Below are 72,089 nucleotides of genomic sequence, written 5' to 3'. Positions count from 1 at the left end.
TATACTTTAATAATGGAATTGTAAGTCTCATTTGCTCGTAAATAATCACATCTCACAATATTTCTTTTTCTCAAAGGTGTGTTAGCTTAGATGCAATCATATCAGGTTCATTCTTCTCTTTGAATTGGAAAGGACTTTTAACATTTGCATGTATTTAGTGACTTTCTATTCATATTAATTTGTCTGTATTTTCCGCATTTGTTTTGTTTTGGGTGAATGCCATTGTTTCAGGAAATGTCGCAGAGCATAGCAATTAGTCCTAGCATTAAGTGGAGAAGTGGTCTCTTCACTTTGATTAAAAGTGAGATTCAACTCCTCCAACTTATTGCTATGGCTTCCAAACCTCAATGAAGAAGATTCTTCAAGCAACCTCACTCTCGACTGTAATTCTAAACATTTCAAAATGATGTGAAATTTTTGTCATACTGAATTACAATATGTTTGGGTCAAATAAAAACAATCTTTAAAATATATTATTGTTGATTGTAATAATTAATTACTTATAAAAATATGCCTTTTTATTGAAATATTTACTGGTATTTGGTAAAAAATAAAATTATGTTGTGGATCCAGCATTTTCTTTCCAAGAGAACTGAAATACCTCACAAAAAATTTGGAATTTATTTCAATTATTGATTGAAAAATAATTTACAAAATTTTGTGAACATTTCAAATGCCACTCTCTACCATTATTTTCTTAAGAAAATGATGAAATGAGAATTATATGAAAAGTAAAATCAGCACGAAGCTATAAGGCTGACTATACGAGTCGAATATATTTCATGTTAATAAACCTTGTAATTCATCAATTTCGGTAATTAAATTTGCAAAAGGCAAAAATATTATTGAATTCAATATTTAAAATAGAATTGTTCAACCAACCAACAAGCCATAGTTATCAACCCAAAGTTCGGTGCGATTCAGTAGCTGGAGGTAAAGTTCACCCAATACTAAGCCCCATGGCATGTGGAATTCACACTTGAGGGAAGGGGGAGGGGGCAGTTCCAGTATTGCAAGTAGTTTCCCATGAAGATCTGGTATCCGAAAAATTGAACAGCTTGGTTAAAGTTGAGGGTGCCCAGAGACATCCCCAGAAATGTACCCCTAGCTCTCCAGCCAGTATTCTAAAAGTCTACCCACTGGACTACCGTGTCCCAATTGCACAACTTATAATTAAATAAAACTCCAGTAATGTTTAAATCAGTTGTAGCAGAATGTATTGGAAACGCTTGTCATTAAAGCAATGATTGAGTAAGTGTTCAGAGAGCTGCTGATTTTGCATTAGGAGGTGGTTATCATTGTAACAATTGAGGAGTTATAAAATATTCCTTCGGATAAAACATTTTGTTGTCAGTACTGCCATATACTTAAACTCAAAAGGAGGTATGCTATGAGAAAACAATACAAGATAATATCAAAGTCCATTTTTGAACACTTTCAGGAAACCAAAAGGTACCTAATCAAGAGCCATTATACTGTGTTTTTATGAAAGGGCTCAAAGATGATTTCATTGTAAGTCAGTCTTAGGCAATATAACTGTAAACTGAAATCCTAAATCCCAGTCTCTCAATGATATCAAATGAAAAATTCTAAACCAAAAGGCAGCTTGAAAAAAATTTAAAAAATATGAATATTAGAATAAATAATTGATAATTACAAAATTTTGAAAATAATTTAAGTTTGGAAATGATTTCAAATATTTTAAAAGATTGCATGTTTTTAATTGAAATTTATCTTACAATCACCCAACAATATGTACCTATGGTCATTAGCTGATTCTAAAATATTTTATCTAGAAATTCCCAACAAAATATACTTTGATGGATATAAAGGTCAAAATGGGTAAGCAATTGTTCATTTAATTACTTTTTACTCTATTTTTGAAAAAAAAACCATAAAATACTTCATACCACATCAAATAGCATGATGCTCTGATTGAATGTGGATTCTAGGGCTGTGCCAACATCTGGTATGATTGCCATATTTAAAAGTTCTGAATCCTATTAATCCTTGGGACCAGATGGTATATCAATGCAAGTGATAACTGCCGGCTTGCATATTTTTTATCCTTTGACAACAATAGGAAGTGTTTCCCGATGCATGGAAAGCAAGTCATGTGACAACATTCCACAGAGGAGACAAATCTGATATTAAAAAGTACAGACAAGTATATAATTACCTCATGTGTCAAAAGTATTTGAATAAATAATAATTGATTACTAGAATACAATGCTGACAAATTCCAGCACCTAGTTAATAGATTGACAAAATGGCTTTATTGCAGGGTGGTCCATTACTGCAGATCTCGCAAGCCATGAACAGTTTATTTAAGTTTCCTTGGAGCAAAGGGCCCAAGTTGATGGATTGTAATAATGCAATCAATTGTTTGGCATTACACATAGGTTTATTTCAATTTCTTGCATGGTAAAAGGTATGTGACCTTAAACTAAATCCAAATAAAGGCAAAGTAATCAGTTTATTAAAAAAATAAATCTGTTAAATCAACAATATATGGATAACAATGATTTTTTAGAAGAGCATATAATTAGCATTCTTGACTTGGGAATGATGTTTATGTCAAGCATGAATTATAAGAATCATTTTGATCATCTTTCAAGCAGTGCGACAGCGAAAACCATGGAATTTATCTGTCAGCATAAATTTAGCTTAAAAGATATAATAATGATAGACGTGCTCTATTTTTACCTGAGGAGAACCAACCTTTAGTATTTCACTGTTTTATGGTCCCCCCTTTTCCATTTTTCTGAACTTAGAGGAAAAGAACTCCAAAATAAATGTTCATAACAATGGGCTTACCGCAAGGGATTAAGATATGATGAAAATCTGTACCAAGACCCACTTCTTCATTGCAGCGAGAGAAATATCTAGAATAATACAACACATCAATTGATGTTTCTGTATAAACTAATAAATCATAATATAGATTGTCCCTACAAACAAAAGAACACAATATTTCATGTTCCACCAAGATCATTTAAAAATAATAACCTATTTGAGAACAACTGGCACAGAACAAAGCATTACAATATGAACCCTTATATCATGCTATGAAGTTAGCCTTTACATTAATGAATGTAGATTAATTTATTATGGCACTGCACACTTTGGAAAAAGCAATTTGATAATTTTGTTGATTAACTAGCCTTTTCACATTTGAGAGACAGTTGGAATTGCTTTTATTATAGTATAAAAATATGATCATGTATTTAAGGATTTTTCTATATGACTTTGGGATGTACAAAATCAATTGTGGTAGCCGAAAAATTATTTTGTATTTTTTCATTATCAATAAGTAAGTATCAATAAAGTAAATATCAGTAAAGCAATGTATCAATAAAGATATTATCACTATTAAGTTGAATGAGGATTAACTTTGAAGGTAATTCACAAGCTAATGTGATGAACATTTTTTTGGTCGTGTGAAATCAGGTGGTGAGATGAGAACGTAATTGAGTGGTGTTGAAACCAGGGGAGTGTGTCTGTGGGTCAAGAGGGCTGTGGATCTAATGAACCAAGGTCCAAACTGATCTCCAAGGGCTTGGTTGAACCTGGAAGAATTATCCAATTGAAATCAGCTTTTTATTCTTATGCTTCACCTCTACAGTGACACATGAATGCTTATGGTTGAAATTTTTTTAATAGAATTGCTTTTCTACCCATCCTACCTTGGACATTAAGAAACATCAATTCTTCCAAGCAGATAGTACTCATGATTTATGTAACTTTAGGTAACTGTAGTAAAGCGCTGACCTGGAAGAATGCTACATGAAGGAAGTATATATTATATGAATATCATATGATCATAGCTTCATAGGAAATAAGAGGGAGCACAGGCAAGAGAACCAGCCCATTTACTGTAAGTGTGTGATTCTACATTTCACCGAGTATGAGGCGAGGTCTAACTTTGCCTATCAAAGCAACTTTGGATTTATTATTGTGGTGATAAAGATATATTCACCAAAAAACTCTCTCTCTGGTATCCTGGTTAATTCAAAGGATTTTTTCATGGTACCAACCACAGTAATCAACATGAAGGCTGGTTTGATAGGTGAAGGTAGGACTCACCTAATGCTTCATTCCCAACAGAGTGTGATAGAATTGGTTGTGTCATACGTTGACACCTATTTTCTCAGCAAGCTCTAGTGTCCAAAAAATTACATTGCAAGTTACAGTAGAGGCATCAGATAATTGAACCCAGGCCTTGGAACCAACAGTATTCTTTTACTCCAGCATGTCTGTTTGAATGGATAGAATATATGTCACTTAAACATTATTATAGAACTTTGGGAAAATATTGAACAACCTTTGCTGGAAATGATCACTAACTGATCTACTAGTGGTTTGTATTGGTATGATCAACGTTTTGAGCCCTCCATGAAATATTAATTCTCAACTTAAAAAAGGAAGTGACGAACTTGGTCAATGTTCAGGTAGACATTCCACCTAACAATCATAAGGAGGAAGAGTTCAATAGGGTATACGATCATTTAGAGGACATAATCGCATGTGTTCTTGCGGGGAAACATTTGACAGTGATGGGGGATTGGAATGCGATGGTAAGCAAAGGAAGAGATGTTAATAAGGTGGGGGATTATGGTTTAGGTACAAGAAATAGCTACAGGGAGGAAGCAATTGAGTTCTGTAGGAGACAACGACTAATAATCATCAACACTTATTTTGGACACCACAAAGGGCATAGGTATACATGGAAAATGTCAGGTGTCTCTGAATGCCAGGTATAAGTTAGATTATACGAGTACTATAGCTAGGCATAGATTTAGGAACAGCATGATTGATTTGTACAGTTTCCTGGGAGTGAATGAAGACTCTGTTCACAGTTTAGTGCTCATTAGGTGTAGTGTCCGATTCAAAAAGATAAGGCAGGGGAGGTAGATTAGGAAATGGAATGTAGAAGGATTACCTGGATTGACAAGGAAGCAGTATCTGCAGGTTGTAGAGAAAGTCATGAGTGAGGGAAAGGAGCTAAGTACTATCAAGGAAAAATGGGAATATATCAAAAAAGGGATATGAAAAACTGAAAAAGAAACTATTGGAAATGTTAATAGGGAAAGGACAAGGGAATCATGGATCATGGAGATGATTAGAAAGATAGAAGAGAGAAGGAAATGGAAGAATGTAAATATAGAGTTAGGCAGAAGGAAGTACAAAGAGTTAAATAAGAAATTGAGATGGTAGCAAATAAAGCAAAAGAACCATGGTTGAAGACGCAGTTTGAGGATATGGAAAGTTTGCAGAAGAAGGGTGAAATTGGTGCACTATACAGCAAGGTTAAATCACTATCGGGAAGTAAGAAGGGAAGATCTTTGCTAACATATAGAGATGGGTCAGGTAAGATAATAGTTGAAACAGAAAAGAATCAGGTGAGATGGAAGGAATAAAAATAGAAGAACTGGATGGTAAAGAACTTAGGTCAACAAGTATAGATATAGGAAGTGAATATGACGTAGATGCAGATAGCTTAGGTACAGGCATGCTCAAGAATGAGATAGAATGGATACTACCTTGATCAAAAATTTCCCGGAATTTATTCAGAAAATTAAAAATACAAGTTTATTCATCTAAATCTATATTGTCCCCTTCAAAGTAATCCCCATCGACTGCAACACACTTATGCCAGCGCTTGATCCAATCCTCGAAACATTTTTTATATTCGGTTTTCGGTATGTCCATCAGTGCTTCCTGCGATTTTTCCATTACTTCCTCTCGGCTGCTAAAACGCGTTCCCCGTAATGGTTTTTTAACTCGATTGAACAGAAAGAAGTCACAGGGAGCCAAATCAGGTGAATTCGGTGGCTGTTGGATGGTATTTGTTGCATTTTTCGTCAAAAAATTACGAATAATGATAGCACTGTGCGACGGTGCGTTATCATGGTGCAAAATCCACGAGTTTTCTGCCCACATTTCTGGTCTCTTTCGGCGAATTGCTTCACGCAAACGTCTCATAACGCCCAAATAATACTCTTTGTTTACTGTCTGGCCTTCTGGCAAAAATTCATGATGCACTACACCGTTGTAATCCATGAAAACCGTCAGCATTGCCTTCTTTTTTGACTGAAAACGACGTGGTTTTTTTGGTCTCGGCTCATTTGGTGAACGCCATTCACTTGCCTGATGTCTGGATTGCGTGTCGTACTCATAAACCCACGTCTCGTCTCCAGTAATGATCCTTTTGATGAATGTGGGATCGGATTCAGCCTCGCAAATCATGTCTTTTGCGACGTCAACACGGTCTCTTTTTTGCATGAAATTGAGGTCTTTTGCTGCTACACGACGGAAACCCAAATCATTAACCACAATGTCTTGGGCGGATCCATAGGCAATGTTCAAGTCCTCCGCTATTTCTCTGATGGTTAATTTGCGGTTATTGACCAACATTTCTTTTACTTTATCAATTTTTTCACCGACTTTCGATGTCGATGGTCTGCCACTGCGTTCATCATCTTCGATTGACTCACGACCACTTCTGAACCGCTCGTGCCACTGGTAAACGACCGTTTTTTTTAGAGAATCGTTGCCGAAACACTTTTCCAACATTTCCAACGTCCGTGCGCCACTAAATCCGTTTTTTACGCAAAATTTAATACAAGTTCGTTGTTGCAAATTTAAATTCATTTCTGCAATTGTAAAAAATCGCCAACACACACAGAGATAGATGTACTCTTGGCTACGTAACTTTTGCAAATGTCAAGTTATGACACTAAGATTTAAAGGGAATATCAACAACAGATGTACCAATTTAACAAAAAAAACAGAACTCAAGTCGGAACGTTGGGACCGCCACACGGTGGTTATTCCGGGAACTTTTTGATCAAGGTAGTATTAAGGGAGTTGAAAACAAATAAGACCTTGGGGGCAGGCAACATTCCTGCGGAACTACTAAAAGGTTTAGGCAAATTTAAGAGGCAGAGTCCATATGGAATGATTCATAGCATCTATGAGGAAGGGATCTGGCTGGGAGACCTCGTGAGATCAGTGTTACTTGCTATTCCAAAAAGGGTAAAGACTGCATCATGTAAGGACTGCAGAACAATAACTTCGATTTCCCACACAGCTAAAGTGATTCTCAGGATCATCAACAAAAGGATGGAGAGTAGGGTAAATTTTGGTTCAATAAAGGGAGAGGCAGACGTGATGAAAATGCAGTAATGAGGCACACAAATGATAAAAATCAGGATGTATTTGCCTGTTTCATAGATTTGGAAAAGGAATTTGGTAGAGTGAATTGGGAAAAACTTATGAGTATATTGTAGAAAATAGGAAAAGATGGGAGGGACAGGAGGCTAATCTCCGACATGTACATCTCTTAGACTGCTCCGGTGCAAGCGGGGGACGTAGAGTCCGGATGGGCAGTGTTAGGAAGAGATGCATCACCGGTGCTGTTAACGTGGAGGAAATGATTAAAGAGGAATGGGAAGAACTGGAGATAGGCATGAAAGTCTGCGGGGAATTCGTAAAATCAGTTAGGTTTGCTAATGACCAAGGTCTAGTTTGTCAGTCAGCCAAGGAAATTCAGTGCGATAGATGTGTTGAGAATCAATATAAATAAAACAAAGGCTATGCGATTTTCCAGCAAGAGAAAGGGTAAGCTTAACATTAAAATATGGGGGCAAAAACTAGAGCAGATGCAACAGATTACTTAGGGACATTTGTCCTAAATTAACTCCTGCTCCCAAAGGTCTAAAATACCTTAACTATTCCATGGGTGGTCTCAACAGTGCAATTTCACAACTCCACCTTACTTTCCCATTACATTTTCTTACACCTTGTTGGGTAGATCTAAATTTCTGCAAGACGGCTCCACGGATCTTCATTATTTCTTGAGAGGGCGATACCTGATTACCTCTTACTTATATCTCGTCAATTTGAACGCAATGTTAGTTTGTGCATTTTCCTCTCAAAATGTCACCATTATATATATACATACATACATATATATATATATATATATATATATATATATATATATATATATATATATATATATATTAGTCTAAGAATAACGCATCCATTTGGGCATTCTGTTGCCCTGATTTTAGGATGTAGTGAATGAAAAGGCCAAACTGTGTTTCGTATGATTACTCTTTCTAAATCCGTGCTGGCTTTGACAAAGACCTTCTATTGAAGAAGACCATCACGTTATTAATAGACCGATAGATGGGCTCTATTACTTGTGGCAAATTGACGTAAGATACATTGGCTTGCAATTACTCGGAACGCCGCCACCATTGTAGATTAGGGCCATTTTATAGTCACCGGGCGTTGATCCTTCGGTCACAGGTTTCGTGATAACAAGGTTTGAATTAAAATTATCGGCAAATGTTTCGGAAAAATATATTTATTACAGATTTTACGACAATACTTCAAAAATCTTCAAAATATATCACTTGAGCATCCGTACACTTTTGCCAGCGGCTTTTTCACGACTCGAAAGCTCCCTGGTAGTTGGATCCCGGAAGGTCCTTAAGTGTAAGCGTGCAAACTTCTTTGACGGCCCATATGATCCCATAGTGGTGTCCTTTGAGGGAGAATGTCACTATTGGGAGTAGGAAATAGTCTGCTGGTTCCAAGTCGGGACTGTCCAAAAAGCTGGGGTCTTCTTCAACGCGTTGCAGATGGTCTTCGCAAATAGACACTCGACTCTGCTTTTGGTCGTCGGGACGAGTTTAGCACAGATCTTTCGCAAAAACAAATTTCAGTGATAATGGTATACACTGTCATCTTATCAATGTCATATACGATCTGTGATCATGGGCACACTTCACCGACAGTCTGAATTCTGAACTTCACGCACACGTTGCACGTTGTCGACGGTTCTTGATGTCGACAGCCGTCCAGCGCTGGGCTCGTCCTCCAGACTCTCTCGGCCATTTTTGAAGAGCTTTTGCCACTTAAAAGGTGCAGTTTGTGACATGTTTTCATCCTTGAACACTTGGAGAATCATGATAAAGGTCTTTGTAGCCGATTTCCACAGTCCAGCATAAACTTTGATGGCGTACCGCTGTTCAATCGCTGCATTTTGCGCTTGCACAGAGTTTACTCGACAGAGGTCCACTAAAAACACGATAGAGTCTGAACGAACGCTCGCAAGCGATAGGCGCTTGGAGCGTGTTGAAGGTGGAACCCCCCACCACTGAGTCTGAGCGGTGTCCGCCCTCTGCAACGTACAGTTACTTCAGGAAAAAAGTGTTCCCGATACTCTATATCCATACCATGTATAACGTACTGTACGTTGCCGTTTGAACCTAGTTCGTTCGAATGAATATATATTTTTTTAGGAAAGTGTTACGAGTTGGCAGTGTGCCAGCTGGTAGCATACATTCAGTTTACATTTATGCATAATATTTCACATGATATTTATATTTTACATGCATTATATTCATGAATAAAATTTCAAATACATTCAATTACCGTATTTTACATATTGAAAAATGTATTTACATTGCTCGGGGAGGGCTAGAATATTTCTTCTGATATACTGTTTCAGTCAATGATTGTTTCGTTGAGAAATACAAACTTTTTATATTTGTTCTATGTATACGGCATTTCACCTTGAATTGATGGCAATTTCTCCCTATATTGTTCCAATGTGGAAACACAAAGTGTATTCTTTGAATCGTGGATCGCTTCCTCAAAGTAACGTCGGAAACCACATCGTATAAGGCCCGACAGGAATCTACCAGCTATTTCTTCGAGGTCTTTACTTGCCTTTCCTAGGCTTTGAGAATATTTGGTTATGTAAGCCCTGTCGTGAAATGTCCAACATGTGGTCGCAAGCTACTTCAGATGATGCTCTTGTTCCACGAGAGGCTTGGACGCTCTAAAAATGCTGACTTAGTACGCTGGCTGTTACGACATCACCGTCTGCTTCCTTTAGAGAATGTACATGTACACTAGACTGTTTCCACTAAATTTCTCTCGTTTAGGTGATTCTAAGCTTCGGGGTGAATATTCATCCTCAAATTTACTTTGGAAATTTCTAAAGGAAAAATCTTCTATCATCCGTACATCTCAACTGCCTGAATCCTCGTGCTATTTTAAAGTAAAATGCATTAAGATAAAGATAAAAGACGACCATTGAGAAATTTGTTTGTTGATCCTATGCCCACGATTTCATTAGGCCATAATGGCATCTCAACGACATCATCGTGACATAATGACGTTGAAATCGCAATGACATAGCAATTAAAATAATATCAATGATAAAATTGAGTAGCTTCAGGTGTGATTTGGTGGAAGTCGAACATAATGAATAACTGATCGTAGGACTTTTCCACTTGATAAAATTTATTTTACGACCGGGTTTCGACGTATTACATCATCATCAGGTAACAAAATGAAGTTGTGTGCCGTCTTATACACATTTAAGATTCCGGTAGGAGGGGAGTGGACGTGGAAGGAAACGAGGGGAGGGAGGGAGAGAGAGGGGGAATGGGAGGAAGAGAATGGAGACGTTTACAAAGGAGAGCGGAAAACCTGAGTTTCGACCTTGTTAAAAACAGTACACATAGTCTTAAAGTGCGAAGTGGTCCACTTGGGTGAATGGCGGCAGTCACCAATAACCCATAGGCAGCCGGGACGACACCAGTAGGCGGGCCGAGGGTTTGAGGTCAGGTCAGGGGATTAGGCCCTTCTGGAAGGGTGGTGGTGGAATACCCCACGCTTAACTCACACTCTGGGGGAGGGGGGCACTCAAGGACGGCGGCGGTTGTGTGTCACGCGTGGCCAATATTTACAAACGAAAGTTGATGGATAGGAGGGGGGAGGAGGAAGTGAACTGCAAGCACTTGTAATTTCAACTCACAGGCGCGGTTGGTCTCGAGTAAGTGTTTGGCGATCATGGATGTGGTTTTGCCTAAGATCGTGCCCTTCTCATGTTAACATGAGAAGTGCACGGTCGATATTTCGGCTGTTAGTTCTTTGTTTGAAGGAAATCTCCCTTTCAGATGACATCACTAAAGCTTCAGCGATTTCTCCCACTTTCAATCAGCGATCCTCCGTGACCATCTCATGCACTTTTGCAATGATTTATGGAGCAGTTGCACATTTTTGCCGATCACTAAGTGGATCATCATCTAAGCTGTCCTGAACAAACTTAAACTCGTTTGTCCACTTGGCAATAGTTGAGGAGCAGAGTCTCCCAGAGTGTTCTGAAAGTCAGCATGAATTTCCTTTGCTTTCATACCTTTCTTTACGAAGTATTCCATCACTGCTCCAATCTCAATTTTTTCCATCTTCACAAATATGGGAACAAAAACAGAGAGGCGTCCGCAACACAGATTTCTTCTCAGAACAATGACGCGTCACGTGTTTACTCATTTACCCCAAAGTCTCTTCGAATGAATACGAAATCCTTTCATTAAATATATCCCCACCATTTTTCATTTTAAATATTTACACTATTGGGAAGTTTTAAAAATGATTTTGGAATGGTTTTTATCATTTCCCTAGAGACAAGTTAAACTCGTACTCAGATGAGGACTATCTGCCCGCATAGTACGTGCGTGTATATCAAGTACGAGTACGTTTTGGAAAGGTCTGCCTAGTATTTTTACAGGTCTGCCTAGAGCTTACCCATTTTCAATATCTTTCACTGCTTTTACACCCGCGTTTTAACTGACCTTTAACAATTTTACCCATTTTATGCATACGGGTCACTTTCATACTGCACACCGCCATACAAAATTGATTGCAAAAATTTTACCTGGTTTTAGAGGCGAGTTGAAATTGCCCAAATACAGGGCCTGTATGTATATACCTGTATGTTGTACGATATATGGTTCCACATGAACGGTCGCACATAATTTTTAATGGTATCGAGTTGGGTTTACGGATATGCTATCATCTGACTCTGATACATTCGAGATTTTATTAAGCTTCTTACGTAGAAGAGAAAATAAACATTCTCTCTGACTTAGAGCCTCGTTCTATCTCGTCCTATCAGCTCTGGAGCTAGCGAGGAGCGAAAGATTCTGTTGCTCTGACATAAACTAGGTTAGGTCGAATAAATAGGAATTCTTAGTTAGTTCTGAATACAAATAGTGACATTAGGAAACATACAAAGCTAATAAAATCGAGTCTATCAGTCAGGAATTCCCAGGTTACAAGTAAAGCCTGTATTGAGGAATACGAGCTCTCATGTAACCGGGTCCACTGGCGGACGCAGAACTTCCCTACGGTCGGTTAATAAGGTTACGGACATATACGCTATATATACGAGATTCGTGCGTAAGAAAATCATATTTCATTCGTTCCAAATACTTTGCTTAGCAACCACGGGTAGGTACACGAAAAGATCCCTAAAAATGACATGGCTCTTTAGGTTTCAAACCATTATGTCTAATTTTCGTAAAAAACAGTAGAGCGTTGTGGGGTCTAATTAACAAAGAAACTCCATAGTGTTGAGAGTAATCAATCCAATAATTTGTAATTTATCAGTTTAATTCACATGGCTGAGGCCTTTCGAATTGTCATGTTTATACGCAAATGGGTTTCAAAAATTCATTTGGAGGCGCTCTGTTTAATTTACCTCGGTGCTTGGACGTCGGGCAGCTATAATTTGCTGCTGCATGTTTGATAAAGTTTTTTATTTGAAAGATGAAAATTTGACTAAGATATTAACCTTACCTTAATAAGTCCCAATGTTTACGCATTCTAAGGGTTATTATCCGAAAATCCTCTTCCATCGGGCCGCTTGAGACATGAAGAGAGAAAGCAAGGCTAAGACTTTTAGCGAGGTGTTTTTTTATTATCCTGCAAGCCACTAGGGTGTGTAGCAGGGGTGAATACACACCACACTAATATTGACCAGAATATTTTTACCTCTACCGCGGTCGGGCAACATTATCCTGAACCTATACCGTTCGTTGAAAAAATGACAGATAGACAGTAGCACGATGGGGATATTAATATATTTTCAGCATTATTAATAAAGGGAGATCCTTCCAGTTTATGCTAAGGATTTAGTCTGTAATTTAACCTTCACACAGTGAGTGATTGCCAGCCTAGCTCCTCTAATAATTTTGATACGCTGCTCGGTTTGTCATGACTACGTTTTATAAATCTGGCTCACCTTCGCTACACGCGATCCAATTCGGCAATCAATCCAACTTCATGAGGATCCCATATACTAGCAGCATATTATAATTGAGGACTAACGAGCGAAAGATAACATTTATTTTTGACTTTTTCATCAGATTTACCCAGTACTCTTGTAGTAAATCCGAATTTTTTGTTAGCTCGTCCACATATTCCCCGTATTTGTTTCACCCAAGACTGGTCACAAGTGAGGATAACGCCCAAGTAATTAATCGAGTCTGCACATCCCATTTCGGTGTTCCCGATGCAGTAGGCGTTCGAAAGGGAATTGCTCTTTTTCCAAATATTCATCGCTGCGCACTTTTTTAAGTTAAATCTAATTGCCAAGTGTGGCACCAGCGTTGTATAGCATTTAGGACATCTGATAAAACTGCTTTGCCCTTAGGAATACGGATATCTCTCTAGACCATTGCATCATCAGCAAATAAACGTATCTTACTAGGGAATGCGGAGTTAACGTCGTTAACGTAGAGAAGGAATCAAATACGCCTAATAACACTTCCCTGGGGAACTACCTAAGTGACTTCTACTGCATTACAGCTAACTTCATCTATGACTAATGTTTGTACTCGACCATTGGAAAAGTCTTCAATCCAACGCAGGAACTTTTTCGAAAGCTTTTTTAAAATCAAGAAAAACCGCGTCCTCTTGATCATTGCTCCTTCCCGAACTAAAGAGATCATGGACCATAAGCGCAAGTTGTTTCTCGTAGGTATTACCCTTTCAGAATCCGTGCTGACTTTTATCAAACACTCCTGACTATCAAGGTATCTCACGATCGAACTTGACTATTGTTCCATGACCCAGCATAATATGGACGTGAGGGAAATAAATCTGTAATCGCTCAGTTCCTCCTTGCCTCCGTTTATAAGTATTGGTGTTACGTTAGCCGTTTTCCAATCACTGGGGACCTTGCGATCTACTAGCGATGTCTTAATATGATTTCTAAATATTGAGCCATTTTCGGCGCTAGTTCCTTAAATAAATGAGCAGCTATTCGATCGTGCCCGGAGGATTTATTAGGGTTAATATTTTTTGGGAAACGATCTATTCCATTTTTTGAGATTTCAATTTTGGGTATCGGTTGGCCGGCACGATTTAATTAGCCATCAGAGACATTCGGCGAGACATTGGTGAAGATGCTTTGAAAGAAGGTGTTTAACAAGTTAACCTTTTCCAAACTGCTGGTTACCCTTTGGCTATATTATTTTTGAGTGAATTAACAGTTGACTTATTTCCCTGAACCTCTCTGACGTACGACCAAAATTATTTCGGATTCTCTTTAAAATTTTCTGCTAATATTTTCCTTTTGAATTCGGTTAACGCTTTCCGAAATTCCCTCTTGGTATTCGCCCTAGTTATTATCTTGTGAACATAAGTCATCTCATTCCTATTGTCGCTATAGATAGCAACCCTAATATTTTTCAACTTAGTGTCACATAGCCTTTGACGTCGTAATGATTTCCTTACAGCCAAGTTGTACCACCTAGGTTCCTTATTTTCTTTTATAAATTTACTGAAATTAAACATGTCAACTGCTGACTACTTAATGATAAGGAAATGATTACACGTATCCTCAGTATTTTGGTGATAACTATATTTCTCAAAATTTGCAAGGCCATAAGAGCCCTTCTTGAAACAAATAAATTTTTCTTTTAGGCTTCTTATTTCTGACCCCATAGAGGGAAAAGTTAGCATACACTGCCTTGTGGTCTCTAATTCCTTTAAGATTTTCTATAATTGAGACTTTTTCTTGCAAGCGAGACAAGATTAAACACTGCTTAGACATCTGGGACATGTGTATGTTTGTTGATATGTATGTATTTGCACGTGTTCAAGTTAAAATGGGTTTTGCATGAATATATTCGTCTATGCGGGTGTGCTTTGGCATCCTTTTGTTTGTTTTGCATGCATTGATTGCATTCTATTGTGGTGAGGGCTCTGTTCTCGCCGTTGTAAGCTTTTGGGGCATGACCAGACAATGCCTGTGATAGGCGACGGACTCTTTGACGTCACGGGAAAGGCCCGGAAGACCTAAAGCGGGAAAGCCTCGGCGAGGTCGTAGGAAGGGTTTCTATAACCCTAGCGGTTTCTTGGGCACCGCCAAAGGGCCTCGGGGGCAATGATCCTTCCTACGCCTCCAGGGAGGGAATCCCAGGTGGGAGGAGGGGCTACCGGGCCAGTGACCAACGTCACGGGGAAGGCCCTAGGGAGGGGTGCCGCCGCGCGCGGACCAGCTTGGGTCGGGAGTGTGGTGCGGGGGCGGAGAAAGAGAGGACCAGGGAGGCGATCCGGACCGACGCGATAGAGGGGCAGTCTACTGATATAACCTGCTGCCGAGACCCTGTGTTCGCCCGTTGGTCGCCGCCGCATCGGAGTATCCGAGGGACTCCCCGCTAGACCACCGACATCGGACTCCCCGCTAGGCCACCGCCATCGACGAAGCCCCGCGTTCATCAGTCGGCTGCCAGCACGTCTGCGGATGATTCCCGCCCGAATACTTCCTTTCCCCTGTAAGTTCCCTGCCTTACCCGTTCCGGTGCTTGATCGAGTCAACATTACCAATCTGACCCCTCTAATAAACGGCTGAGGATCGCAGAGTGTCTTGCTGGCTTCACTCTTACCCAAAGTCGGGTCGTCCTTCCCATGTCTTTACGACACTATTTTGTAGGTGGTGGCCGAGCAGCCCCCGCCACACACCCGTGCTGCCGCTTGCGGGGCATTGTGTGAATGTAGAGACGGCCGCGCTTCCTCCGCCGCACCCTCTCTCTTGCCAAACCCAGCGTCCCAGTTGCCTAGTCCAGAGCGCGCCAGGGCATTAACTCCCCACAATGGATGCGGAACAGATGGGCGACCGTCTCAAAAGGTCGTCGCCAAACCTCACTTGGTCAAGGTCAGATATTTGCCAGCCCGAAAGAAGAGGTCCCGTGGCAGGGAAAATGACCACATGGGACTTATAATAGTGGGATTGGCCGGGGTGGGTTCCGCACGCGAAATGAATCCTCAAGATTAAGATACATTTAGAAAAAATGGCAGATATTATAAATTCTTTGCAATGCTATCTCTCTGAGGGGGAATATTTTGTGTGCTCTGACTAGTATTTCATAAAAGTAAAATATTTTGTCAAAATTTCACAGGGAGAAAATCGTTCGATTTTTCTGATCGTCCGATTATGCGTAATGTCTTGGTCACCTATCAATTCTAGTCGCGAGCTCTTGTCAAATCTACAGCAATGTGTAAATAATATGTGAACATAATTCCTTTGCGGTGGCCCGATTAGAAATAATCTGACACGAGGAAATAAGGAGTGTACCCTGGTAACACCTTCTGTAGCATCGAAAAATGTCTAAACAATTATAGAAATGCACATTAAGACCATGGGTTGGTGGGAAACTTTCCGCCGCTGTTCCTAATCATCCGAAACTTTCTGCCGCATCTGCATGCACACACTGCTATCTGTGGCTGTTCTTATGGCAGCCTATACAGGCTAGTATCAAAATTCTACTTTTATATTCTTCAGCTGTTTAGAAGATATTAACAGTGACATGAGTAAACTAACGTAAAATTATCACTCCACACTTGATTGGTGCCGACGGAAGAATTTGAAAGCCTAATTTCCAATTTACTTAGCGAGCACATAATTCATCCATCGAATCATATCGCGAATAATCCTGCGGAGCACGATTGTATCCATTGTTACCCAATCGTCGAACCGGAAAAGCCTCCACCACAGACCACAGTTCAAGTCACCAGAGCTATTAAGGGAGAAATTTTAATTGGTCATGACGTAACTGCCCATGACCAAGAGCGATTAAATGCAGGCACTAACTCACTCCCAACTTCAAAATGATCTACGGTTGTGGAAGTTTCAGCTCCACATGGCCCTTGCCAAATCACAAGTTCGGAAATAGTCATTCACTGAGGTTCGGAGGGATGCCTCCAACTAGAGTAGTGGACTCCTAATCATCCGCCCTAACTCCAATGTCGAAATCTCTGTCCTCATCCTTTGGGTAAAGCGGGGAATACCGCATTAAGGTTAGAGAGGCTCTTAACCTTCAAATTGTATTATGGCCTCTGGTGGTGGCGACATCTGCGGGAGAATATTTGAAGCGCCTTACTTGGTGACCTCGCTGAGGAGGTGAGCCTCGACGGGAAGTTTACGTGAGGCGCCTGGAGCGAAGCGGGCAGTGCATGGAGCTAGCTGATCCTTCGACGGAGAGATGAAGGAAGTTGCAGAAATGCAAAGAAAGCCGAAGGATCGCCAAGGTATGTTTTTTCTGTAGGCTAAAGCTCGTGTGTGCCCTTAGCGTGATGTGCGTGGCGTGACAAAATCCCACGCCCACATCTCCTCTTCATGTGCCTCACCTATTATGGTATGTTACGCTCCGTTGAAAAGTGCATCGTCTCCAATTTCTGTTCGCAATATCCGAGACGAAAAGTTGCTCGTTGTGGGCGTAGTCTTTTTGTTCATTTCGTGAATCCAAAAGGATATGTGGCACTGAATCCGGAAGGCGAGTTACGTATTAGGCGAGTTCCGTTTCGTTCACCCGCTCCTCCCTCGCTTACGCGATATCGAAAGGTGTGCGTGGTATTGTTTACAACGCAGAATGGGGGGAAAAATACCACTCCCAACGAATTGCGACGTCACCACGATAGTGTTATACGGCTGGGACCCAGAATTCGTCGGAAACAATAAACAAAGGCGCCTCGAGAAACTTTTTTTTCCATTCCCTCGCGATTTCTACAAGGCAATGCTACCAAACCATGAGTTCAAAACGGTTAACGGAGTGAAAACGGATGCTCTGGACCTCTCCTGCTGGATTCTTTTTCGTGCTCTCTCTCTCACTTCTTTTCCGTGAATCGAAGAAAAAAAATGCCCCATCATTTAAGAGCACGTCAAAAGTGAACTCGCGACGACGGGCACGATTTTTTGGCAGGAGTGGAATTGAAATATTTTCCACGTAAACTTTAGAAGTGAATCACAGCTATTGCCGAATCCGAAGACGGATGGTGAAAAGGGTAAAAATACATCAAGACGTACGTAAACGATGGAGCAAGAGGGTGGATTCCTGAAATTAATTTTTCAATTGTCCCTATTCGTTTTTGGTGTTTGTAAGAATCTTCTTTGCCAATGCGAGTTGTGGGAAGCTTTTAAGAATCAGGGGGAAAATTTTGGAGGCGGATAATATGGACTGGTTATAATTTTAAGGGAATAAAGTTCCTTTAGAATCTGTCAAGAAGATTGCTGTGGGGAGCTTCATTGCTTATGTGGTGGTCGCGAATGGAGAGGGGAAATGTTATTGCTCCTCTGGTGTGGGATGCGTGATGACTGCGGAAATTTAGGCATTGTCCATGGCTTGTTGGTTTTTTTTTGCGGACGGAGGAGGTAAATATATTGTCCCGAAGGAAAATTTCAATATCTAATAATGTTGCAGAGGAGTGCGAGATAAAGGATGTGAAAACTATGCGGAAGGAAGACTTGAGATTTGTAGTAAATATTTGTGGGGTATATTTCATCCCAATGAAGACAAGGAAAGAAGATATCATCAATGTAGCCGTCCCAGAAGTGTGGTATAAGATTTTTGTTATGGAGGAGAGTAGATAGAAGGTGGCGTATGGAGAGTTTGGTTGACTGTGTGGACAGACAGTGAACTGAAGGAATAATTCATCATGGAAGGTAAAGGAATTTTTTGTGAATAGTAATTCTTTTTGGTGGATAAGGGAGTCGGTAGAGGGAGTGTGTGATGTGGGGCGGAGTCAAAGCGGAGAGATTTTATGCCCTGTCTTTGGAGGATAGAGTAAGTGAGGGAACTGCAATCGATGGCACCCTATAGTGTTTGTATCTTTAGGGTTTGAGACAAAGTTAGGAGGCTGAGAAAGCGGTAGGAATAAACCCGCCAAGCAGCGAGAATATATTCACAAGGATTAAGGGAAACGTCGATGGAAAATGGGTGTAAGCAAATGTATTAATTGACACCTTGAGGACCTCGTATACTGGCTGCATATTTTAAATGAGGCTTAACTAGCGAAAGATAGCATTGCTCTGGAAACTTCTCGTCACAATTCCTCAGTTCTATGTACGTGAATCCTAATTTTTGGTTATTTTTTGACATCCTAATTTTATGATTTAAATTCAGCGTGTCCACATATTCCACGTATATATTTCGCCCACGAGGGATTGTAAGAATCACGCCTAAGTATTTAATTGAGTCTACACGTGTACACGTGCTATTTTGGTATTTTCGATTCAGTTTCGCTCTAATAGCTTCAGTAGGTATTCGGAATTTTACTACCCGTATTCCAAAAATGTAAAACAACACACTTTTTTCGGTAAAATTCCTGTTGCCATGTAACACAATAACACTGTATTGTATACAGGTCGTCTGATAATTCTACCGTATCATCAGAACTACGGATATCTCTGTAAACCGTAGCGTCGTCGGCAAAAAAGCTCATTGTACTATTCCGTATTTTTCTGTGTAACTGTATCGTTGCAACGTTTTGTGGTGTCAATACTATAATAAATCGCTCCAATATTACCCGGTATCTTTCCATCTCGCCTCGCTCAGGCCTAACATGCCTATATTTTCGCTCTCCATTTCTCGTTTGATGCTTTCCAACTTTGTCCGCAGCTTCATCCCAACATTCCAACGCCCAATAGTTACGGATCCTCTGTTGCTCTCATTTTTAACGACATATAGCTCGGCCGAAAAAGGATTTCGTGCTGTGACGACCGAGGGGACGTTGCCTCCTTTGTTGCCGTGCACAGCAAACGGCCCGGCGGGTCTAGTCCCATAATAGTCAGGATTTATTTTCATATTAAGTTCCATAATCATTTCACGGAATGAATAATTCAGGCGGTTTCCGTTGCCTTCCTCCATAATATTTTTAAATTGGCATAGAAATGGTCACTCCACTGGGGTCAGGCCACTTAGAAGCCGCCTCATTTAGGGAGAGACGCTGAGTGGACTACCTTTCGTCTCGTCCCTAACCTTTGACCCGACCGACTGTGAGTGAATCAACAAGGGGAATCATCATTGCACTGGATAGCGGAGCTCTATTAGTCAAAGAGAGACATAAGTCTTACGACCAAGTGAAGGTTGCAGCCCATGGAGGTGGGCGAGTTATTTCATGAAGCGTAATTTAATTCCTAAATCCTAAAATAATTTCTCTTAGTGAATACGTGAGGCCCTCGGTCGCAAGGTTAACTCCTCCAATTAATTATGATGGGCTGTGTGTCGCACCTGACGCCGTCCCCTCCCCTTCCCTTCCCCGAGTTCTAAAAAAGGACCCCTACTCATTGTCCGAAGCAACGCAGTCAAATTTTACCACCAAATGACCTGGAATCTCGGAATAGGAAGTAAATAACCCAGCATATTTACATACATATATACATACATATATACATGCATATATACATACACACACACATTCAAACACACAAACCGCCATATAGCGAGCAAATATTCATTCACATGAAAATTGATTTTAGGAAAGGGATATGAATACGCATAAAAGACGAGCACAGTAAAGGCAGGGAAGGCGGAATCGAGCCGATCACAAAGTGCAATAATGTTTCCTTGACCAGGACTTGAGCATCGTATCTTCCAACTTGCCGGGCCGATGCTCTAATACCTCTAGTGTGTTCATCTTTTATATTTTCCTATCCCTTTCCTTAATATCTATTTGCGTGTGAATGATTATATTTTTATATAAGTATATATATATTTATATATGCATGTATATATATGTATAAACATGAATATGTATATATATATATATATGTATATATATGTATATATATGTATGTATTTATACATATCTATATATATATATATATATATATATATATATATATATATATATATATATGTGCGTGTATGTATTTGTATATCTACATATATATGTAGAAATATGTATGTATGTATACATATATATATGTATATATATATTTGTTCGGAAGATGTGTATAATTTATAAGACGGAAGATTCCCCGTTGTCTTTTTGGTTGTCTGGCTCTGCGCCAGTATCTTGAATGTTCCTGACGTGACGTCACGTACCCGTAATTGACGGACTTACGTGTAGGGCGGATGGTGAAGTGAGCATGATTTCGCCAGCACTTGGCGGAAATCCAAAGGCACGGCGGCAGCGTGGGAGAGAATGGCAAAGAAGGGGGGAGGGGCGAGGCAGGAGGGCCAACCGCTGCTTCCATGGGAGTGGGAGGGATGATGTTGCGTGAGAATATGTTTTAATGGAAAATCAAAGATAATAGCAATTACTTGTGCATTATTTCAATTAGTTTCATGTGGTCCCTCTTACCATGAGAGAAACTGAACCAGGCATGGGTCCACATTGACCCCAGCTTAATATAACCAGTTCATGCGTCAAAGCCGGGAGTAAATGCGTACCATACCAGTTGATAACTTCTAAAGTTTTTGTGGTAAGCACAATAGAACCATACATATATATATATATATATATATATATATATATATATATATATATATATATATATATATATATATATATATATATGTGTATATATATGTATATATATGTATATATATATGTATACATATATGTATGTATATATATTCGAAATAGAACGCTCTTCGGCGACGCATAAATATATTAAATCACTGATATAGATTTTTAAAACTTAGAAACAAAAAGGCGTGACACTCGCATATGTGGGTGTCCTTTCTTTGTGGTTCTGTTTTAAAAATATATCAGTTTTATATATAAATAAATAAATAACTATATATATATATATATACTACCTTGATCAAAAAGTTCCCGGAATAACCACCGTGTGGCGCTCCCATCGTTCCGATTTGAGTTCTGTTTTTTTTGTTAAATTGGTACATCTGTTGTTGATATTCCCTTTAAATCTTAGTGTCATAACTTGACATTTGCAAAAGTTACGTAGCCAAGAGTACATCTATCTCTGTGTGTGTTGGCGATTTTTTACAATTTCAGAAATGGATTTAAATTTGCAACAACGAACTTGTATTAAATTTTGCGTAAAAAACGGATTTAGTGGCGCACGGACGTTGGAAATGTTGGAAAAGTGTTTCGGCAACGATTCTCTAAAAAAAACGGTCGTTTACCAGTGGCACGAGCGGTTCAGAAGTGGTCGTGAGTCAATCGAAGATGATGAACGCAGTGGCAGACCATCGACATCGAAAGTCGGTGAAAAAATTGATAAAGTAAAAGAAATGTTGGTCAATAACCGCAAATTAACCATCAGAGAAATAGCGGAGGACTTGAACATTGCCTATGGATCCGCCCAAGACGTTGTGGTTAATGATTTGGGTTTCCGTCGTGTAGCAGCAAAGTTGGTGCCAAAAGACCTCAATTTCATGCAAAAAAGAGACCGTGTTGACGTCGCAAAAGACATGATTTGCGAGGCTGAATCCGATCCCACATTCATCAAAAGGATCATTACTCGAGACGAGACGTGGGTTTATGAGTACGACACGCAATCCAGACATCAGGCAAGTGAATGGCGTTCACCAAATGAGCCGAGACCAAAAAAACCACGTCGTTTTCAGTCAAAAAAGAAGGCAATGCTGACGGTTTTCATGGATTACAACGGTGTAGTGCATCATGAATTTTTGCCAGAAGGCCAGACAGTAAACAAAGAGTATTATTTGGGCGTTATGAGACGTTTGCGTGAAGCAATTCGCCGAAAGAGACCAGAAATGTGGGCAGAAAACTCGTGGATTTTGCACCAATGATAACGCACCGTCGCACAGTGCTATCATTATTCGTAATTTTTTGACGAAAAATGCAACAAATACCATCCAACAGCCACCGAATTCACCTGATTTGGCTCCCTGTGACTTCTTTCTGTTCAATCGAGTTAAAAAACCATTACGGGGAACGCGTTTTAGCAGCCGAGAGGAAGTAATGGAAAAATCGCAGGAAGCACTGATGGACATACCGAAAACCGAATATAAAAAATGTTTCGAGGATTGGATCAAGCGCTGGCATAAGTGTGTTGCAGTCGATGGGGATTACTTTGAAGGGGACAATATAGATTTAGATGAATAAACTTGTATTTTTAATTTTCTGAATAAATTCCGGGAAATTTTTGATCAAGGTAGTATATATATATACACGCATTTGAACGGCACGATAGAACACAAAATAAGAATTATAACAAGTAAAAGGACGCTCACATTTTCGATTGTATGAGCTTTCGGCCTTATCTGAGGCCTTATTCGTGTCGGACCATGCATTCATATGCTCGCTCCCAGTAAAAACATTGTCTATAAATTTGGATTCTTACTCACATGATGGAGAAGATCTTGATAGGTCCGCGTGCGAGTCTCCTTTTGTTTATCCGTTAGCACTTGCGGCACTAACTTCGCACTCACCTTTCTCATGCCCATGTTTTCGGTCACAAATCGTTGCACATCACTTTTAGGGTTCATCAGAAACAATGCGAAAACTTAGTCAGCAATCCCGGTCCAACAAAGCCTTCACTCTTGCAAGATTTTCGTACCTCTCTTAGGTCGAAGGGTGTCCTGAACGTTCGGCGTCTTCAAAATCTTATCTACCATCCCGGAACAGCTTGCGCCACTCAAAAATCACCCAATCTACCCATGGCGTAAGTACAAGCTGCCTTGAGCATGTCATGAGTCTCTTGCCTGGTTTACCAAGCTTCCCGCAAAATTTTGAGGTGGCAATTTGATGACTTTTAGCTGTTTCAATAACCATTTTATGACGGAGCGTAGCGAGGTCACGTAATAGAGGTTTCGCAGACGAACGGTGCGCAGTCTGCAAAGGCTGGGAGCCAACTGCCACCAACCTCCAGCTTTTCTTGAGACTCCCCTCGCTTGATACCTGCCAGAGAAACTGCCGTCCGCGTATCCGGGAAAAAATAAGTCCGACTTTTGGGATAGATCTTATGTATATACATATACATGCGTGTTTATGTGTATTTATATGCATAGGTACACTTTGTAAACGTAACAAGTTATGTACAAATATATATATATATATATATATATATATATATTTATTTATTTATACACACCCCCACACACACATTCAAACACGAAATCCCCCAAACGGCAAACAAATCTCATTCACATGGAAATAGATAAAAGGAAAAGGGATAGGAACACATATAAAGGACGAACACTGTAGCGGTGGGGAAGGCGGAATCAGGCAAATCACAATTGTAAAAATATTTCCTAGACCGGGACTTGAACTCCGGATCTTTCCACTTGCCGGGCGGATGCTCTAACCATATATATGTGTGTATTTTTTATATATATAGAAATATACACACATATTATATATATGCGTGTATGTGTGTGTGTGTGTGTGTATATATATATATATATATATATATATATATATATATATATATATATACAGGTATATATAATTGACCGGGGTATTGACCGGCAGTGGGATGTTGAAGACTGTAATTGAGGGGAGAATATTAGGCAAACAAGGAAAGGGAAGGAACAGGATAGGCATGTTGGACGGGATGAAGGGAGGAAGAAAGTACTCACAGATGAAGAGGGACCTGATATAGAGTAGGATGCTGGATTTAGTGTTCTGTTAGGAGTCACAAAATGTTTTATTTAGTAGCTGTGTCCATCCAAAAATCTACCTTAACCATTAGATTACCTAATAAAATAATATATATGTGAGTGGGTCGCGGTAGTCCAGGGGGTAGAGTGTTGGATCACTGACCGGAGGGTCCCGGGCTCGTTTCCCGGGCAAGGCAGTCTGGGCACCTGCAGCTCTACCCAAGCTATGTGATTTTTCGGGTACCAGGTCTTCCTGGGAAATCATAACCGGCACAGGGAAAGGAACTGGCCCCCCTACCCTGATGTGTGAATTTCACACGCCGTCGGGCTTAGTACTGGGTGAGCTCTGCCATCACCTACCAAATCGACCTTGGGGTTGATTACTGTGTTTATGGTATATATATATATATATATATATATATATATATATATACTTACACATACACACACACATAGTATATATATACTACTTTGTCCAATAAATTCGCGAACTGAGACTATGACAACTTTAGACTATAGAAATTTAGTCTACATCGATTTTGTCCCCTTCTAAATACTCTCCATTCGTCGCTAAGCACTTATTATATCTTCTTTTCCACTGTTGAAAGCACCCTTGGAAGTCCTCGGCAATTAGGCTTTATACTTTTCTCGTCATTTTTTGCGTTATTGTGTCCACATCTTCCCAGTGTTATCCCCTCATCACATTTTTGCATTTTTGGAATAGGAAAAAAGTCGCAGGGGGTGAGATCAGGCGAATAAGGGGATGGTCAAGGATGGCGATTGAATATGTTGCCACAAACAGGCGAAAAATCAATGCTGAATGTGCAGGTGCACTGTCATGGTGAAGGACCCATCCATCACGGTCGGTTAAACTAGTACTGCGCACCGTTGATTTTCTAAATTCAGTTCATCAGCAATCATTCGGACAGTTTTTCGACGATCGGTAAGGACAAGGTACCGCACACGATCAATGTTGTCGTCAACACAGGTGGTTGAAGGTCGTCCCGTCCTTGCATCCACCGTGGCGTCTTGTCGGCCATCTTTGAAACGTTTAATTAACTTGAGAACGGATATTGAAATGTAATGAAATAATTGACTTTGTAATTCCACACACTTTTCACACACTTTTCAAACTTTTCACACATAAGTGTGTGGAATTACAAAGTCAATTATTTCAATACATTTCAATATGTTATGCAAATTCCATAAAGTTACGCCTGAGACAACAAATTTTTTTGAAAACGGATATTTTCTTCAGAGTATTATCATCGTACACAACTGTCAACTGTTCATAAATTTCTTGATAACTCTTACCGCACTTCACCAAAACTTGATGTTGATTCGTTGTTATATAGGCACTTAAACTATCATCCCGAGTTTTAGTCTCTTGTGATACCTTTCGACAACCCCATCTAAAACATTCCCTGCGGATTTTCTTTCTACTCGAGGGAAAGAAAGTTAAAACGAGAGCTGAAAGGGCAAATTACTCCAGCGTACCCCGATACGATGCTATGCGAACATCACGTACGATGCTTCTTAGTTGGACCCAATCTCTTTTGTCGCCCCTCCGCACTGACTTAAGACCTCACACCTGTGGCGTGAAAAAGAAAATCATCACTTATGAAAAGAGGAACGTAATGAGATAGAGGGACCGGGATTTGGGAGGGAAATTGTGGCGTGGGTGAGTATGGCTGGAACCCTTCTCCCTCCCTTTCCTTTTTTGGGGGGAGGGCCCTCGTCCTAGCAGGTGGACGGAACCACGTGTGGAGTCCTGTGCTCACATTAGCAGCGGGGTCTCAGTTCCGCGCGCGGCGCAATTGCATGTGTCCCTCTGTTCGCCTACTTTAAAATCAGAGTGATGTCCTACTGAACATTTTCACTCCATTGTCAAATTTTCCGGTCACATATCTCTCCGTGTCACTTCCCTGCCGTCGGAGTTTGGACACTTGCGCAGTAGATACCTCCCCGCTCTTAGCGCTCGACCCCCTGGCGTTGGAGGGAGGCGCGAGGCGTGGCAGCAGTCAGCGTCGCCCGTGGGCCTCGTTGCCTTTCGCATTAAGCAAGCTGATGCTAATTATGTCACTCGAGTTTCATTCCCACGACTCCCGCCCCCAACACGGCAGCGCCGCAATCATAATTGATGCAAATGACCACGGCCACAAACTTGGAGGCTGATTTCATTACCCCATAAAACTCTTAAAAGATGCGTATTATCGTATTATATCATCATCTCCTTCGCACGTTTAGTGAGAAAGGACGCTGCCCACCATTGCTTGCGTGTTCTTTTACAAACGTTTCGATACATAATTAATTAAAACCCATTTTTCCATAGGATAACATCCTAATCCTCTTTCTGCCCTTTCCTAGTTGCCCAACATTCTTCCCTCTGTCACTATCTTCAACATCGCATGGCCATTCAATATGCTTTGCATCGACTTTTCCTGCCACTTTATGGTTTCTTCCGACAATTCTCTCCCCTTCCCCACCATACACAGCACTTCCTCATTTGTTTTCATTTTTGTCCGTTTCACATTCTCCATCCTCCTTCAAACCAACATTTGAAAAGCCCCCAATATACATCTATCATCCTACTTCAATAACAATTTTTCCTCAACGTGCATAGCTATGCTCCACATGAAACTGTAAACGAGTATGTTCTTAACATCCATACTCAGCGTCCCTGTCATCAATTGTCTTCATGTGAAAGTTTCCTTGCCTAACGCATTTATTCTCCGTATGGCCCTTACTTTGACCAATTTCGTCCAAAATACTTTATAGATACGTAATTTGCTCAACTTGCTCTAGATTTTGACTTCCTATTTTAATGTTTAGCTTAGTCTTTGTCTTCCTGGAAAATCGAATAGCCATTGTTTTTATTTATATTGATTTTCATCCCATATCTATCGCACTGAATTTCCAATTCAGTCAACAATGCTTGCAACCCCTTGGCTGACGGACAAACCTAATATTGGTCATCAGCAAACCTAATATTGGTCATCAGCAAACCTAACTGATTTCATGAATTCCCCACCAAGTTTCATCCTTGTCTCCAGTTCTTCTCATGCCTCTTTGATCATGTCCTCCCTATATACGTTGAACAGCACTGGAAATAAATTACACCCCTGCCTTACACCTCTTCCTTATACTGCCAATCAGGACATTTCGTACGCCACTCGTTCCCGAAAAGTCTGATGCATGTACAGGTTGCGGATCAGTTCCCTATCCCTCTAATTGATTTCTATTTCCTGCATTATATTTATTAGTATTTCCCGATTCACTCTATAAATAGCCTTTTTGAAATCTACGAAACAGGCATAAGCATCCTGTTTGCATTCTTTGTTCCTCTATATTACAGATCTCATTACTATCATGGCGTCACATGTGCCTCTCCGCCATATGAACCTAAACTGATCATTGCCTTAGCAATCATTTTCCCTGTTTACCATCCTTTTGTTAATTATCCTGAGAACCACTTCAGCTGCCTGCAATACCAAACTTATGGGGTGGGTATTGCTCAGGACAGTGGGTAATGCTCTGTAGTCTTCACGTGATTTAGCCTTACCTTTTTTCGTAAAATGAACTAACACTGATCTGAAATTGTCTTCCGACCAAATTTCACTCACATAAATACTACCAGTTAGTCCGTGAAGCTCACCCTCTCACCTTGACCTAACCTTTTAAGTAATTCCGTGGGAATGTTGTCCACCCCCATGGCCTTACGAATTGGTTTCCCTTGATACACTCACTATCTCGCCATCGAATTAGCCTGGACATAAGCTATCCTCCTCTACTTCATATTCCCTTCCTTTGTCTAAGCTTGCTGGCATATTGTTTTTACTGTATATTTCCTCTATGTATACCTTCCATCTTTCTTCCATATTTTTTGGTTCCAGACATTTTTGATTGATTGCATGGATTTTCTCTTCTTAGTTCCTGAGAGTGTTTTTACCTTTATGTGCAGCGCGTCCATTTCAGCCTTCCTTTCTAAATTTTCCATATCCTCGGCGCTTCTTTTCGCAAACATTTCCCGCCTCTGTTTATTATTTTTCTTTTTGTACTTTCTTCTACCTAATTCCATGGTTACCGGCCGGTCCCGGTGGCGGTAGGGTAACGCCCTCACCCGTCTACTCAGAGGTCGTGGGTTCGATTCCCGCGTAAAGAAGGGGCTATTAAGTCTCGATCTCGGCACAATAAAATGAGTCGTTAAATAAATTAATGAAGTACATATCATCTTGTCCTCTCTCTCTCTTACATTCCTCCTTTTAAGCCCTTTTCTAATTGATTGTCGACTAAGCTTGGATATAAGCTCTCTTCATCTACGTCGTACATGTATATCTTCCTATATTTATGCTTGTTGGGCTAAGTTCTTCACCATACAGCTCTCCTATATATTTCTTCCATTTCTCTTGGATCTTCCTTAGCTTGACTATTATTTTACCCAACTTATCTCTCATTTTTAACCCAGATCTTCCCTTCTTACTTCTCGATAGTGATTAAACCTTGCCGTATCGCATAGCATATCAATTTTACCCTTCCTTCGCAAACCTTTCATATCCTCGCACTGTGCCTTTCACCACGCTTCTTTTGCTCTATTTGTCACCGTCTCAATTCATTATTAAACGCTTTGGGCTTCCTTCTGCCTAACTCTGTGTTTACATTCTTCTATTTCCTTCTCTCATTTATCTTTATAATCATCTCATCGGTGATCCATGGTTTCCTTGTCCTTTTTCCTATTAACATTTCCTATAATTTCTTTTACTCGTACGGTTTTCGATATGCCTTTTTTGATATATTCCCATTTTTCCTCGGTAGTACTCGGCTCCTTTCCCTCACTCGTGATTTTCTCTACAGCCTGTTGATACTCCTTAATTTTCAATCTAGTTAATGCTTCTACATTCCATTTCCAGGCCCGCCTCTCCTGTCTTATCTTCTTGAATTGGACGTTATCCTTCATCAGTACTAAGTTATGATCTAAATTCGTATCCGCTATCGGAAAACTGTGAATCAATACGCTATTCCGTGTAAATATTATAGTCTGATTGATATATTTTGTAATCCCCAGGATGTTTGCATGTTTGCCTACGTTTATTGAGGTGCTTAAGTTAAGTGTTGGTGATGATTAACCCTTGTCTCCCGCAGAACTCTATCGCCCTCTCCCCGCGGTCAATACTTGTTCCTAACCCGTAGTCCCCCACCTCACTACCATCTCTTCTTCCTTCGTGTGCCATCGCATTCCAATCCCCACTCACAATCAGGAAAATCCGCAATTACTTGCCCTATTCGATCGTTTACTCTGCCGCCTTCTTCCCTATGATTGCTAGGTGGCATGCAGACCTTAAAATGACCATGCTACTTGGCTCCACTTTTACTTCTACTAATGATATTCAATCAGTCGCTAGATCTATATTTACTAAACTTCTACCCAACCTTTATCTATACTATCATTTCACCTCTCTGGCTTTCGTCCGCTCCGCTGTATATAACTCAATAGCTATAACTCCGGTAATCCCCGCTATCCTTCCATCTCACCTCGCATAAGCCTAAAATATCTATATTTCCTCTTTCCATCTCTCAATGTATATTCTCAAATATTCCTTTCCTCAACATCGTGCTAGCATTCCAATTCCCCATTATTACAGTTCTTTTTCTTTATTTTCTTATGTAATGACGTTGCGCGGACTACCTTTCGTTTGGTTCCTACCATTCGACCTGTCTGGCTGACATGGGTGACTCTACCAGGAGCAGCCTTGATTGCTCCCACCAGTGCGGCTCTAGGGATCATCGGAACGCACAAGTCCTTCCACTGCATCAGTGCTTTTGTTCATGGGGTGGGTATTTCATATTGTAGCAACAAATCAAAAGTGAGAGGACTGTCTAATAATGATAATACCTTCGGCTCACATTTCCCTAACACTCTTGAACAAAATTCTGATTTTAAAGTTGCTTGTTCGTGTATTATCCACATCTTTTTCCAACGAGAGATGCCTTTTACTTGTATTCCAAATAAAACAATTTTTTGAAATCAATCACACACTATTCCACAGTGGAACCTGTTCGCCGATAATTTAGCTCGTACCCCCTTCCTTCTTTCTCCTTCACTCCCCCATCGACTCCCCTCCTTCTCCAGTTAAGGTCTCTTCGTTCAACTCATTCTGCTGTCTCCCAACTACTATTTCTTCTATTTACACAAATTCGGAACTTTCAAGTTTGTCCTGATATAATAGTCGACATCAGTACGATGGAATCGAGATGGGTGCTACTTAAGACCGTTCTTTATCACACCAAGATTTCCGAAAGAATTTGCGCAGTTGGGTTTTGAAAGAATCGACTTCCAGAGACTACACTATTTCCGGAAGTTCTTTTGTCGAAAATAATAATTTAATTTTTGAACCTAGCAGGAGTGCAACGCCTAGTTCGATGAACTTATAAAAATATTACATAAATATTGCTTAGAAGTTTTCACTATGCAAAACGATCACCATTACATATTAATACGACCTCTTAATATACACGTGAGTATATATTTAAAGGGTCGCTTTTAACGTATCCTTGTATGAAGCGTATCCTCACAGGAGATCGGTTGTGACCCAGGTCTCTTCAATCGATGCCAATAAAACTCTAGTAAACTGCGTTAATTCTACTGGTTTCTTAGATACTTTTTATCCTAATTCTTCACCTGTGTAGCGATACCAAGAAAGTACCCTCTATCTCAAAGATCAATTAAATTTCTACTCTTATTGGAATGTCGAAATTTTACTAAGAACTCCTATTTTGTTTTCCACCGGCAAACCTGTATTTCCGCTGTCTTGTTTGGGTTTTTTATCCCCTGCAGAAGAGGGGTACGTTTAAGATTAGAAGTTCACACCTGCATTGTGCCATAATCATTAATCCAGTCCAATTGGAGATCGAAACTTTATCCAGCGAGCACCAGCCGCCTCTCTGAAATGTCGCTGTATCTATGCTTTTATCTGCATTTCAATTAAGTAATGGTGAGCTATAATTAATATTGAAAACAAATTTTTAAAAAGACAAAACACGTCATTATTTTCCTTCTGCACGTACAAAACATATAATATTTTAATGATATTTACTAATAGTTTGGTGAAAGCTATTACAAGTTTGTGTGCGTAGGATATCGTTCGTTGTTATGGTGCGCGCACCTTGTCCTCTTTCTAGTTGCCTCCCTACTTCCTGTACTTCGACAGCCCTTTGCCTTATGGACTCAATGTTCGATCAAACAAAATTATACCTTTTGCCCCAATATTGTTGACATCTAATTGTTTTCTTCTCTTGTTACAATATGCTGCATAATGAGACTGTACACTAATCATTTCAAAACATTTCTTCTTTTTATACTTCCTCGGAGCTATTTTGGAACTAAAATTGGCCTACATGTACATATGCACATTAGTAGTCATATCCACTGAATGGTATAACACAGCCAAAGGCCATTTACGAGTTGTAAAAAGTATTATTGTCCGACTTTCGCTGGGGGTCCTCGTCAATTACGTCGTCATGACTCATGATGGAGACGAATGTTACCACTGTACATTTGATTGAAACAGGATACCTTTGATTCCTATGGTAAAACTTACTAGACTTGAAAATTTATCTCCCTTTTAGATAGAAGAAATTCGGCAGGTTAATTTTTCATAGATTCCCCATGAGAGTCAGTTTGCATTCTATCAACAATAATTTGACTGAAGAACTACTACTGCACAAATTACTAGTGGTTATTTTCCTACAAGTACCTTTTGCTGGAGAAATCAAGCGTTAAACATTGTCATTAGGTTCATACGACTGATTGTATGGATCCTCAGGCCGAGTTTAAACGTGTACATTTATTGCATACAAGACTGGGTGAGAACGTTCCCCGAGTCCACCAAGGCGACCAATTTGATGCCGCATTTATGGAATTGCTAGGCTTACACTGACTAAATGAACGGCGTCCGTGAAACGCATGGTCACGTTGCTTGACACGATCCTCGTCGTCTTCGGAATCACATCATAGAATGATCCCTCCTCATTGTCTCTCGCAAGTTCGGGAGTGGGGGTCGACGTGGAAAAGAAGGGTGTACCCCCTACTGGGCAAGGTTCCGATCGGGATCCGAGGAGACTCGCAGGAGCCAAATTTATGCCGGACGCCTCGAGGGATATGAGCTTTAACTCTCGGTGGGGGGGGGGGTTGGGATCGCGATAGTGCGGTGGCTTTTGCACAGACTTCCCACCGAGAGTGCCTGGGTTCAAATCCTGGACACAGCAAATATTTTTCAACCGTATCCTGATCCCTACTTGAGGTGCTTTATGGAGAGTACTTTGAGTGAGTAAGACGTCCGTCGGATGGGACGTTTAACTGTGGACCCCTTGGCGCCTTTCGACTAGAGTAGGCTAATGCCAACGCCGGGTTTCTCTTCCTTTCCCATTCATCCCTAATGGCGCCAATGATCTTAGCTGTCGGTCATCTCCATAAAAAGTAACACTAATCTATGGGGGGGGGGGAGGGAGGCAATAACTGACAAATTGAGGCTTTAAGTAGTTTGGTTGACGTCTGAAAATACTCCAAGAGAAAGAGAACGAAGATTGTGGTCGAAAACGGCATTAAGAAAATGAGGCACACATTGGAGGAGATTAAGTTTAAGGCTTGTGCATATTATTCAGGGAGAAACCTAAAAACAGTGTAACAAGGACAAGAAAAAAACTCAGGTCATTTTGCTAATCGTAACTGATTTACAGGCAATACACAAAAATGGCTTTTGGATCAGAACGCACAAGCTATTCCTCCACGTCAAGTTTGTAGTCCACGAGGACTACATGCTGTATCATGCAGAATTGAATAATTTCTCCATTAGTTAGGCTTTTTTGAAGATCAATTGGAAGAGGCTTTTCTCTTGGCCGTGTAACTCTTTAAAGTGGCGAACGCCAGAAGCGAAAAAAGGAGACGCAATCACTGGAAATTCTACCGCTGCTAAATCCTCATCTGTATTTTGAAATCCATTTTGTTCAGGACCTTCGCATCGTACCTTAGCGAGAATTGAGTGCTGAGGCCACAAATGTACGGCCATCGAAAAGTGTACGGTTAAATATAATTGATTACCGCATACAATTGTTAATCACATCGTGTTTCTCCAATAAGTGCGACTGTCACTCCGACCTGAAGCCTGGGAAACTCAGGACCCACCAGGGGTCTTTTTCGAGTGGCTGGGCAATATTTAAAGCGGATTCTTTGAGATGCGCGAAGTTAAGAAGAATTGATTGAAAATAATATCAAGTAGGGTAATGCTAGATGCTTCAGATGAAGACTAGACGGTTCTGGACGAAATGAGTCATTAATCATTAGCAGAGTTTTTCTACATGGAGCAATAATGTTTGATGTATTCCAACGGTAATTATAGGTAATAGTTCACGAAAAGATTACCAGTCTATGTTACAATGAAACTTTTACTGTAATTGCTTTCATCACATTTTTATCACTTTGCGCCACCGCACAGGATGAAATAATCCATTTCAATTAGATACGTATACACGAATATACATACATTTATACATAATAATGGACTATTTCATTATGACTACCCCGTCTTTTTTTAGGCTTGATATCTTTTCTTGATGCTTGCTTATAATTCCTCTGTTGACAAAATTCACTAACTTCATTCAGTTCAAGTGTTTATGATCTTCAATGGACATTCTAGGTTCGTCTTTATCTTTTCACATTATGCACACTTTATTTCCCGGTGATGATCGAGCTTAAATGGATTCTGGTCAAATACTCGAGGTGATCATTATTTACCATTATTGACTGTGCATTGACTTTGAAAGAGATGGGTACACAATGTGGACGTTTATCATGTCTACTTAAGTTATTTCAAACTCTTAATTAGGTGTTCTCTCAGCGGAAAGCTAGATAAATTATCTTGCGAGCTAAACATATCACCTTTGGAGTCCCGGATCGAGTTTTGGTCCATTTTAATCCAATCATTATCACTATCTACCATTCCATCATGTATTAAATATAATTGTTTCACATGTAATTTTAGCGTACGAATTTCTCTAATTTCAAAAATGCCTAAGCTCATTTTCAATTCCAAGATCACCAATTTTAGGGCTACGTGATTGACTCTCGCCGTGGACGCTTACGTCCAGTATTGGGGGCACATGTAACACGCCCTTGAACGTTGGTTGCGGCCATGGAGGGCTTGTTACCGGCGACGGCAATATCTTATCTTCAATTGATTGAAAACCTACCTTATCGACTCAACTAAACTCCATTTCCTAGAATCTTTGTGTGAAGCCGAGGCCAAGTGGAAGGCGATCGCTTCTCTCGGGAGTGATTTAAGCTTGCGTGGCAGAACCTCAATGTTGGAGATGGCAGAAATATTTAGCTTTTATTTTGGACAGATTCGATGGAAGCGTTCTATTCCAGGGCCAAAGCGTTCTCCTTGTGACGATGAAATTGGTAATAATACACATGGTACTCGTTGACATGTCGTTGACTCTCTTTAGTGCGGCCACCTCTTAGTCACTTTTCTAAATCGACCATTGGAAGTGCTGTTACTCTTTTAATTTAGCAGGGAATGAGTGGGATAACAGTTTTCCACCGAAAACAAAACAGCGCTAACAGCGTACAATTCATCAACATGGAGTTCATTTCATACAAAAGATGTTTTATGACAATAAATCATTAATAAATGACCAGACATTGATCTAAATCCTGATATTTAGAGTCTTTGCTGCAGGAATGTTTTCCTCTGGCTAGGCCATAGCAATATATTTTGCCTCGATGGATTTAAATCATTCTTAGATACATCGAGTTCGGTGAACATTTTTCTGTTTTAAACGGTAGTTTACTCTTTCAGGGAAATTCCGGATGCTCACATAGACGAACTACTATTGTATTTCTATGTATCGACTAATATTACAGTCTTAATTACAACAAGCCCCTCTTCATATCTGAGTTCTTCCTTCCTCCCTTCATCCCGTCCAAAATATAATAGGAAACTGTGAATTGATCATTCTCTTCCTAAATCTGTGCATTGCCATGATACAGTCGAACTGGTATCCATTTTACACCTCTAGCGTTTTTCATGTATATCTACTGTTTTTGTATTGTTTAAATTAAGTGTTATTTATAATTAAACCATTTTCACTGGAGAGATATCTTGTTATCCCCGAAATCACTCCCCAAACTATAGTCCCCCTACCATGTTTTCATCTCTCCTTTCGACCGCGTTCCAGTCCACCATGACTATTAAATTTTCCTCCCAGGGACAGCTGCAATTATTTACTCTACTTGATCGTAAATTATATACTACCTTCCCTTACTATGATTAATTGCCTGTATCATCGTCATCAGCCTTTCAATCTATTTATTGGTTGACGGAACCCCTCCATTCTTCCCTCTCCGTTGTTCATTCGGATCCACTCGTATTTTATATGCTGATTCTATTATGTCCTGGTAGCTCTTCATTCCTATATTACTCTTTATTTTCACGATGTAGTTGTCCATTTGCCTTCCCCTCGAGGCGTTCCATTTATTTCCCTTCTATTTACAATTTCTTTACAAATTTTTGTTCATGTGTTCCAGTTCATTTTGTTCTTCTTTAATTTAAGGTGCTCCATATGGTATTTCACTCCTTTGTACTTCTGTGTAATTCTTCATTTCATACGCTACATGCCCATTTAGTATACAATATTCATCTCCGGGACCAAGCTTCTGACTCTTTTCTATATTCTATTCTCGTTTCCTCTCTACTTCTTATTTCCTTTGGCCCATGTCTCTGATGCATGAAATGGCATACTCCTCACGAATGTTTTCAAAAACTTCTTTCTTATGTGCACTTTTACTTTCTGTGGCCATAGGAGATGACTTTTCACCATAAGCACGTTCTTGTCATGGGCTATTTTGCACTTTATATTGGTAGAGAATCTTTCATTTCACCTTATGTTGCTTCTGATGTAGGAGAATATTTTTCGAATAGTGGACCTGAATTATAATCAAACTCGTTGGTTCAGCTTTTACTTTTCTTATAATAATTTACTACTCACCAGCTTTTATGTTTACTGTGCTTATTCTTATCTATATGCTCTATAATAGTGCCACTATTCGCCTGCTTTCCTCCCCTTTTATGTACAACGCTCTATAATTCGCCTCAAAATCCTCCGGTGTCCTTCCATCTCCCGCTTTATATTTTATTATTTTCCTGTCACCAACGTGGTCCTTATATTCCGAGTCTCTATTCGGTTCGTTCCGCTTCTGTCTCTCCTTTTGGAGATGATTAGTATAAGCGTCTTCAATGCTTTAACGGGAGTATAAATAATTGAGTCTCTTTCTCATTCAATCTCGCAGTGAACTTCCAGGATCGTTTTCTTTTTCGTGGTCCTGTTCGTATTAATTTATTCTCAAGCTGTGCCTCCTCCAATCCAAATCCACGCATCAAGTTTAGCAACATACAGCCTCATGATGTTTTCCCATGTGAGGGACGCATCCTCCAACCATATTTTGTATGAATTAATTCGTTTTGAAGCATTTTTTCGTACCTTGGCACAGAAAGCCACCAGCTTTCCCTTTCTAAGCAGAGTGCCCACCCGCACGTACTACATCTCGGAAGGGTAAATGAATATGGAGCAGCATATAATCCCACAAGGCGAACGTGTTTGTCACGAAGTATTTTCTAGATTTTTAAATGTGCAGAATGTTACGGGATCTTGAGTGGAGACAGTTTACCGGGAAACAACATCGCTTGATGCGTCGTGTGGAGTAATCATAGCACTCCGACTCCAATCTATTTCCGTGAAATCCATGGTAGGCGCGTGCCCTTACGGGTTGTGGGCGAAGCCAATGGTCGTCCCTTTTAAACTCCGTCTTCCAGAATTTTCGACGAATTTCAGAGCCAGCGAAAGTCTTGAAAAATTAAAAAAATGTGCCAGGCACTAGGAAATTGAATCGTGTCTAATCGTGCGTGAAATTATGGGATTTGGTTATTCACTCTGGCGCGGAATCGGTAATGTTTATTTCCTTCGTGTGGCAGTCGGAAAACGGCAGGGAAGGATGTTTGGTGAAGAAAATCTATAATAACCCCTCGACTGATTCAAACAGTTTAAGCATTCACGTACATTTGCTTCAAGTACAAATTCTACAAATGTACGAAGAAGCAAGCGCAATTTCGTGGATGTCCATGATGTTATTGGATATTTTAACGTTTATCATCACCCGCAAAATCGAATAGTAACTACTACAGGTATAACGTTATTTTACGAAATACACACTCCGACGGTCCCAGCAAAAAGAGCGGTTCCGTTGTAAAAATTTCGTAGCGCTTGATGTTACCTTTAAGATCGAATGAGTGATCACGTCACACATGTGAAATCAATGGATGCTGTTCAACCTACAGCTTCAACCTGTATATCTACTATCAAAATGCATTGTGATCAGTCAGCATAGACTATTACGATCACCACATGAAGAAAGTGTGTTTATTTTCTCTTTACATTCGTATTTAGAGGCCATTTTAATTGGCTTCAGTGAGTAGGGAGTTTTGGAGCCACTTGAGAATTTATATTTACAGGGTAACGCTACCAGTCATCCAAATATCGCTCAGCATGGGAGCAACAATGTTTATAGACGGTTAAGAGAAAGGATAGGGGTTCATAGGGCAAGAAAAAATGGAAGTGGACAAGTCCGAGTAAGAGTTTTCTCACGGAAATATACGCTACTTTCATCATGGAGTTCGTATGTGTTCCGATCCATTCGCGTTTGGCCTGAGGATGGAACAGGTTTTTAAGTAGGTCCCTTTTGTAACATATATTCCCGTCTTGGCCAGCGCTGCCGTCGTAATAAGGTGCTCAGGGTGTGGGGTGGGTGTCTTGGGAATACCATTCGATAACAAATGCTTTTTTTACGATTTCTAGCGTCCGCCTTTTCTCGTCCCCAATATAGCCCAGACACGCCTAAATGCTGTTATGCTGTGTCCTCTTCTATCGAAGTAATTTTCAAGCCATGCTACGAAATATTTTGCTCTCTTTCTCTAACTCTAAAAGAGTTCCCTGCGATATGAACTCACTGTGGGTAGCCATTTAAGTACGCATCTTTCAAATGGGTGCGCCGTGGCCTTGAAAAGTCGTTCGAAAATACGAGTCCATAATTGTTTCGTAATAACCTCCGAGTCGGGAATGGCCCAATTCGGTCACGCCGGTTCACCAAAGGCTAATCAACTTCGTATCTCGAAGCCGCGGTGGGATGAGTGTTGGTAATCCAACGCCTGATTGTCACAGTATCAGCAGCTACAAATATTGTTTGGACTTCGATAAGTGCCTACCTACATGTGTCGCAAGTGTGTCTGACTTCACTGGAAAGTTAGAAAGACTGAGCGTCCCATTAATTATCACAATATGCTCAAATGCGATTTCTTCTATGGAGATAGTAAATTTTCACAGCGCGATAAAAAGAATGGCGTTTCAAGGATGAGGCATGCTCCTCCAAGGGAACGATTTCAATAGTGCATACCTACTGCGGCCAAACACCAGAGGCAAGATTATTTATTTGGTCAGAGAACGCGATGAATAGGAATAAGTATTTGGCGTTTCAGAAATCTGTCAAGTGGAAGCATTTCGCAATCACCAAGACATCAAAGATCACAAGACCATCTCCTTTTGCACTCGGATGGAGAACAGGTAGATATCACATTCTGCGGACTTAGTTGTTATTATTCACGTGCGCAGTGCATAACTTAAATAGCGCATTCGATGAAGAATAGTTGGGCGGTGTATGCAGCTATACCATTAGGCCTAACTTCCCTCAGAGCAATAATTTTTAACGGCGCGCAATACTTTTGAAATTTCCCTTAATTTATAGCTAGCTGAAGACAATTTTTTTATTAGCCTCTCTCATTTTGGTGTTTTAGGTGCTTTAGTTTTACTACAGAAGTAGAAGGCACTCCAGAATACGAATGAGAGCGTAAGTTGCAGGCATTGAAGTATTTATAGTTCAACGATATTAATGGTGCATCTCATAATATTTTGTCAAAATTTAACCCCAACAACTATAACAGTTTTCAGGCGTTTTGTTATATACTTTTGTAAGTACTTATAATCTGAGTTGAACTCGCCTTTAATCGCGCTAGCCGATGCTTTCTTTTCCTATACTCAAAAACAAACACGTAAAAATGGTATTCATAGACCGTGTTAATGCTCCTAGTAAAGGATTATTTTAGGAAACGTGTGAAAAAGGGCAGCCAAATTGAACAACAAAACTCTGCTAATTTCTCTGGCGGAAGGAAGTGAGCTCGGACGAAAATTAGGAAAAGAAGTTTGGATAAACGATTGTTTGCGTGTATATTTCCGTGGCTATTCGTTTATTTCAATGAGAGAGCTCGCGGCAGTTTTTACCAGATAACTCCTGGAGTCGTGTTCAGTTCCGATAATGCCTTCAATTTTTGTTAAATATTTAATAAATTAGCCTAAAACATTGTACGTGACCTGTCAATAAGGATCGTACACTTTATATTCTTGTTGATTATTGTGTGTAAATTTCATTTAATATGCAAGCCTAAGATACATTGTGTATGTGGTAGTAGTTTCATTGACGTGACTCCGCTGAGCAACAAGCCGTTGAAACGTGTGCAGTTGGCAGCGATGGAGGTGGCACGAGACGATACTTTGAAATTTTGCTTTCGTCTAAATACCTATGCCTATATAATAATACGGGAGGCTGGCAGAGAGTCTATCCTTCCCTAATCCAACTAAAAGATGGGTTGAATGGGGAATGCAATCAATTTAAGAGGAGGACCAGGGGCTCACTGTTACTGCTCTTACGCAAGGAAACACTACATGTATAACTGCTGGTGCCAATTTGAGAGATCGTCAAAAAACTCTACGAACACTATCATACATCTTGGCAATTCCATTGGACATCACTCAGATGTTACCAACGTAAAATGCCCTTAATACATGCTTGTGTGTGGTCGGGTTCACGGAACCTACAGCGAAATCGCAATTATCTTGAGGAAAAACATGTTTTCTTTGTCCAGAGCTCTATGTGACTTTTTCTATTCTTCAATTCGTGGGAACACTTTCGTGGGAAGCGTTTTTTATCGTCTGAAGCATGGGCAACCTGAACAAGTATCAAGTTGTGACGGCTGCCTCTGACGAATGAATATATTTAAACCAATGCAACTCGCACTCCCCATTTAACCTCAACTACTATATTTATTTACTAACATCTACTTTGATCGTCTTGGTAAAAAAACATTGAAATAATAAAGAAATTGTTCCACATACTCTCGCTTTTTTTCTATTTTTGAACATTTACTTTAGCTTTCCTATTTCTCAAAAATCTCGTATCCTTCGTTTTGTTTACGTTTATTCTCATCCCATACCTATCGCATTAACTTTCCGAAGCATTCGGCAATGTTTGCAATCTACGTTGGATGGCTGGCAAATTAAAGCTTGGTAATGCGTAAACCTGATTTTATGAATTGTCCACCTAATTTCATTAATATATCCAGATTTTCCTTGTAGCCAGTTCCTCCACGAGTAATTTATGTGTGTAGTATTCACCTACATTTACACAATACTCCGCAAGCCGTCGCGAGGACGTGTGGCAGGAGTTGTAGGTTACCAGCCATTCTACATATATTCCCTCTTATTTACTCATGCACCTGGCATCCCGCAATCCACCAAAGCACGTTGCATACAATACTGTGAAGCCTTACTTAAGATAAATAGCAAGTTTCCTTCACTTTTTCCTCGCTGCACCTTCCGACTATACGTTTGACGAATGCCAGCTTTTTTAGTGCCCCTCCGCAAATAGTGTGATTATGTTTTCCCTAATTAAGATCCGATGCAATTGTATTGGCCGATATATTAGTTGTTATTAAAAGAGGCGACCAACAGCTGAAGTCATCAGCACCATTAGGGAAGAATGGGAGAGCCCAGCGTCGGCATCAGCCTGCTCTAAATGAAAGGAGACACTCGGACCACGAGTAGGGGTCGGGGTACCACTGAAAAAATCTGCTGTCTCAGAACTCAGGCCTCCTGGGTGGGAAGCCAGTCCATTAGCCACCACACTATCCCCATCCCCATTCAAATATATATGCGGAAAAAGATCTGTGTGAAATGGATCCTAGGTGAGACCATAGTCAAAAGGTGTTAGTGGCGTCATGCGAAGCGGGCTTCGACACCTGTTTCGACCAGCTCGTGGGGAGGGCGAATGGGAGGAACCAGGGTCTCGTAATCTTCAGCCAGGAAATTTCCACAATCACTTCCTGGCACCCAGCGAATGTTATCATGTATGTTCCGCGTGATCAATTCACATTTGACTGTATGCGAATGTAAGAATGTCTTGAAAAAATTTATACGCGGGAGAGAAGGAACTGAGGAAAAGGATCTTTTTTCCTTCTCTCCCCTGAGAATGTCGGTTATCGCCACTGAAAATTCGGAATACGTGTTTATTTTTTGCGTGTTTCTGTGTTTTTGTTGTTTGCTAGTGCTATCTTGGTGTACATTATGTATATGTATATATGTGTATATATATATATATATACACACACACACACACACACACACACACACACGCGCACACGCGCGCACGTGTATATGTGTATATGTGTATATGTGTATATGTGTATATGTGTATATATGTATGTATGTATGTATATATGTGTATATGTGTATATGTGTATATGTGTATATGTGTATATGTGTATATGTGTATATATGTATATATGTATGTATATATGTATATATGTATATATGTATGTATATATATATATGTATATATGTATATATATATGTATATATATATGTATATATGTATATATATATGTATATATGTATATATATATATATATATATATATATATATATATATATATATATATGTATATATGTATATATGTATGTATATATGTATATATGTATGTATATGTATACATACATACATAAATAGGTACATGGGGATCGAGATGGTATGGTGGCTATCGTACTGGCTTCCTACTCAGAGGGCCCAGGTTCAAATCCCGGCGGTGTTGAATATTTTCAGAGGTATCTTGATCCCTACTTGAGGTGCTTTGTGGAGGGTACTTTGAGTGAGTACGCCATCTGTTGGATGGGACGTTAAACTGCGGACCTCTGGTGCCTTTCGTAAAAAGTAGGCTAATGCCGACACCAGGTTTCTCTCCACCCTTCATCCTTTCCTGTCCATCCCCTATGGCACAAATGACCTCAGCTGTTGGTTGCCTCCCCTAAATACTACTACTACTATATACATACATATATAAATATATATAAGATAATTCAAAAATGACAGTGAAGAAATAAACTTGCTATGCATTTATCTTGGCAATAACATTTTTTAAATACACATTACTTATTTTTCAGTTTTCCTAGAAAGATGTCAAATCAACGCTGACTACCTTGAATTACTCTGCAATGGCACCAGTATGATCAAGTTTCACAATTCCAAAAAATGGCGTGAGCATAAGTTATACTTTAATGAAAAAGAACTGAAAGTCTATTACCAGCATTCGTTTAAAAAATGTCATCGGGCTGACTATGAAAGTAAGTTGACATTCAATATAATTAATATAAGGTATTGCTATTTTTTGTTAAGTTTCAATGAATGATATAATCTACAATTAATGCCATATTTTATGGCATTAAAGATGCATCCCTATTCAAGTAAGGGACTTGAAAAATGATTATTACATCTAGAGTTAATTAGATTTGCTTATCAGACTTAACAAACCCTAATTATTTTAGGATTTTATTTTTTATAGTAAAAATATACTTTCAGTAGTGTTCCAGTGAAAGATAGGGTTTATCTAGACCCTGACAGTCACTAAACAGTGCAATGACCTTTCACAGAAGTGAGCACATTCTTCTGCTTCACAATCTAACAACCATGGACATACCATGTGCACACCATGATTCCATCACACCATCCAAACCATGTACATACCATACTTCCATCACATCATCCAAAATGCGTATCTTTTCTAGTCTTCCTATATGCTTAACAGATATTCTCTTCCCCTTTTTTGATCTTACTTATCTCATTTATTCTCCTTATTTCCCCAGTCTACTGTTTTTCTGAGGAATTTGGAGAAGAAAGAAAGAAAAAAACCCCTCTTTTTTCTTCCTTTCTTCTCCAAATTCCTCGGAAAAACCTTCTCTTTTTCTCTGTAATTACTACCCCTTTTTCTTTTATCTTTCAATCCATCTTTGTTCTTTGGAATGTACATATCCTAATAGACTACAACTGATCCATATCCTCTTTCCCTCAATTAGTACCCCATTCCAGAACTATACAGCAATATGCACCATGTCAAAGTTACCTTTAATATTTTCATTGGATAGTGTCCCTGCCATCTTTATGAATGACTTTGTGCATGCGTTTATCTCCTAATACTCTGCTAATATTCCCATTTTCTTACAAAATACTAACAAAAGTTCAAATTATTCTATCTTTTCTTATATGGTTGTTTCTTTATAATCTTCATACCGCACTGGCATTGATAAAGCAATGCTATCAGCAGTGTATCTAGTTCCATAGCTAACTAGTTAACTGAACCTTGAATTTCCGCAATTGTTATTAAATCAACCAGCTGATATAATATCGTATCCATCCTTTCCAATGCCCATCTTATCATTTTCTCCCTAGATTCACTCAAATGAAGCATCATTTATAATTGGCAGCTATATCTCACTCCCATGTTGATCATTGCCCATTATCTCTATTTCATGCTTTTACTTTGGTAACCTGAGACAAATACTGGCCTGAAAAAAATACCTATCTCTTTATGCATTGAACTCCTAACCTCTGGATATGTTAAATAAGCTTGTTATTATGAATTTTTTAATGCTTAAATGAAATATAAAGTAGGTAGTGGTTTTAGAATAGTAGCAGTCTTTAATAGCCAACATTTTCAATTTCATTTTTATGTAAATTAATTCAGTGGAATATGGCATCTTCAATGGTTATTGGTTGAGATATTTTCTTCAATTCTTTACCCTCCAGTTATCCTGATGGGATTATACATATTTTTAGGCATTATAGAAAGTAAGGGCTTAATATATGATAGAAAATCAAGCAAGTAGCAACGTAAGTAGGTGCTTACATTCTAGGCCACTGCTTTTAGAGAATATGCCTGTTTTTTTAGATTTAGAGCTTAAGAATGTTTTACAATTTTCAAATTACAGCTGGTAGACAGTCTGTTTTACATTTAAATTTTCTTTTGCAGTAGAGTTAATAGATATCATTGAAGTCAGAAGGGGTTGGAAGACAGACACATTCAACAAGATTGAAACGAAAATCGAAAAATACAAGAGGAGGAGCCAAGAAAGAGATAAAATTTTAGATCGGAAAAAATCTAAAAAATTTGAATTTATTGATGAAGCTGCATGCTTCTCCATTGTCTATGGGGTTGACCGAAAGAGTTTAGACTTGGCAGCTGGGAGTAAAGAAATAGCTGAAGTATGGGTTCTTACCCTTCAACACATAATAACAGTTCTTAAGGAATTGCAGTATGCAGAACAATACGACAGGTATCTACCATTACACATTAGTAATTCTAGGCAAAAGTATGGCCAAAATAACAAATCCATTACACATGAGTAATTCTAGGCAAGAGTATGGCCAAAATAACAAATATTTTTGAGTTCCAATTGGCCTTAGATTTCATGTGATGGCTTAGAATATTTATCAATGGTAATTTTGAGTATAATGAACTGGAACCATATTGTAATACTTGAAAACCTAAATGAGCTTCTTGTAGTGACTATCATGTATGCATGCCAATTCATCATTTGTATGGTCATCTGCGATTTAAAAAAATATTGTTTTTTATTAAATTGCAGCATTTTTCAGTTGATAATGGTTAAATTGAAGCCTTTAGAAGTAAGCTAAAATAAAACTTCACATGTAATAGCTTGAATTTTAAAAGCTCATCATTTTCAGGAATTATCATGATCGAAAATCAAAAGTTAATGTACAAAAAACCAGGAATAATTTATTACTAATTTTGCTAATATGGTAATTGTTTCGACATGTAAACAGGTGGCTGAAAAAACAGTTTGTGAATGCTGACATGGATAAAAGTGGAGGGCTAAATTTTGAAGAATGCTGCAAACTATTGGAGCAGCTTAATGTGAAATTGCAACATCATGAAGCAAAGAAGTTGTTTGAGGTGAGCTCGATGACCAAGCTGAATGAAAATGTATTACATTTTGATTGTTTTTGTGGACATAATAATGAAATAGGAAACTGAAAATGGGGTTCATGATATCCAGAGCTATCATAACAGTATAACAGTACGCAATTCTACTACATAAGTTCATGTTATTTATGGAGAATGTGTGTGCCTAATTTAAAAAGAATGCATTCCAGTACAAGTGGTTTCAACTGACCCAATTTCACCACTTTCGCATATGATGATTGTGACTTATTGTTTTCAGTCAATTACAGGGCTATAGTGTGTAACCAAGATCCAGCAAATATTTTAATAGATGTGTTCATTGAAATGAAAATTTTCTACATGGCCATTTCCGATATCAGAAATTCCTCACATATGTAGTCAACAAATATAAATAGGAGTAGAGAAAAATTGACATTCATGTAAACATTCTTTAGGAAATATTTAAAATTTCCTACAGCAGCCACCCACTTTAGAAGACCAATGTTCAACAGGGCTGATTTCACCGTGAAGTTATCATAAAACTTACCAACTAAATACCTTACACCTGGTTTAGGTATTTCATTCAGAGGAATATATTGCGTTTTGCATGCATAAAATGACTTATTATGATGATATAAAAACAACTTAAAAATTTGTATCAATTAATTTGAATTGTATCTCTATGTGTCTGCAGATTGCTATACCTCCTGGGAAACTGCTTAGCACAATAATGAATCACTACCTAGCACTTTTTCAAAATCTATTTTATTTAAAATAAGAATTTTAAAGATAAAAAAGTCAGCTGCATAGTAATGCAAAAGTCCTGGAAAATTGTTGTATCAGCATTATCAACAAATATTATTCGTAATTATATTAATGAAATATCAAAAGGAAAACTATACAAGTTATAGAATCTTTTGTATCAAATCTGGCTCTACATTGAGATATCATAGTCTCTCATTCTCTTTTCCTGGTTTTATATTAAACAGTTCTCTAAAATACTTTCTTCAAATTCCCAGAATTTCTTCATCTACTCTGAACAGCTTTTTGTTATTATCCTGATGTAAGTTTGCTCTTGGCTGAAATTATTTTGCCATATGTTCAGTTATCTGTTATAACTTCATTTCATTCTGAGCCTTCAGTTCCTAAATCATTTCCAGAAAGCTCCTTAGATATTATTTTTTTCTTTTTTCATAATATTCTGTTTGTTGGTCTTCTGCTTCCTTTGTAGCTTTCACAATTCTGTCTTTTCTTCCTTTGGATGTTGACTGATCCATCTATGTTCTTCCTTTCTATATCATTTCTAAGGTCATCATCAGATTGTTCTTCATTCCTGGCCAGCTTCATTTCCACTACAATATTTCGCAGCTTTGTCCATACTCTTTTCTATTTCAGACCATTTTTATCTCTACTGAATTGTTCTCGTGTTAATGCTGTAATTTTTATTCCATTTTCATCCCGAATATCTTCTGACATTGGTCAAATATTCTGGTTTCCATAAATTATGCACATCCCATCTTGTTCTCTAGGATACCTTAATACATTCCACATTCATTAATCTTTTCCTAGACCAAGCATCAACCAAATTATGTCCCAAATAGCTATTAAGGTCGTACGGTCATAAGGTCCACCTCTGTTCCTGTAAATCCACTTTATCCATCCCATAACTCAGCACTTCCTCAAAAATATTTGCTAATTTTACTACCTTCAGCATGATTCTTACATAGAAATGCATAGAGTAAAGGTTTGATTCAAAATGTTTTTAGGGCATTGGGAAGCATGGAGTCATTAATATTTGAATTAATATATTGAGCAACAATGGACTTAATTAAGTCTTTATCAGTTTGACACCCTTCATTCTAATATGATCTATACTTGCAGATATAGAAGTATGTATTATCTATACCTATAATTTGACCGACCTGAACTACATATATGTTTGGAACATGAAATCAGGCATTCAGTACAACTTTAGATAAGTCCATAGTAGGAAAATTGTTTCAACACTCATGATTATTATCATTAATACTTTGGAAATAATATTTTGAAAGGAATATTTTCAAATGATTAAGTCAAAAATTGTTTTTCTTCACCTATATATTATCAAGGATTATATCATCCACTGATTTTTTCATTTTAGAACCAGGTGAATTGTTGATATTTTTCCACATTGCTTGAATATTGCTGATGCAGAATTTAAAACCGCTGTTTGGAATATATCCACTCACATTTAAACATTTTGCTGATTACCCCATTTCTGTAGGCTATAAAATTTATTCTTCATGTATCATTTGCATTTGCTTGAGCATTTTTCGAAAAAAAAAGTCTATCCCCCTCCTTTTATTTTGCTGAATTAGATGTTATTAATTGGAGAAAGATTAACTTTTCTAGTAGCCAATAGGTAGGGGAATAATGACAACAGCCAATCATATAGTGGTCAGAAATGTGGCTTGAATATGCACATATTTTGCATTTGATAATAATGGACGAGATGATTCCAATATTACCCTTATTTTCTGGTATATATGATCTTTTGATTACTTTGAGTTATTTATAAGGATCCATTTTCTTGCTTGTGAAGTTATTACACTTAAAATATCCGTGGAGTCCAATAAGGTGTCCTTACAGCATATGGTCTGGTAATGTTGCTTGGTCAGCTGATCCGAATTTTCTGATTTTTGTTAGCAAGTTAAGATGGTTTCTATTCATAAGGTTACTTTAAAATCTTAAATATGACATGCTATCAAATTTAAGGGTGCCTTCTAGTATGGCTGGAAATGATAGTACAGATGCATGGGATTTCATTTGCTATGGCATTTCCTTGAGGATTACACACGTCCCTTTCACCTTACCCCAGATAGAGGTTGAAGATAAGCACTAATCTGAAATATTTGTCCATATTCTAAAGATGACTAAGAAAAAATCAAAAATTTACACAAATAAATCATGTTGCCTGCTTCATTACTCAGGACCAGAACCTGACATGAAAAACATTTTAGATTAGAGCATAGAATAATGCAATATTTGTTGCATGAAACATTTTACAAGGTATTTACTCCATATTAATGGTGATACTAGGATAATTGTGAGGCCTCTTTAGTGCTTTTGGTGTCTTGAAATTTTTCCTTCTTTTGTGCTTTCTCCACTCCTCTCATTGTTCCTTTTGGCAGACCATTGCTGAGGAGTTGATGTCAAATTAGGTGAGCATTGAGCAGGAACCTCAGTAGGGAGAGACGACACAAGAGTTATCCACTTTTAGTGACCATCACAACATTTTCTTGCTGGGATAAGAGTGCTTGACTCTGTCCATATGACACTGGCAGGCTAGCCAATCGTACGCATTAGCGTGGGCATTGTTGGGAATTTTCACTGTGGGGATTGGTATGGTGCGGTGGCTAGCATGCTAGCTTCCCAACCAGACGACCCAGGTTGAATCCTGGAGATGGCATATATTTTTCAGTGGCATCCCCATCCCTACTTGAGGTGCTTTGTAGACAGCACTTTGGATCCACTACGCCAGTATGCCTGTATGGATGGGATGACCCCTTAGGACCTTTCTGTAAGAGTAAGCTAATGCAGATGCTAGGTTTCTCTCCACCCTTCCTCATTTCCAATCCCTAGTGGCGCTAATGATCTCAGCTGTCGGTCACCTCCCCTAAATCTACTACTACTACTTTACTTGGGACATCCTTGACTGCCGGGAAGAGATGGCCTTAGGGTGTGGGGGAAAATGATAAGGATCCATGATGGTAAATTATAGAGCTTAAGCAGGCTTATGGCACCCAACGACCCACTCACCTTCCATATGGTGTACAGGAGAAGGACCGAGAAGATGGTATAAGGATTCCTGAGAGTTTCTTTGTATCTAAATTAAAGGTCAGCAAAAAACAAATTCTTTTCGGGTGGGCTCATATGATTAGGCCTTTGACGGCTGCTAGTGATTTTCCTAGACTAATTATTGTGAGATTGTTATCCTACCAAAAGAGAGAGAGGCAAAGTCTGGAGGGCCAAAAAACCACTTGCATCAAAAGGCTATATAATAACAGAGTCTCTCACCATTGGGATATGGAAACTCTTCCATGTTGCCCAAGATCTTGCCAGTCCTAAAAACGTTCAGACTCAAGGCGGCAAAACCATTGCTCTTAGACCAAATGGAACTAGAACCTATATTGCTAATGGAAAGGATTTAGAGAAGGCAAGAGAGGCCTGGGTCACCATAAATTCTTCCATTTGAAATTGGCACCACCAAAGCTGAGTGTCTCAGAGTGACTAAGAGCAATGCGCAAGCATAGGCATTTGACACCTGATTTACTTAGACTATTATTGCTGCTGATGCACATTGTGTGGACTGCATTCCAACCAATTCCTGTTCCTGCGAATATAATTCTGTTCATATTCATCCACATTCCTGTTTCATCCCTGTTCCTGCGCATTCTTCTCTCCTCCTTATTCTTGCTCCTGTAATTTTTAAATGCCTATTCTGAGTGTGTAACTTCACTTACACTCTGAAAAATAGTTCCCCCATCAAGTCCCAGCATTCCTGTATAAATCTCAAGCTTTATATTTTCCTCACAGTGTAAAGAAGTGCTGTAAAGCGTGTGTTTTCAAGTGATAATAAGTGTGCTCTGAGTGTAAACTATCTATCACCTGGTGTCTATCAATGTCAGTAAAATCTAAGTTTAAGTTTTTCCCTGAATGTTCCCCTACTTATATGTACCAGTGCAACTTCATTTTTCATGCTCACTTCTAATATTATTTTCTGAGGATAGTAATCTATCTTTCTAATATGATGTCTCTGTGTAAACTTTTATTCAGTAATGTTCCACTCATGTTTTCGATAATATTATGGAAGAAAATTAATTTGTATCTCTTAATCAGTGACTGGGAGTTATAATTTGATTTTTACAGCTCTTTGTATTTTTCTTAATTCATAGTAATTATCACCATTCCTTTGTCTGTTGATCACTAGTATCCTCTTCCAAGAATCACTAGTTTTGAATTTCTAATGGACCCTTGATCCCCTAACAACAAGACATGCCAACCCGTGCAGAATGTTCACCTCAAAGCACACTGCCATTTTCCAAGCACATTATTCAGGGGTTAATTACCTAACCACCCTTCTCCATCCCATGAGGTGGCACCCCTCAGTGTGCAATGACTGCAAACCCACTACCTCCCACATGACTCACAACTCCCCTTAGCCTCCCAGAACCCCTTAGCTCCACCATTTTTTCCTGTTTCAACACCCCCTCTATGAAAGTGACTAGTTCCTATCTAAATCAAAATGCCTCCAAGTTCTTTCCTGGGCCAATCTTCAACCACTTAACATTCATCCATGACCTTTTCATGTAGCACAGGAGAACTGCTGTATGATGCACTAAAACTATACCCACAATCATTTAAAATTCATACATCTTAACATTCAGAGCTTGTCTACTATTCTTAATCAGCTCTGAGCCATACTAACTAGCGACAATATCCAGGTGATATTTTTAGCTGAAAAATGGGTGAAGCACTCAGCATCCTCAAAAAATGTCAAAATAACAGGCTACCTACACCCTCTATCACAATGACAGCATTGGTAAAGGTCTGAGGATGTTTTCATTAGAAACCACTTAAAATGTAAAATAATGTAGCTAAAATCAACCTGAAATACCTCATCAATAAAACAATGCAATTTCTAAGAAATACAAAAATTTAATGTCACCAATCCATGACAAAATAAAAAAAACTCACTGACCCAACTGTGGGATAAACTAAGAAAAATTGGTTTAGGTAAACCAAAATATCTCACATTACTAGCATATTGGTCTTCTATTTTGTTTAATGATACATATTCTCAGCCACCTAATCATATCTTGAAGGATTTTAAAGATCAAACTCTACAATGATAGTATTCAAAACTAGAATCTATGAGCAATTCTCCTACAGAAATTATGTTTAAATCCATTACTCAAATGCAAGCGTCCACTGCTCTTAAACAAATTGAATATAAAGGGTAATGAGATGTTGGCATTCAGTTTGACTTCACCAAAATATTAATCCCTCTGATTTCATATCACAAATATTTTCAATTCATCCTTATCTCAACACCATTTCCCAAGACAATGGGAGGGAGTCTTAATTAAGCCAATACCTATAAAGAGCAATTCTCAAGAGAAGAATGCATTTCGTCATATTTCCTTCAGCTCACTATTTTGATATTCTTCCTATAAATTTAAGGAGCATGGAATTTTATACTTTGGCTGCTAATTGGGTTGATTGATACCTATGCGATCGACAACAGAAAGTAATGGGCAAAAATGCTTAATCGTCATTGGCAAAGGTTTGAAGAGGTACACCCCAAGGTTCAATCCTCAGCCCACTTTTATTTTCTCTGTAGATCAATGATTGTCCATCCTCGCTCATAAATTACAAGCGTCACCTATGCATGAATGATCTGCAAATTTATTTACACGTGGCTCTCAATAATTTGCATATTTGGCTGGCACTGGTGGTGGTGGGCTACTCTCTCTATCTGCCAACATAAAAATCTCTGGTTCAATTCCTGCCTTGGTGGGTTTTCCCCACCTAGAGTTTGGGTGCTAGTAATTGCCTTTGTTGTGATGATCAAGTTCAAAAATGTGATGTAACAGCTAATAAATTGCTGTTTTTATGTTGATGATAAATAAAATAAAACTATTAATGACAGTAAATAATGATAAAAGAATAAATGATAATGATATAAAAATAAGTGATAATGATAAAAAATAAATAAAAATCCTGAAAACATTAGTAAATAAATAATATCATAATGCATATTAATGATGATTTAGGAAATCTGAACACATGGAGTAAATCAAATTTCCTTAGTATAAATCCTATCAATTCACAAGCAATTATAATAGGGTTCCCCTTCATTAGCATCGAATTAAAAAGAGCAACTGGCAATATTGTGTAACACAGATGCCCCTATACCATAGTGTACAGTTGTTAGAAATTTATGTGTAATGATAGATGAAACCCTCTCTTGGACATAACATGTATTTTAAATATGTAAAACTGTCAATCAGTCGTTATATACTCTTCTTTACTGAAGCATCCCATTCCCCAACCTTTAATGAGATTATTAGTTTCCAGCTTAATTGTATCGCACTTAGACTTTGCTGACGTTGAATACCAAAATCTCTCTCAAGAGCTTTCCATGAAATTCCAATGTTCCCTCAGGCCTATCTTTGACTTACTAATATCTGATCACATTATCACTTATATTAATAAACTTACCTGGCCAAAACTCTAGATGCCTACGGCATACTTCAACACTTTGGAACCAACTTCTGGAAACCAAAATGCCTCAATACCTTACACTCAATATCCTAAGTTTGATAAGGTACACGAAACAAGCACTTGAGGGAATCAAAATCTTGTAATACTACATCATTGGACAACCATTTATAATAAGTCATTTGCAATTACTGCTAGCTAAGAGTGGAATAGGCTTAGCGTAACCACAGGAAATGCACCTTCACTGCCATTGTTTAAAAGGGAGGGCTGCTGCACAAAACACTCCTTAAGGCAATAAGAAACTGACTAGTTTATGTATGTATGTATGCACATATAAAAAACAAATGTAAGAAATCAATTTATTTACAGAAAGCAAACACACAAAAACATACCATAAAAGGAGAACAAGTATTGGATGAGAATGAATTTGTAGATTTCTTCTTTTTGTTGATGAAAAGAGGAGATATTGAAGACATTTTTAAAAGGTATCTATCTAATTTAATACATTTAACCACAAAGGATGTTACTTAAGGTGGTTTTATAAAAAAATTTGCAGCTTTTACTTCGCTATCTTTGTTTTATTTCAAGATATTCAAGTAATGGAAAAGAAATGAAATCAACAGAATTATGTGATTTTCTCAAGTCAGAGCAAGGAATGAATGATATTACTACTGAGAAATGCTGGAATTTAATTTCTACATTTGAATCAACTGATCTGAAGAAAAATGGGATGTTGTCTTTGATTGGTATATTTTTTGTCTGATTTGAGATAACTTTCATTGAATTTTATGTGTATGGTCAATTGACAATAATTTTTTAATTCTCAGGGTTCACACAATTGTTACTGTCAGAGCAATGCGATTTATTCAACAGTGAGCATAACATAATTTATCAGGATATGAAATTTCCTCTATCACACTACTTCATCGCATCTTCTCATAACACGTAAGTCCCTGCACTAATTTATTCTTCATTGAGATTAGAAATGGGAATTATGGCTTTACATTGACCTCTTGATATGATGATCCACAAATCAGTGTTTCTTATCTAGCTATCTTACTGGGGGGCAGTTAAATGGAGAGAGCAGTGTTGAAGGGTATATTCAAGCATTAAAAAATGGATGTCGCTGCGTGGAATGTGAGTTGAAATAGTAATTTGTAACATACCCTTTAATTTTTATAAAGTTTAAAACATGTTTTTCTTCCAATTCATAGTGGATATTTGGGATGGCCCAGATGGTGAGCCAATCATCTACCATGGCTACACTCTGACCACAAAAATTTTACTCCGTGATGTTTTAAGTGATGCTATTCGTCCACATGCTTTTGCTTCTTCAGAATACCCAGTTATATTGTCCCTGGAGAATCACTGCAGTGAAGTACAGCAAGAACGGATTGCTTTCCATCTCAGAAGCATTTTAAAAGGTAGATAGTATTATAACTTGAAACTATTTTATTCTTCGAAACTTTTGACATGTTATAATATCTTGTCCACCAAAATGGGGTAATTATAGCAATACACACACAAACTCCAGATTAAACAATGAAGACAAATGGAAATAGAGGAATTATTGGACTTAAGTGAGTCCTCTTTTTGAATAGCACATTACAGATCAATAACTTTGTGGATGCATTAAGTTGGTGAGCATGCTAAATACCAGAAATGTGTAAATTGGTATGTAGGATCATCAAAACTCAGTTTTTATTAATCACTTAATTATTTTAAGTATTTTTCTTTCAAACTGTTTAGTATGAGAAGCATTGAACAGTCCTAACCCATTCAAGCACTTATCAGTACTCCAATTGCTAAATCTTTGCCACCTTGTTACTAAAGGGCAGGGGATGCTTTATAAATGTCAAACTGTTCAAAGATTATTTGAGTATCTCATTAAGGGTGATATCTTTTCACCATAAAGTGATGTATAGTTAAATTCAAAATTCAATTTCAAACCCTTATGACCCTTAATGTGCTCATTATCTCAACTTCCTTCCTCTTAATGCTATTCCTCAAGTGGGTGCAACATTTGAAAAGAAATGTTCATTTCCAGGATACAAGTTGAGTGTTCTCATTAGGTTTGATATTCTTTGACAGTTCTTACAACTTTTTAAGCATGCTAGTTTTTCCATCCTGTCTGACTCATGTAAACTTGCTGTGACAACAAACCAATGTTTCCAGACTCTCCTCTGTATAGTTCATGTTATTTTCACTCGTTTCCAATCAGAGTGTAATGAGTTACAAATTCTGACATCCAATTCCATTGTAATTTTATATGAAATTCCTAATTTATGGCAACTTGTGTGGATGTGGTGATGATTCCATGTTGAATATGATTGAATATTGCCCGATGAAATTACCAGGATGTGGATAGTTTGCCAAAAAAAACCTAACGTGGACTTTGGAAATGAAATAGAAAAAGCAGATGAATTGAAGATGATTCGGGTAAATTATAATATTCCCCAAAACCAGCCTGTGAAGCCCAAGGTAAGCTTGAGCACCACTAAATCTATAGCAAGAAATAATTTGCCAATGTAGTGAAGGATTGCAATGGGGATCGAGATGGTGCGGGGGCTAACATACTGGCTTCCCACCCAGAGGGCGCGGGTTCAAATCCTGGCGGTGTTGAATATTTTTCAGAGGTATCTCGATCTCGATACTTGAGGTGCTTTTTGGAGGGCACTTTGAGTAAGTACGCCGTCCGTCAGATGGGACGTTAAACTGCGGACCCCTTGGCGCCTTTCGTAAAGAGTAGGCTAATGCCGACGCCAGGTTTCTCTCCACCCTTCATCCTTTCCTGTCCATCCCCTATGGCGCAAATGACCTCAGTTGTCGGTCGCCTCCCCTAAAAACTACGACAACTAGGATTGCAATGTAAAGAAACTGTCAGCTGAAGTGATTAGTCCCATTGATAGAGATAACTTCAAGCTAGCTCTAAGCAGGAGGAGAAGAAAGGGTTCTCTGGTTGTTGGAGCTGCAAGTGATAATTCCTCGATTAGAGGGGCATGCATAAAACACACATGCATGCCTGGAATTTTCACATCAACTCTTCTGCTGAAGATATAAAAAAGTATGATAAGTAAAAATTGAACAACTATGAATAATACAATAAATTTAACAGTCCAGAGGTGGAAAAGTTAAAAGTGTCAAAAGGACTGTATACATCTTTTAAGATTAGCATTGATAAAGACAACCCTTTTGCTGCAGTTCACTCTCCAGATTCCTACTCCTCACATGAAGCAAAAATGGAGGGTATCATGTCTCTGTAACCTTTATTACTCCTGAAATAATTAAATAATCCAAATGATAAAAACAATCTAAATTCATTGTTTATTTAATGGAAAATTTAAATTGATTTAATTTGACGGACATAATTTTCATAAAATGGCAAAGTATGATGGCACATCACAGAGAAGGTGAAAAGGTACGTTCACAGCAGCCTTCCAAGGGAATATGCGAAGTACATTCTCAGGAGTGAAAGGGTTCAAGGATGCCATTTTAGAGCTTTCATTTGGCCAAAGAGCATACTGATGAATAATTGCCTTTTTTCTGAAGGTTCATCCTGCACAAGAACAGAGTTAATGAAAAAGCCAATTCAAGGAAGATAAACTTCTTGAATATTCAGTGCCTCAGAAATAATGTAAACAAACTTGAAATATATCTTCGAGGTAACTTACCTGATTTTCTATGCCTCTCTGAGCATTGCATGAGTAAGGAAAAAAGAGTTATAATAAAATATGTGGTGTTTACTACAAATCCAGTTTTTCTCAAACTAATTGTAAGTGTAAAAATGATGGTGTCATTATTTTTGTTAATAAAAATATAGTTTGAGATTAGGTAAATATAGATTAGTAGGGTTCTAGATAAATTCTATATTTTCTCTGATTTGCAGTGGGGTTAATAAAAAGGCAGATCTATGGAGTCAGCACCCATGAATGCTTTCATTTCCCGGAATTCCCCATTTCATTTCAGCCAGAATTTAGTGCTTGCTTTGTTCTTGGGGTGTACTCTTTTCACTAGCCTCATTGGCTATCGCAACCATTCGTATTTTAAATAAAAATATGATGCTAACATTATGTTGATGATACTGTGGAAAATATTTACTCTCTTTAACTACTAGGCATATGCAAAGCACAATTAATTAACATAAAAAGCAAGTCTACAGTAGACAAATTCTTCAAGTAAATAACGGTAAAATTTAAGTCCATGACATTATATCATGTATTTAGTAAAACAATAGTAAAATATAATAAAAAACAATTAATTTATGCCCACAAACATATGAATTTACAAATGATTTACATTGATAATAAACAAGGAATTTGACCTCTTCATTAATGCAAGTTTAAACTCTACAAGTACTAACCAATCCAAATAATATATGGTACTACCTATTTTAGTAATTGGAATGGAGAGTTAAACTTGTTTGATAAACTGTATAAAGGCTGTCAAAATAATAAATACTGAATTGCCATCAACAAAATCCAATTTTTTTTAAAAGCAGACAATACTTTTATCTGTGTCGACTTTCTATGGTAAAAGCATAGTGAAAGTATACGGTACAATTCATCACGTACTTTTTTAAATATTTGCCACACTGTGAGAAACTTCTTTTTTTAAAGTGGATAACAAAACATATTGTAGATCACTAAAGTCAGGGTAACTGTAGTTTAAATTCTTACCAGGTTTTGCCTGCTTAAAGGTCTACTGATAACATTTACTAATCTCACAACCATCACACAAGTAATTCTTGATCCATATATCAAATTTCCAACTCTCTCAAAAGAGTCACGTTGTTTACCATTAATTCCTTGCAGAAATCATGATGACAACATAAAGAAATTTCTGGGATCATCTATTTAGTAACCATATTATCTGGGCGATGATCTAATATGCCAATGTTCCCATGATAATATTCTTACTTTAGGACTAAATGCTAACAGGTATTCCTCCCTGTATTTCCTTTAAGGTGAAAATGACAAATATGGTAACTGTTATGTAATTGTCTCTGAAGAATTCTTATTTCATCCCAGATCAATGCCTATGCTAATTAATTAAGAAATTCTTAGGACTTATTATCATTGGTATTCTACTGTTCAAGGTAGAATTCAGATGAACTTAAGACTATACTACGATACAGCAAAATATTCTCTCATCTCTCCTAAAAAAATATTACCTGACATCTGGTCGTACAAAAAGCCCATTTTCAATTCTACATACTTCCTTCATGACATCCAATTGGCCAATTCTTTGCCCGCTTCTTCCTCTCTTGCCTAGTATTCTCTCCTACTTCAGTTTTCAGCATAATATTGCCAATCAAAATGATCAGCATCCATCTTTCCCATCTACTTCGGATTTTTCAGTACCATCCCCTCTACTCCTGACAAATCAATAAGACTATGATTGGTGGACTCCCTCATTCATTTTTCCTTCTCTACTTGAGACTTATGGATCTTAATATAATCTCCACTGTGGTCACCAACATTAAACTAATACAATATAATATATTTTTATACATAAGTAGTACCTAGCTGCCATTGTATTGTGTACAATGTGAAGAAAAAGAGAATGGAAAGTTAGCATCCATCAAAAAGCACAGCAAAAAAGCTATGGAAATGTCATTATACATGAAGTCTGTAAGAAAAGTCGTTTTCTAATATTGATGATTTTCTTGGCATTTTTATGAATTTAAATATTTTACTTTGATGATAAATCTTGTATTCTCAGCAAAAAATAACGTTAACATTTTACAGAAATGCTTTATTTACAACCTGTTGATGAGAAAATGGAATTTCTACCATCTCCGGAAGATCTGAAACTGAAGATAATTATCAAAGCTAAGAAGAATAGAACATCAGAGGGAGATGACTGCGATGATGATAGTGAAATCTGTGATGAACAAACTGATACAGAAAAAAAGGTATACCATAATAGGACATAGCACTAAGATCAAAAATCTGAACCTGTCTGACTAGATGCACTAATTTGGCCCATGGCACATATAAGTAAATTTTTTTGTAACTTTTTGCAATTCTTGTTGTTCAATAAAACTGCATATAAATTGTCGCAGTATCTAAATGTTATACAAAAATGATCTTATACAACTGATCAATGGTTTTTTCAAATGTGAAGTATTCTTAGAAATTCAAGTTATTATTTTATATTCTGTATGCAGAGATGATAAAAATTTAATATAAGTATTACTGCTAAAAGCTACCTAGCTCCATAATGACATGATGAAATTTCTTAAGTTTAGGTACAGATAAAGAAGAAGCAAATTGATATCTATAGTGGAAAATTGGCATATTCAGGTTCATTTAGGTAGAACATAAATTATTTAAAAATGTTATGAACCAACTTCACCAGAATATTATAGTAGATAGATAGTCTATAAATACTAAAATTCAGGCAATATGAGCACCAGATGTTGACAAAAGATTGAAAATCCAAATGAGTAAATGGTGCAAAATATTGTTCACTCAAGTATTAGAAGGGTTTACTTTTCTCATAAGTCTTTCTTAAATACATTCTTCCATCTGTGCTGTTTCCCTGGTCATAGCTAACTAAAATGCATGCTCAAACTATCATATTTTAATCTAAATGATTACAAATGTTTAAATTCTATTTAGGAGACCATTTTAACTTATATTAATTTTAGGCAGCAGCTGTTGACGTTCACCTATCTGATTTAGTGAATATTTGCCAAGCAGTACACTTCCATGGTTTTCAAGGGACATCTGGAGGTAGGGAATTTAGGAAATAAAATATTGGTGAAAAGGTAATTGTTTCAAAAACATGCTAAGTACTGAATGTTAAAATTATCCGGTTCATTAATTTTTATTTTAGGAAAATGCTATCAGATGTCATCTTTTTCTGAGTCGAAAGCTGAAAAACTAATTCAAAATGAGAGGGAAAATTTCATCATCTATAACACTAAACAACTTAGTAGAATATACCCAAGTGGAATAAGGACTGAATCTTCTAATTACAAGCCACTGTCTTTTTGGAATGTGGGATGTCAAATAGGTAAGTGATTCCTGGTTCATGGTATCACCAGATAAAATGTAGAAATGAGCTTATTCAATTGAAACGGTCATCTTCCAGTCCACTTCATCTAGTATAGAGTTAAAACTCTTACCCTGACCTTGTTCCTATGCCTAAATAATTTGCCTATATTATTCACTGTGCCTTCCTTTAATCACACTGATCATTAAATTTCAGTGGCACTGAATTATCAGAGTGATGACAAGGCTACGTTTTTAAATGCAGCAAAATTTAAACAAAATGGTAATTGTGGATATGTTTTGAAACCTGAGTATCTACGGTATGCAACAACCAAGGGCAGTAGCCTTGAAAATAATGGGTAAGTAAAATACTGATTTTTAGGAAAAATTTTAAAACTTATACAGTATTACAGTAAATGATAATTGGTAGCTATTGGATGGATTCAGTAGGCTTGTTTCAGCTCGGGAGGTTTAAATGACTGGGGCACCCAGATATGCGCCATCTCAAAGGTTCTCACCTCTATGCTACTTGCAGATTTGGGAAGGGTTTCAATCACTGAAACAGAGCAGTAGTCATCGAATGATTAGTCGCAGGAAGCAGTACGAGGAGGAGTCTACCCCTAGATCCTAACCTTTCATATTAGAAGGATATTCTCTCTTTTCTATCCAATTTTTGTCCCAAAGAAGGTCTCTCGTCCGAAGATATGTACATTCTTTCTCCACCTAATCAATTTCTATTTGCTACCCAAAATTCACAAAACTCTGGATTACCCATTGTCTCCAGCATCAAATCACCCACTGAACAAAACTCCAAATTAATAGACTACCATCTTCAACCCATAGTCACTTCATTCCCTTTTGATATCAAAGATTCATACCACTTTCTGGAATGTTTGCACTAAATCCCAAATTCTCACATCAAGACCATTCTCATGGCCACAATAGACGTTATATCGCTCTACACCTCCATTCCCCACAAAGAAAGCCTAAAATCCCTGTAATATAATATTACTTCTCCCTACAAGCTGTACCACACAGCCCATCCACAATATTCCTCATCGAACTGATGCAACTTGTCCTCACCAAAAATGCTTTCAAAATTAACTAAAAAATCTATTTACAAATAAAAGGCACTGCAATGGGCATGCATATGGCTCCTGCATACACCAATCTTTTTATGGGAAAACTTTAACATACCTTTCTCCACCAAAAACCCTTAAACCACTCTTCTGAGCCCCCTATATTGATGGTATTTTCCTCCTTTGGTCCCACGGATATGAAACTTTATCCTCCTTCATTTCCTCTCTAAACTCCTCCTTGGTATCTTTCACTTCATCTATATCTGATTCAAATATTGCTTTCCTAGGTATAAACATGCACCTCCAGAACAATAAGTTTAACACCTCAGTTGACATTAAACTGACCAACAACTAACAATACCTTCATTTCAAGAGCTGCCACCCATCACTTACAAAACCCTCCATCCCGTTCTCACTCTGTCCATGGCCTCCCATCTTTGCAACAACATCCCCTCCCTGCAGAAATACATGGACCAGCTACATGACTCTCTCAGGGAATGCGGGTACCCTGAAAAACTACTGAACAGTAAAATTATCGAAGTTCAACCTAATACACTCCTCTCCCCAAACCAAACCATCCAAATGTCCTAACCTTATCACCACTTTCTTCCTCAGAACCCAAAAAATTAAGTATATAATCCATGAACTCTTCCAAATTATTAATAACAGTCAGACCATATTTTTATTCCCACGTTCTTCCTCTGTTTCATTTTAATACCCATTGACCTTGCAAGACATCTTCAAGTCGACAAAACCACCTGCAAGCACCCCTATCTCTCCTCTGCCCCTGTTCGCACCATGCAACCGCCCACGCTGCAAATACTGCAATCTTCTAAGACCTACCACCTCCCTTACTACCAATTCCCAACCCGATGCCACCTGCTCCTCAAAAAATATTACATACTGCCTCTGCTGTAACTTCTGCCCTACCTTCTACGTGGGTGAATGCATCACCACCCTTTTCCCCTGCATGAATAACCACCAAATCTCCCATCTTCCTTAATCATCCCATCCCTACTCACACTGCTTCCCACGACCATTCTTTTGACGACCGCTTCTCTGTTTCAGATGATTGAAACCCTTCCCAAATCTGCAGGTATGAGTACCATGGAGGAGAGAACCCATGAGATCTGGGTGCTCCAGTCATTTAAATCTTCCCAACTGAATCAAGGCCACTGAATCCATTCAATGGCTGCCTATATATCCCCTCCCACCCCTTCATTCATTTCCTATTCGTGCCTGACCTCTCATTTCCTCACTGTTCCCCTCACATATCCTTTCCGCTATTCCCCCAACGACAGCATTCTGATGATTGCAGCCGTGCCATTGAAACATCAAAACTACAATGCGAGTGTCCTTTCTTTGTGTTTCTATGTTTTAAAAAATCTACATCAGTGTTTTTATATATTTGTGCGTCACTGAAGAGGGTTCTATTTGGAAGATATATATTTGGCTGACATGTGACAACATTTTTACATAATTGTGTAACCATACATTGCCAATGTGATTGCAGAAATAGGAATTTTGATTCTCAATACTGCACAGTATTAGTAAATTTAAATTTACATTATCCATCACAGTTAACAATGAAATGGAAATATCATTCATGCCTTTGTTCTTTAAATTTAAGAATATTTGTCACAGTAAATAATTTGAAGCCTTTGAAAATATAAGGTATGCAGGCAAATGGGTTAAAGAGATAAGTAGGGAGTGTTTTCATTGGCTATGCAATTATTATTTATAAAATCTCACTTAATAAATGTGTTTTAGCTTATGGACTGTTTCTATTATTTTCTAAAAATGGAAAGTTAATGTGTTTTATGTTATTTTGACTGCAGAGAACCAAAACCCAAATAATTGTAATTAAAATACACACATTAGCAAAAATTGTTAGAGGAAAAACAATTTTTTTATACTTGAAGCAGTAATTTTTGGGTGCTAACTTGACTGCTAAAATGAAATGCTTTTTCCAAAGTGTGTCAAACTCAATATTTGTCTAGTTATTTGAATTGTAACATCTGATCTACTATATTTTTAAGTTCTGTACTTACTTGTATGAATAATAAGAAAACATTTACAGAGAAAGAATCATCTTGAAACTGAAAGTTATCAGCGGACAGTATATTCCAAAGCCTGATCAATCTCTGGAAGGGGAGATTGTTGACCCATATGTGAAAGCAGAAATTTTGGGTCATGAATCTGACAAGAGGAAATTAAAAACCAAACCTGTGAGAAACAATGGTGAGGTGAAAAGCATTGCAAAATATAAGTTTCTAAGGTCAATGGTATCTATGGATCAAATCTCAATACTTACAGCAGAGAAGGAATTAAAATCAATAAACTAGTGAATATTGTAATTTTATTTTTGCTCTGTTTTATGAGAGTTCCCTAAATTTTGATAAACCCTCTGCTCCATTTTTGGATGCTGCTGGTAAATTTCCTCAATCTACTGGTCTAGTGTCAGAGTTATTTTTCTTCACCTCATTTGCTTCCTTTGCACATTAACTTCTATTGGCACAAAATCCTTTTTGAAAATTAGAAACATTTTCTTGATAATAACCCAGAACTTAATTTTTAAATAATAAATCACACAAATGAGGATTATCATATGACAAATTTGAATCATTTTTGCCTGCTTACTTATGAGGCCAAAGTAATGTTTTTGTCTCACGTTGACTCAATGAATTTGAAGAAAAAATTCTGTAAGTATAAAAGCAGAGAAGTATATGAATCAATTTACACTTTTTTGTTAAGTTTCACTTTTTAGATCCTTTCAGATTTATTTGGAAGTACTCACTTGAACTCTACTTATAGAGAAATTTTATCATCCAGAGCCTATTTGGTGTTAACCCTGCAGAGACTTTGGAATTAAAAATTTAATGCTGATAAAAGTCTCCTTTTTAAGCCATTCAATGAATAAATTAATCATATGAGCCTTTCTCAGGTTGTGACTGAACCCATCCAGGCTTTGAGTTGAAATAATGATATGAACAATGAAAAAATTACTATAGATCATTAATAATAAATATAGTCTTGGTTTATCGACCTCTCAAAATTATTGGTACTTCTTCTCAAGGAAGCATTAGTCCAGCAAGGTGATGTTTTGGTGTTAACATAAGCATGATATCTTGCTAAATTTTTCTTAATTTCCCCTCAGGCTTCAACCCTCTTTGGAATTGTGATATGGAATTTACAATAAACATGCCAGAATTGGCCATTTTGATGTTTACTGTGAAGGATTTCTCATCTAGTGGAGTAAACAAGAAATTGGGTGTTTATGCAATTCCAGTAGCAAGCATTGAAACAGGTATATTGACAAACAAATAATTATAGGATATATTTTTGCTGCTGAAAAATGATTAAATGTTGATTATTACTCCATTTCTGCGTTGTTTCAGTTTAAGTTAAATGCTTTTGTGATTGTTAAATATAAAATAAGATAATATTACATTTTTTGTAAAAATGATAATTTTTTCAGGTTATAGACACATTTACTTAATGGACTACACCCAGAAGTATCTCATTCCATCATCTTTATTTGTTCACATTTCATTTGTATGATATGAAGGGGCTTGACCAAAAAGGTGATTCTTAATTAATTCCATATCCCATAAGCTTAAGGCCTTGTACTGTCATATGTCTGCCGGCACCCAGATAATGTGTGTCTTTGTATTTTTTAATGCTTCCTTACAACTGTCTATTTATATTTATAACTATATATTTGTTGCAAAAACCATCAAAATAATGTAATTGTTGTCGCACTTTGTTCAATAAAATGGCAATATATGAATAAATGATAAATATATGTGATGGATGTTAAAGATATATTAGGAGTGTTTGGTAGAGAAATACTTATTCCTTCCCTATTCCCTGCTGCCATTTCCACTCACTCCTCTGATGCAATCCAGTTACATTAATAAGTAAAATAATTTATATTGTTTGAGCATTGACAAAAACATATTACTTAAGGCTTATAGCACATTTATTTCCTACTACTTGACTTCTTGTTTTCTTCGCTATTCAAACTTGGGTCTTCTTTTGGGTTCCCTTGAATGTTATGTTGGTCCAGAAATATTAAACCATGGTTCACTTAATGTTGCTCTAACATCGGCAAAAATATTCTTTCAGGTTTTTAAAATATTATTTTTTCTTTCTGTTCTTCTGAAAGTGCATCTGACCTGAATCCATTTGAAATTCATTGCCCACAAAATTTAAAAGTTGATATGTATTAGGTTTCTTGGACATCAACAAGAATTCTTTTCCCAAGTTAAGAAAAACATTTACTTTTTTGAAGAATTGTTTTCCTCCTTCTCCTAGCTTACATCTGTTCAAGGATTCTCACAGGATGTGGTCACAGTTTATAAGCAGTAAAAAGCAACATGATTCATGCTCAATGCAACAATTTCAGAGTGTAAAAATCATTCGCCTTGACTGGCATCCTGGTCAAGGCGAATGATTTTTACACTCTGAAATTGTTGCATTGAAAATGCTCCTTAGCGGATGACTCCGTTAAAAGTTACTGTTGCGGCATCTCCCGCAGTTTCTTTGGAATTTGTCAAGATATAAACAGCCTAAGTGTTTAAAAGTTGGCTTTAACTTCGTGGGCTGTGGCGCGACGTGCACGACTAGGAATGCCTGTGACATTGTGTGTATGGTATTTCGTCACAACATCTTGTTCCTTTAAAAGCCCCAAAATTTCAGAGTTTAAGAGAACGCCTCAATAGCTTAACTGGCTAAAGCATTCGACCGGATATTGAGGGATCTGGGTTCGGATCCCAGTCAAGGTGAATGATTTTTACACTCTGAAATTGTTGCAATGAAAATGCACATTAGCCGGTGACTTTGTTAAAAGTTACTGTTGCAGCATCTCCCGCAGTTTCTTTGGAATGATTCATGCTGCTTGACTTTGACAACATTGTTTTCAATAGGAGTGTAGGACATTTTCCTTTTTCTAGGATTGATTATGCATCCAGCTCCAGCAGACTTTTCCCCCTGTGTACCCTTGAATAATGACTCGGTTGAAAAAATACAGGTATAAGCATTGACAGATTATATGCTCCTGAGCTGTTGACAGAAATTTAAATTCATGTTTGTGGAAAACATTTTTTTTCTTGACTCATTGTTTTCCATATTCTCCTTTCCCACTTTATAACATGGGTTTATTCAAAAGTCAACACGGAAAACATAACTTGAAGCATACATGTACATAAAGAAATATACATAAAATACATTAAGCCTTCATGCTAAGTGAATAGTAGTTCAGTAAGCAGAGTGCTTGACTATTTACCGAAGGGTTTGATTCCCAGGCATGCCTCTCTGGACACCCTCAGCTTCCCCCAAATTGTGCGTTTTTTTGGGGACCAGATCTTCCTGGGAAACCATATCCAGCACAGGGAAAGGAACTGGCCTCCTTACCATGCTGAGGTGTGAATTTCGCAAAGCGTACAGGGCATAAAGTTGGGTCAACTCTACCATTACCAATAAAACCGAACTTAAGGTTGCTTATTGTGGATTTATACGATACAATTATGCATAGTGGATTGTAATAACCTTACAATCAATAGCCAATAACTGCTGCAGCGACTCGATCCTTGGACCAATCGTTGGACCGAGTCACGACCGGCAAACAGTACTGGGAAGATCATTTGCCCGATTTGGCTGCATCGGAGAAAAACCGCCAACAGCTTGTTCGCAGGAGGTCCCGTTGTCCCCGTTTCATCCAATTTTAGCTCGCCGCCTCCGACGACGTCGAACCCAAAACCTCAGCCCGCCCACGGCTACCTCTGAGCTAGATTAGGCACATATCGTATTGGCGCGTTGTGTGGAATTCATTTCCCCATGCTCTGAAGAACCTGTCGCTTCAATCTGCAGCGGGTTCAATGCAGACAGAGCCACAGGCGAATGTCGGTAGAAGGTCCAACATCAATTGTTGCCCTCCACTCTAGAATTTGTGGAGACGGGGTCAAATTGGCTCGACTTCTCTTTGCCTCGATTGACGAATGAGAATTTTGCGTGAGAGGGTGGAGGACATCTTCCACCAGCCGGACCATTTCGGCCTCCCCAAGCATTTTCGTCCTCAGCGCGGATGTTCTCCTCACCGCTGGTCCTCAGAAATTACCGTTTACGGTGACCGAGATTCCAACATTAAAAGGGAGAAAATATTGCCGATGGGAGTTCATCGTTGGCTTTCTGTGATCTATTTGCTGGCCGAGTGTCTCGCGGAATGGCATCAGGGGAATGACGAAGGTTCAAGCAATGATGAAAGAAGAAGCTACTGGTCAGAGTAAAAAATCCCCCAGACAGACCAGCCAGTCTTTTTGATCATATTTCCATGCAAGTACGACTGAGATATACGTGAGATCCTACTCCTAATTGAATTGTTCCCAATTATTACCACCAACAATATGATCACCGTGCCTCTCTGGCTCAGAAATAATCGTCTCCCTGCTTTTGTTTCCACCTTGAGCGGGTAGGTCACTCGGGCTTCGCTGTATATCATCTCGATGTCATGTAATGAAATACACGCCACTGGCAATTGGCGGTACCTACTAATATTTCGCATTTCCTTCCGTGGAGCCACATGCGCATCGTGGGACATTGGTTCGCACATTTTAGGCGTTGTCTTGCGAATTCCGACCGACTGGAGTTGGAGGGGGTAGCAATCAATAAAAACTTTTTCAGGATAATTTTTTGTAATTCATTAATATGTAAACCATTATAAAGAAAGCCCCTTTATTTCTATTCACATGTTCTCAATATGAGCATCCATAACAATATTCGTACAAAGGCGTCATTCTCAACAAGACCACTGTTGGTATCTGGCACTGGTATACATACTATGAATAATATTTTAAATTATATCTTAAATACAAATATTATCATCTTCATAAGGCACGATCTTTGCTGAATGTGAAAATAAAATGGATAAGTTACAAAAGTTTTTAACATATTATGAAGAGCAGTATAGCATTTGTTCTTTGACCCTTCGGTGGGGGCGTGAGTGACAATTTTGAGTTGATTTGTACGTTTCGGGAGAGACCACAGCGGCAGCCCTTTCGAAGCTGCTTCACCCCTGGCGAAGGCGGATGATTGTTCCCCAGGGTCCCGCCACCCCTCACTCCTCTCCCCCGTCGCCTCCAGATGGTCCATGGCAGCCGCTGGTGTTGCTGGATGTAGCCGGTGAGGGGCGGGACGGAGCTCAGGCTGTTTAGAAGCACTTGCGGTGGACGATTCCAGGGCCGGACTCGTCGTATTCCTGCTTGGAGATCCACATCTGCTGGAAGGTGGAGAGGGAGGCCAAGATGGATCCACCGATCCATACGGAGTACTTCCTCTCAGGGGGAGCAATGATCTTGATCTTGATGGTTGATGGAGCAAGGGCGGTGATTTCCTTCTGCATCCTGTCAGCAATACCAGGGTACATGGTGGTGCCACCAGAGAGGACGGTGTTGGCGTACAGGTCCTTCCTGATGTCAACATCGCACTTCATGATGGAGTTGTAGACGGTCTCGTGGATACCGCAGGATTCCATACCCAAGAAGGATGGCTGGAAGAGAGCCTCTGGGCAACGGAAACGCTCGTTGCCAATGGTGATGACCTGTCCGTCAGGCAACTCGTAGGACTTCTCGAGGGAGGTGGAGGCGGCGGCGGTGGCCATTTCCTGCTCGAAGTCCAGGGCGACATAGCACAACTTCTCCTTGATGTCACGGACGATTTCACGCTCGGCTGTAGTGGTGGAAAGAATGAAAATTTGAAGGGAGAGAGTCAGAGCGGGAGGAGACGAGAGGGACGCGACGCGACGCAATCGGGTCGAGGACGTGAAAGGGTGAGCGAGACTCGGTCGCGGAAATGGGCACTTTGAATGAAAAAAGTCCTGAAAAGGACCCGTCGACGTTTAATGGCGCCGGGACCTTTTCCTCTAGCAGCGTTCACCAACGTGCTTTGGAGAGGCACCGGAACAACAGGAGGAGCGGATCTCTTAAGCGATCCGTCCTTTGAGATCGATTTAAACTGGGGAATCTTATCGGGAGCATCGAGTTATTTTTAACCGTTACAGTCACCGAGGTCTGTATGGCGTCTTTTTTCTTTCGGGTCAGGATTTTCTTACCAGTGGTGGTGAAGCTGTAGCCACGCTCGGTGAGGATCTTCATCAGGTAATCGGTGAGATCGCGACCAGCCAAGTCCAGACGGAGGATGGCGTGGGGAAGGGCATAACCTGTAAGAGGAGGGAATGGTGATCATGGATCGATCTGCTGGAATGCGAATGGCAATGGCTAGTGCAATTTCATATCTATTCCTTTAGAGGTTGTCAAAAAGGAACGAACCTTCATAGATGGGGACGGTGTGAGAGACACCATCTCCGGAGTCGAGGACGATACCGGTGGTACGACCGGAGGCATAGAGGGAAAGCACGGCCTGAATAGCCACATACATGGCTGGGGTGTTGAAGGTCTCAAACATGATCTGGGTCATCTTCTCGCGGTTAGCCTTTGGGTTGAGGGGAGCCTCCGTGAGCAGGATTGGGTGCTCCTCGGGGGCGACTCGCAGCTCATTGTAGAAGGTGTGATGCCAGATCTTCTCCATGTCATCCCAGTTGGTGATGATTCCGTGCTCGATGGGGTACTTGAGGGTGAGGATACCTCTCTTGGACTGGGCTTCATCTCCTACGTAGCTGTCCTTCTGACCCATACCCACCATGACTCCCTATGGTTCGGAAAAGGGAAGAGAGAGAGGCCCAACGGGTCAGAGACGTCGACGAGGTCCATGGCGGAGTTAGTAGACGTGAGGGGGCTGGGGAAAGGGCCGGGCCTTCCGGCCGAGCAGTCAGAATGGGACGGTTTTTTGGTGACGGAGAAAGGCATCGATGTGATCGGACGGAAGAGAGGGCGCGGGGACATGGCTTTTCGGAACGGACCGATGAATGGCTAACCGGATGCATTGTCAACGGCCATGACTACAATCGAATGAGTTAGAGAAAATGAAAGGAGGATTTCCAATGATCCGAACGGCCTGTATTTACGTTGGTTCGTTTCCATCATTGGGGGAGGAATGAGAAATAATGAAAACGCTTGCGAATGGTGCTTGATGGAGGCCGAGACTCCACCAGCGGAAGCAGGGCGGCCGCGGGCCAGCCCGGGACGGCTAAAGGATCGAGTGAGAGATGCCTGGTAAGCGAAGTCATCCCGACTAGGAGGAGTAGAGGAGGAGGATTGCTTAAATGAGAGCGGAGCTTCAATAAAACAATTATGAAAGATCAGTTGAATATAGTTCTCGTAAGATTTTACTATTTTCATCTGATCTGTTGGTTAGCGGGGGTGGGGGTCATGGAATTGTCGAAAGAGAAAAGAGAATGTATGTGTAAGGGTAAATAAGACGTAAGTTTAATAATCAAGGTTGCCCAACTCTGAAAATATTCTCGAGGTCGGCGAAATGCTCGGAAGGGGGCTCGGGGGGAGGGGCCTCTGGGGGAAGGGGGCTAGGGGGGAGGGGCCTGTGGGGGAAGGGGGCTAGGGGGATCGGGCCATGCGGGCTCCTTCGCGTGTTTCTTGGAGAGGGGTGCGGGGGAAGGGGGGAGGATGGAAATAGGGGGACGCGGCTGAGCGCCATGGTCCTCCCCGAGGAAGGCGGAAATAACCGCGGAGAGAGAAGGATGGGAGGTAAGTCTCTGGGGGAGGGAAGTGTGGGGCGGGAGAGGGGGTTGGGGCGAGGAAGGAGCCTTTTGGGGTGCTTTTACGCGGAATGGCTGGCGGGCGCTGTGGAACCACATGCCCGGATTGAATTTTATCCCGTCTGCATCGGGGATATGTAGGAATCTGGGCTCGTTTCATGTTGAATTTGAATTGGGTGCGATGAAACATGGAGAGAGATGGGGTTAAATGAATGAGGAAATCTGATTGAATTGGCTGGGAGATCCTCTCACTGGCAGAGGTTGAGCAGGACGTTAAAGCTTAGAAGAAGCGTCCGATTCAAAGTTTCCTTTGCACCATTAGTGGGTTGGGAGGTTTTGGTAGGCTGTGGAGTAAGGAAGCGGAATCTCACCTGGTGACGGGGTCGGCCGACGATGGATGGGAACACGGCTCGTGGGGCGTCATCTCCGGCGAAACCGGCCTTGCACATGCCGGAGCCATTGTCCACCACCAATGCGGCAACATCGTCGTCACACATGTTGGAAGTTTTGTTGTTGTCTTGTCAAGCTGCGAATGAAAGAGAGCAAAAGGGCTGGAGGTTAGACAACGGGAAAAAAACCTATTACCGTAAATATTAAATAAAGAATGAAATGTGTAAAAGTATCGTGCGAAAACTAAAACGCAGAAAAAAATTAGAAACGGAAATCTAAAGTTGATGCTTTATGAAATTGGCTCAGCTAAAACAGGAACTCAATTCTTTTCCACGTTGATGATATTAGAAATGAAACGGAGCGTTACTCCCTATCTCCTTGTTAAGTAACGGCGGAGAATTGCGGTCCGAGTGAAGGAATAACAACGTACCTAAAATTACTTCCCATATTTTCGAATTCTCCAAGTTAAATTTAAACCCGTCCTCGACTCAGGGACTCATCCTACAACTAAGCCTTGTTGGAGTATAATAATTTTAATCGACCCTCCCATTTTACCACGGGAAGTTGAGGTAGATTCCCAAGTGCCTGCGAAGTATAAATAGAGTCCGCCCCTTTGAGAATGATCTAAGCCGGATCGCTGAGAAACCAAGCCATAATGAAATATCCTCCCATGCTTCGTTTCAACTTCATAGAAAGTACATCGCTGTTATATGATGCAATCGGTTCGAAAGTTTAACCAATGAAAATGATTAAATGAATCCTCCAGCCCTTCTCGAAAAGTTCAAAAAATGAAAAGTGCGGCTTCACACACTCAAGCCCCCATTTATTTTTGAAGG

The 72,089-nt window shown here is 39.0% G+C and overlaps 2 protein-coding genes across 2 annotated transcripts in view; one reads left to right on the top strand and one right to left on the bottom strand.

The window, feature by feature from the left end:
• Positions 1-17,252: 17,252 nt before the first annotated feature.
• On the top strand, positions 17,253-64,997 carry LOC139695599 (1-phosphatidylinositol 4,5-bisphosphate phosphodiesterase delta-4-like). The gene is made up of 16 exons (XM_071594399.1): positions 17,253-17,403; positions 43,062-43,241; positions 44,924-45,227; positions 45,739-45,868; positions 53,489-53,604; positions 53,708-53,865; positions 53,947-54,064; positions 54,171-54,256; positions 54,334-54,543; positions 58,867-59,033; positions 59,772-59,856; positions 59,960-60,139; positions 60,335-60,476; positions 63,277-63,437; positions 64,354-64,503; positions 64,675-64,997. The coding sequence occupies exons 1-16, from the start codon at positions 17,358-17,360 to the stop codon at positions 64,755-64,757; spliced, it is 2,316 nt and encodes a 771-aa protein (XP_071450500.1). The 5' UTR covers positions 17,253-17,357; the 3' UTR covers positions 64,758-64,997.
• A 2,914-nt stretch (positions 64,998-67,911) lies between these two features.
• The window catches only part of LOC139695611 (actin, muscle), a 4,848-nt gene continuing 670 nt past the window's right edge, over positions 67,912-72,089 (bottom strand). Inside the window, exons 2-5 of the mRNA XM_071594412.1 lie at positions 71,235-71,389; positions 69,521-69,899; positions 69,304-69,411; positions 67,912-68,921 (exon numbers count right to left, since the gene is read on the bottom strand). Of these exons, the coding sequence (XP_071450513.1) occupies positions 68,404-68,921; positions 69,304-69,411; positions 69,521-69,899; positions 71,235-71,360 (1,131 nt within the window). The 5' untranslated portion in view covers positions 71,361-71,389 and the 3' untranslated portion in view covers positions 67,912-68,403. The remainder of the gene's footprint in view (positions 68,922-69,303; positions 69,412-69,520; positions 69,900-71,234; positions 71,390-72,089) is intronic.

This window comes from Hetaerina americana, unplaced genomic scaffold, assembly GCF_022747635.1.
Source record: "Hetaerina americana unplaced genomic scaffold, ioHetAmer1.1.p SCAF_60, whole genome shotgun sequence".
NCBI lineage: Eukaryota > Metazoa > Arthropoda > Insecta > Odonata > Calopterygidae > Hetaerina > Hetaerina americana.
This window is presented reverse-complemented; position numbering and strand designations above follow the sequence as displayed.

Excerpts from the sequence above, each read along its gene's own strand:
- LOC139695599 (XM_071594399.1), top strand. The coding sequence starts at position 17,358 with ATGAAGGAAGTTGCAGAAATGCAAAGAAAGCCGAAGGATCGCCAAG. Across the intron at positions 54,257-54,333 it reads TGGATGTCGCTGCGTGGAAT|TGGATATTTGGGATGGCCCA; the intron begins GTGAGTTGAAAT and ends TCCAATTCATAG. Across the intron at positions 63,438-64,353 it reads CAAACCTGTGAGAAACAATG|GCTTCAACCCTCTTTGGAAT; the intron begins GTGAGGTGAAAA and ends ATTTCCCCTCAG.